Source organism: Gymnoscopelus braueri (assembly GCF_963280865.1).
Source record: "Gymnoscopelus braueri genome assembly, chromosome: 11".
Taxonomy (NCBI): Eukaryota; Metazoa; Chordata; class Actinopteri; order Myctophiformes; family Myctophidae; genus Gymnoscopelus; species Gymnoscopelus braueri.
In genome coordinates, this window is record NC_137613.1 from 26,410,095 (window position 1) to 26,482,183 (window position 72,089).

At 42.6% G+C, this 72,089-nt stretch overlaps 4 protein-coding genes across 4 annotated transcripts; all 4 read right to left on the reverse strand.

Moving 5' to 3' along the window:
• Positions 1-1,493: 1,493 nt before the first annotated feature.
• Positions 1,494-9,719, reverse strand: fndc5b (fibronectin type III domain containing 5b; the record flags this gene model as incomplete). Its single annotated transcript, XM_080443421.1, has 3 exons — positions 1,494-1,633; positions 3,590-3,679; positions 9,536-9,719. The coding sequence occupies 3 exons, from the start codon at positions 9,717-9,719 to the stop codon at positions 1,494-1,496; spliced, it is 414 nt and encodes a 137-aa protein (XP_080299547.1).
• Positions 9,720-19,676: 9,957 nt separating this feature from the next.
• On the reverse strand, positions 19,677-20,510 carry LOC308095879 (mitochondrial basic amino acids transporter-like; the record flags this gene model as incomplete). Its single annotated transcript, XM_080443012.1, has 1 exon — positions 19,677-20,510. The coding sequence occupies one exon, from the start codon at positions 20,508-20,510 to the stop codon at positions 19,677-19,679; it is 834 nt and encodes a 277-aa protein (XP_080299138.1).
• Positions 20,511-25,333: 4,823 nt separating this feature from the next.
• Positions 25,334-39,263, reverse strand: LOC308095557 (butyrophilin subfamily 3 member A1-like; the record flags this gene model as incomplete). The annotated part of the gene is made up of 4 exons (XM_080442612.1): positions 25,334-25,405; positions 38,179-38,421; positions 38,617-38,745; positions 39,120-39,263. 4 exons carry the CDS (start codon positions 39,261-39,263, stop codon positions 25,334-25,336), a joined length of 588 nt encoding a protein of 195 aa, XP_080298738.1.
• A 4,682-nt stretch (positions 39,264-43,945) lies between these two features.
• Positions 43,946-46,449, reverse strand: LOC308095313 (macrophage mannose receptor 1-like). Its single transcript, XM_080442313.1, has 5 exons — positions 46,310-46,449; positions 46,121-46,157; positions 45,549-45,944; positions 44,516-44,934; positions 43,946-44,206 (listed from the first exon to the last, which is right to left on the reverse strand). Exons 2-5 carry the CDS (start codon positions 46,155-46,157, stop codon positions 44,105-44,107), a joined length of 954 nt encoding a protein of 317 aa, XP_080298439.1. The 5' UTR covers positions 46,310-46,449; the 3' UTR covers positions 43,946-44,104.
• Positions 46,450-72,089: the final 25,640 nt, after the last annotated feature.

The following is a 72,089-nucleotide window of genomic DNA, read 5'->3' on the forward strand; positions in this document are numbered from 1 at the left end:
CAGCTGTGTGCTTATTAAAGACAGAGACTGGGAAAGTGAGGCGGAGAGGTGGAAAGTGAGATGAAAGAAACAATGGAGTGGAGATGAAGAGAGACAGAGTGAACCACGAGGGGCAAAGGAGGGCAGGAAAGGGAGAACAATTAGTTGCTTTAACTAAAGGACTGGAGAGGATATAATGAGAGAGGGGAGAGAGATAGACATTACCCAGTCTCAGTGGGAGCTGTTTCTTTTTAAGATTCAAGGTTCTTCATTATTACAACCCATTATACAAGTATAAGTGAGTCAAATTGTAGGCGTTGGGTTCTCTGTGTTCTGCTGTGTGCTGTTGGAGAGCAGGACCAGGAACATGCTGCCTGCTTCAGCTGCCTGCTTCAGCTAACTGTTTCAGATAACTTCACTGGCCGCTGACATAAACCCTTCACAATAAAGGGGAAGACATCGCTCTATGACATCCGTTTCCATAGGACCGTCCCAAGGGTTTGGCGTCACTGATGAATTGAGTTTGTTTTTGCTGAGAAGGAATGTTTCCGTCCCTTTGATCAGCGACTTGCCATTTTATGTCTTTCATGATGCAGGAACGTCCGATTCCCCTTGTGTCTGTCTACCTTGCCTCTTCATTCTGAAGGGGGCTTCAAAGGGCCCTCAAAGGGCCACAGTTCTGTTTTGATTTTCTCAGTTTAGTTTTGGTGTCAGAAAAACAGAATCTACCTTTGTCCTCTGCGGTATTGCTTTGCCTTTGAGGCTGTGATTTCGCAAGTCTGGAAATGATTGTGGATGTGGCGCTTTGAAACAGTTCTTCGCCGTGCGGAACAGAGGTCCTCCGATGGTTCTGTTCTTCAGTCAGTCGATGGTTTCTAAGAATGGCTTTCTGTTGTTCTCAGGATCTAAAACATAAATTAGACACGGTACGTGATTGAGTTGCACAGGGCAACGTTACGTTACAGTTTATAATTTACAATTCACAATTTAGGCATTTAGCAGATGCTCTTAATCCAGAAGGATTTACAGTATGCAAGGAAATGTTTAGAGCTGAAGCAGTGAAAACTACAAAGCTCTCCCTACCTGATGATGTTTCAAAAAGCATCTCGGTCCCACAGAAATGCGTTCTAATTGGCAGCTACAGTCAGCTGGCATGAAAACTATTCTATGGCACCATGGCCAATTTAAAACCATAAACCACCTGTCAAAGGTAGGTTTGAAAAAGTAGGTATGAGTATAAATCAGTCCTTATTGATTATGATTGACCCAATTACCTGTTTTGCCAAGTGTAAAGGAATTAGTGTTATGTCACTGTTTAATAATGCCTATACTGTATGCATACACACATGCAAAAATACAATGACATATAATACTTGTTTTCCATTATCTAAGCACTTTATAACATTAAGTAAAGTGCTATATCTAAATATAGTTACTATTATGAAGTTAATACATTCTCACCCGTCCTGAGGTCTTAAGTGAAGGTTATTGCAAAAGGCTATGCAGGGCTGGTCTTAGACGTCGCTGCGCAGTAGCCCCGCCGATGGATGCTCTGGAGTACTGCACTCCGAGGAGGTCTTGGCTTTGTCCTTGGGGTTGTTGGGCTCGTTGTCTTTGATGATGTCATACTGACGGCAGAACAGAACGATCACACCTGAGAGAGAGAGACAGTCAGACAGAGGGAGAGAGAGAAAGAGAGAGAGAGAGAGATGTAGGAAAAGAGGGCGCATGCTCGGAGAGTCTCATCTCGTCTCGTCTCAACTCGTCTGAGATCTCATCTCAAGAGGGAGACATGACATTGACTTTAAGGAGAGCTTTAGCGAGAGAGATGGAGACAATAAGCAGGAAAAGAGAGTGAGATTAACAGACAGATACAGCGTGTGTGTGTGTGTGTGTGTGTGTGTGTGTGTGTGTGTGTGTGTGTGTGTGTGTGTGTGTGTGTGCGTGCGTGTTTGAGGAGAGAAGCGGGCCAACCGGTGGTTTCAGGCGGTCCGGTGTGTTCAGCTCATGTCAGCCTCCACAGCTGCACATCTCATCATTGCGACACTAAAAGGCATGATGGGAAATCTCACAGAGATGGCCACAGCGTGCCCCACAGGTCCAATTAAAGTTCCGATCTCTGTTTTTCCACCTCCATTCAGCTCTTTTGTTTTTCCTCATCTGTTTAAAATGTTTTCCCTCGTTTTCTCCTCTCTGTCTCCCCCCTCTCTCGCTCTTTCTCTTTCTCTCCATCACCTCTCCAATCAAACAGCTTTGTTTTGCTCATCACCACCAAGTTTTTCCTTTCACTCTTGCCATCTCTCCATTCCCTTTCCCTCTCCCCTCCCTTTGTCTCTTTCTCCCTCTTTCTCTTTCTCATTCTTTCATTCCCTCTCTTTCTCTCTCCCTCTCTCTCTTCCCCCTCTATTTCTCTCGCTGTGTCTCTCTTGAGCTCTACCCCCCCCCCCTCTCCATCTCCTATATCCCTGTCTCTTAGGGAGGGGGGTGGGTTCTCTGGTAATTGGCGAGGTAAAACTGGGGCTCTCCCTCCCCCAGTGCATCCCACCGATGTTACTGGGCCGTATTCGTATCTCATTACAGCGGGTGAATTGGGTTAGCAACGGAATTTATAACTCCCTCTGTGTGTCTGAAAAGCACCGCTGAGGGTTGCACAAAAGGAGCGGCATATTTCCTTCCTCACGCATGCCCCGCTAATGGAGCTGAGCATTAAGCAGTCAGTTCCAGGCGCACAGTTGGTAAAATATTCCACAGATGCTTGTTGTTGTGGCGAAGAAGTCCTCTGCTCAATCACATTATAAGATCCAGAGGCAGCGATGTGCGCATGCATCACTGGCTACAGTCGATTAGACTGTGTGTCCGATTGTAATTATGGATATTTCATCATGCTACATAGACTACATACACTATAAGGATTTTACTGAGTAGTGTGTTCATGCAGAGGCTGTGCTATGAAGTTTATGGCTCTGTGGTTGCGTTATAGTTGCATTCCGTGTATGTGCTGAGGCAGTGTTTTGCGAAAGAGTGCGGAATACATTCAAATTAATATGCTGTAATCCTATGCTGGTTTTGTGCCAAACATGGTTGCTATGGATACGCTGAAGAGAGTTTATCTGGGCGTAAAGGAGCCAAGACACAGAGCTGAAAACAGCGACTTTTAACAGTTCACAGAAATACAGCGTAAAGGTCAGTCTATGCTTGGCATGGTAAGTGTCGAATGACGCATGGATGAATGTAGTCTCGTGCATCACCATGATAAAAGAGCTGATTTCGTCTTCCCAACCAATCAGAGCACAGTACGCAACCTTTTCTGAAGGCGACAGTGACCTTTCATTTTTCATTTTTTACGTGACGCCCTCTGCAAAGGTCCTCCGCATTTTTGGTCGTTTGACATCACTTTTGTCGTGCGACGTGTCGTCCGACACTTGATACGATCGTAACTGTGACGCCGGCTGTGTTTTCAGCCAAGTCCCTCTCCACACTGTTGGGAAATGTTTATGTTTTTTCAATTAATATTGAATTATATGTTGGAAGTTAAAGATTTTATCAGGTCCAGAATGATGCACCTTTTTATCACTCATGTTTTGGGATTGATGAGGAACAGTTAGCCTACCTGCCCACATGGCCAGCACTACCACGATGATGATGCATTCTCCGGCCCTCAGCTGGGCCCCCTGCCCCATCTCCTCCATCGATAGCTCGTCTTGAACGAGAGAATACAACACACACACACACACACACACACACACACACACACACACACACACACACACACACACACACACACACACACACACACACACACACACACACACTACTGTGAGAAATCGGATCAATCAGTCCGAGAGAGTGGAACCTTTTGGTCCAACCATGGTTATTAGAGCTGTGTTAGTGGTGGAGGGGGTGGCAGAGGGAGACGGGGGGAGAAAAAGTGCTGCTTTTGTTTAAAAAGCTCTATACCAAGGCACCCTTGCCTACATTTATATATAACTATTCCTAACAGCAAATGAACATTTCATGGTTTTGTAAGCTAGTTTTTCTAAGTTGCGATGTGACTAAGCTCTCTTTACACAATTCTTTGTTCCCTTTTAATTGTACATCATTTCTCCATTTTATTTGACATTTACTTTGGGCAACATATGTTTTCTCATGGCAATAAAGGTCCTTTGACTTGACTTGAATAGAATTGACAGAGGGAGAGAGAGAGAAATACAGAGGGAGGGAGAGAAAGAGAAAAAATGCGAGTAAGTGGGAGCGGGTACGAGGGAACACATTTTATTCCCATGGTGACGGAACTCAAGCAAGTACAGCGCGATGCCAATCAGGAGGGGGCCCAAGGTCCAGGACATTCTGTACACCAGCGTCTCTCTGGCCCGTGTCTTGTCACAGTCAGGCACTGTGCCACCCTTCTCCCCCCTTGCATCAGGGCTTCCCTAGGCTTTGAAGCAGACCTGCCCAGTATTATCACCAGTATTAATGGCTTTGGCAATAAGGCTATGGCTTTTTTCACAGCTACTGTATACTGGCAGGGCAGTCCAGAGTTACACAGAGTAATGGTTTTGGGGTGGAATGTGCACGTGTTAATAATACCGTAGGTAGAAATATAGGATCCGCTCACTGGATCATGCTCCCAAAGGGTCTTTTTATTGATGCGCCCACAGACACTTTGGGCGCATGATCCAGTGTGTGGATTCTATATTTCTATTTTAAAGCTGTTCTTCTGTCCAGCACCAGGGATTTTATTGTTTGAATGTGCATGCTCTGTGAAAATTTTACTTAACATTGTAGGTACTCTCTAATCCAGATTAGAGTTCAAGAACTTGTGGATGTTAACCACATGAATCCTATCGTCCCTATTCTGCGGCAGAAATAGCAGAGATAGCCCTGAATGACCATAACAGGTCTGTAATGGAGGTCCTTGCAAATACAACGTTTGAGAACCACTAGTGGACTCATAAGTGCCATAGTGTCATAGTAAATCAGTGTCATACATATTCTGAAGAGAACTAACATTCAGTAATATAATGGTGTGTAAAACAGAAAATCTAAAATTTGCCACGGACAAGACCAAGTCTTTGCCACGTACACATTTTGTCCATGTATGTACATATATATTGATGACCCCTGTGCTAGACCCATGTCAAGTTGTCTATCATCAAAACAGATCCAACAACAATGCAATTGCCACAGCTCTTCGTACCGCGTTTCTCACCTGGAGGGGAGTAACTGTTTTGTACGAATCCTTTTTGTGGAATATAGCCCGGCATTCATCACAATACTTGTAGTTCCTGCCAAGCTTGACACCGAGCTCAGAGATCTGGGCCTGCACCCAACAGTGAGCAGCTGGATATTGGACTTACAGTCAGGCCATCGCCCGCAGGTGGTGAAAATGGGCAGCATCACATCAGAACAACAACACAGGAACCCCTCAGGGCTGTGTGCTGAATCCTCTCTTCTACGCTCTACACCATCGACAGCATGGCTACGCACAGCTCCAACAACATCAAGTATGCTCACGAGCGACGACACAGCAGTGATGGCCCTGATTGTCAACGATGACGAGTCGGCCTACAGGGACGAGGTCGGATCACTGACACAATGGTGTATCATGAGGACAACCTCAGCCTCAACATCAAATAGACAAAGAAGCAGATCATTGACTACAGGAAGCGGAGAAGAGAGCATGCCCCCATCTCAATCGACGGTGTCGCAGTGGAGAGGGTCAGTGACTTCAAATACTTCTTAAAGGTTTCATGACATTCAGTTTTACCACACATTAAAAGTCTTTGTCATGGTCCTTCAAACGTGTATAAAAAGTTTTTACAAGAAATTCCACTCCAGTGATCCATGGCATGTGTTTTTCTCTCACATTTCTAAAGCCTTTTCAACTGCAATGAAAAAAGAAATCTTTGCCTGCGGGTGTCGCTGTTGAGGGATTTTGCCTGTCAATCATCGCCTCTGCTCCGCCCCCCCCCAAAGGAAAGGATAGGGGAGGGGAGGGGAGGGGAGGGGAGGGGCGAGGAGGAAAGTGGGCGTGATTAATGGCCTGTGACTTCACTGCCCAAGGGCCAAGCTCAGATTACTTTTCAGCCTAATTATTCAGAAAACCCCAGACCACAGAAAATCAACTGAATGTTCAAAGTTCAGATTTTTTTTTTGTAATTGAGGTCATAAAACCCACAAAAAAAACATTTAAAAAAAAAAAGTGAAAATGAATGTCATAGAACCTTTAAAGGAGCACTTCACCCCTGGAAGAAGTTTTCGGTCTTTTAATGAAGTTTAGGAGTGAAGAAACAAGATCCTGGGTTTTTTTTTTTAATAATCTGTGTTTTTAGATATCTAGTAATGTTCGCAATATTCGTGACGTTATTTGCATCATGAGAGATTGGTCTCATTCCTTTCCGCACTACATGTCTCGGCGTGTCTCAGTCAGACCATCTCAAAAGACAGCCCCAATGGGGTGTCCGTAACACTTTGTTCAACCTTCTTTCGCCACTCGGCCACTCCCATTAGCTGCGGCCAGCGGCCCTTGCAGAGTGAGGCATTACTTTACCTGAGTTATCTTCTGATAGTTGTACTTGAATGTTGACATGAAATAATAATCCTGTGTAGTGTTTCATAAGCGCAAGCTTGAAAAAAAAAATACAGCGTGGAGTAGCAGCGCTGGTAAACAAACACCGTCACGAAAGGCTAGGATCATAATACCAAGGATGTGACAGTGATGTCAATACTATGCGACACGGAAGTGAAACTGCATGAAGATACTGAGGATGTCCCAGTGATATGACATCACTAACGAATCCTTGGACATATATGTAACTAGCTGAACGTTTGCGAGGACAGCCAGTGTTGCCAGATATTGTGAGAGAAATAAGCAGCCAGGTCTATGAAAACAAGCCCAAAAGAAAAATAACTATGCCAAGAGCACTTTACCTAGACATGGGATATTATATATTTGAAAATTGCTGATCTACAAGCTCACAACGCTTCGCAACCCATTGTGAGCTTGTAGATCTGCTATTTACAAAAAAATCTTGAGGGGGAAAAAGTCCAAAATGTGGATTTTTTTTTTTTTTTTTGCAAAATATTTTTATTTGCTTTTCAAAATGTGGAATATTTTTGACACATATTTGTTAGGGGCTCCCTGACACAAATTATAATTTCAGATGGGGGTCTGTGGAAAAATACATGAACATGTTTGAGAACCACTGGTTTAAACAGCAATCAAAACATTTGGAAACAAGCCCAAATATCAACTACATTTTAGAAAGAAGCCGCTTATAATAAGCAGACATGGCGACACTGGCATGCTGTTTGTATGTTATTGTTGGAGATCACACCCACATGGAACCTCCCCTGCCACAAGGCACCAAAGCATTCTGGGAGTTGAAGTTATAGGCAGTGATACGCTGTGGTCCCCCTGTGGTCCCCCCTGTGGTCACCCCTGGAACTTCTTCCAGGGGTGAAGTGCTCCTTTAAGGCTGCTAAAGAAATTCAGCATGAGCCCCCACACCCTCAGGACATTCCAAAGCAGCACCATTGAGAGCATTCTGATGAGCTACGTCACTGCCTAGTATGGGAACTGCGCCACCCTTGACAGCAGAGCGGTACACAGGGTGGTGCGGGCGGTCCAGCACATCGTTGGAGGTGAGCTTCCCTCCCTCCAGGACATATATTCCTAGCAATGCGTAGCCAAGGCTAAGTGGATCACCAAAGACACTCGCCACCCCAGCCACAGTCTGTTCTCGATGCTACCGTCAGGCAGGCAATATTGCAGTATTTGCAGTCATTGAAAGCTGGTTTGAAGTCAAGGCCCTTAATCAATGACCTACCCAGAGACAGACAAAGATGGGACATGACGAACACACTGACGCATAGAAAGAAACACAGACATACAAAAATAGACCTGATAGACCGAGACAGACGGTCAGAGAGCAACAGGAAATTAACAAAGACTCAAAGAAAGGGTGTTGTTGTTGTGGTGCGTTATGTGGCACTGTGCTGTGCCTGTGGCCTCGTGAAGCAGATGGTAACTGTGTGAAGCTGATTAATGCCCACTTAGGGGAGGGGAGGGGAGCAGTAATGGCTCGGAGATTTAATCAAGACTACTAATGAATATTCCTCTAAACACAAACATACGCACGCGCGCACATCCAGTAACTTCTGACAAAGTCGAAGCAAACTAAATGAGAGTATGCCACCACTTTGAGGCAAATTCTCCCTGCAAACATCCAGGTGACAGGTTGTCTCCCTCTGATAAAAAAACAGTTTTACTCTCTGGCCTCACAGGGACAGAGCCAAACAAACCCCTGAGGGATTTATCGGAGCGCTGGCGCTCCTCGGTGCTGCTCCATTGTTCCCTCCCTTATCGCCTGGGTTCTGAGGAGGGCCTGGCATTTCCTCTCAATGTCTGAGGCAGCTCTTGGCACCGTATTTGGGTCACAGAGGAGATGATAAAACTGGAAGTGAAACGAAGCCGCTCCAGATAACAGCCTGTGTGTGACGGCGCGGGGGAGTTGCATGAAGTAAGAAAAAGAGAATCTCAAGAATCTTTTTCATTAAATGACCAAAATGACTCTTTCTCTGTCGTGACGTAACCCAAACAAAAACCAAACAATGGGCATCCGTGTGGCTTAGGGGTAAAGTTCCAGCTCACCACATGCGGAGACTGGGGTTCAGTACCCCTAATAATCGCTACAGCTTGGCTGGGCGCCGCAATGAACACAATAGCCTGTGAATCATGACCATAAAACGTTTGATTCTGTGAAAAAACGTTTTTGAAAACGGCAAAACAAAGGGTATTTATTAAATATAGTATATAATTAAATTTAAATTTAAAAAAAAATCACAGAAAAAAATGTTTTATGGTCATGATTCACCAGGACCCTGGATGGCTTGATTCTAGGCTTAATTGAATTGATATAAATATTTTTGGAAATGTCAATGGGAAAAATGCATTGAGTATTTTGAAGTGGAACCAGAAAATGGCCGCCACTGCTATGCCCTATAGGCTGTGTTCGGAGGTAGGAAGCTAGTTGGAGGAGGGCATTTTCTGTCGCTGCATTAGCGACTCCTACAGGTTGGTCGGGGCACCTGTTCAGCAGGGAGCAGTACTGGGAGGAATAGCATGTTCCTCTGCATACTCCCGGTGAAAACCCCTCACTGTCAGGTGAAAAGTGGCTGGTGGCTAAATGTGTATTGGAGGAGACACGTGGCTGTCAACACCCTCCGCAGACCAACAGTAGGGGATGGCAGTGATAGGGGTCTATACATATGGGTCGAATAGGCTTAACGACTAAAATGGGGAGAAAATGAAAAAAACAAAAACAACAACTAAACAGTTGATAAAAACTGACACTGCTGTCACTCCGTGGTCAAAATCTGCTAACAAAATCAACACGTGTGCCTGTGTGTATTTACATATTAGCACGTGGTTGTTTGTGTTTGTGCATTTGTATGTGCAGGTGCGTAGTGCATACAGTACACATGCGTACACATGCACATTTATATACACTTTAAAGCAACATCTAATCTGGTACTAGTGTTCATGGTCACGTACCGGGGCTCTTGGAAGCTAGCTTCTCCGACTCTCTGGGCGTTCTAAAGAACACAGGTTCACTGGGAGGGCTGCTGCCTCCCATACTGATGCTCTGGACATGAACGATGTACTCGGTGCCCTCGTCCAGGTCCCACAATGCACAGGAGCGTGTTGTTGTGTTCACTTCCTGGATGAAGCGCAGCATGCGCATGTCCTTTTTCTGTAAGTCGAGAAGGAGTGAATGAGCGGCCCAGTGGAAGTTTGAGATGGGATCAAAGTATGATGTCTCTCCCTCATTATCCAAGCGGTATATATATACTTCGTTGTTTGATGTCTGTCTAGCATAAGTGTAAAACCCTGATGAAGACCTTCTAGGTCGAAACGCGTTGGTCATACTCATTGGCCTTGCTCTAAATAAATTCATATATTTTTTTCACTTGAGATGGAGTGCCTTGGAATTCTTTTCTTTGCAAGTCTGCATTTCATACCTTTTTTTTGGCAAGCAGTACTTCTTTGGAAATCCTCTTTTGTTTAAATGGAAAAATAAGGTTCAAGTTCCCGGTTCAAAGTTTTTCTTGTCACGTTCACTACAATATAGCCATGGCAACACTGAAATTCATACATACGCTTACTTTGATGATTACCTGCGATTCTAGTTACTTTGTAGCACTTTGTAGGACTTACTTTGTAGCACTTAACTGTTTTCTTTCTGCATTCTATTTGTGAACATTACCTGTCGTTTGTTGACTTGGGTACATGCCATTTACTCTGATCTTGCACTTGCAGTCTCTCTGGATAAGAGCTGCTAAATGCCTGAATTGTAAATTCTAGTTGTAATTGTACAAATGTATTTACTTGTACTTCCTTCACAGTGCGGACAATAATACAGTGAGATCAAATTGTAATACAGTAAGAAGAGAAATAGTAAATGCAAAACAGTCATATGTATGCTAAATATAGTACTGAAAACTATATTAAACATAATTAGTAGTCTAGAATTAAACATCCTACTGGTTAACATTTGCCCGCTGGGTGTAATGTGAACATATTTGAAGACTAATAAAAATGCAGTTTGTAACACATGAATGCACGCACACGCTCACGCACGCACGCGCACACACACAAAGGTACCTGTTGGGTAATGGCGAATCCTATGACGGGGTCTCCTTCCAGGATCTCCCATGTGACCATAGCAGAGTTGACCTCCAGTTCTCTGATGGTCACATTGAGCGGAGCTGATAGGAGGGTGTCTGACACGCACGCACGCACGCACGCGCACACACACACACACACACACACACACACACACACACACACACACACACACACACACACACACACACACACACAGAAGGGGAAGCACAGAGATGCAATGAGACATGAATATTTGTTCGGATGCATTAGTGTTACATTATGCATTATTTATTTCCACATTGGGGCGGCCGTATAGCTGAGTGGGTAGGGAGGCCCGTGGTAATCAGAAGGTCACTCGTTCATCCCCCCGGCCCTCCCATGTCTATGACTATGTGTTGAAGTGTCCCTGAGCCAAGACCCCTAACAGTCCTCCCACCGATGAGCGCTCATCATGACCATCTGAGCAGCCATCAAACTGAATTTACTCTGCAGGAGAAGCAAAGGTCCCCCCCTACCCCCCCACCCCCGCCCATTTACATATCTCTCTCTCTCTCTCTCTGTAGACTCTGTCTCTGCTTTATTAATTCCTCCCTCTGTTCTCAAACAAATTAAGATCCCCTCCTCATAGGTCACCAGGTCTGATTAAACACACACACCGGTCTCTTGTGTTTCCCTCGATAAACCTCTCAGCTGGTCTCTCTCTTTTTCCATCTCTCTTGCATTCTGACTCATGATGTTCTCTCTCTCTCTCGGTCTCTCTCTCTCTCTCTCTCTCTCTCTCTCTCTCTCTCTCTCTCTCTCTCTCTCTCTCTCTCTCTCTCTCTCTCACACACACACACACACACACACGTATGCATGTGAGAGAGGCAATCAATGTGGCCAATGCGCATGTCATTAAGTGTGAGTCGTGGGGCTGTGCCTTGCCCCTGAATTTAAGACTTAGGCGAGCCTACAAATCAGACACTTCAGAGAGTTTTCCATCCATGTATCCATTTGTAACTCATACAGTTGTACAAATGTAACCAAATGGACTCGTAAGGGTCCGTTTGATTACATTGTACAACTTTTTTCTGAGTTAAAGTACGTACAACCCTTTACAGCCCTTTAACCACTTAAATCTCTCTGGATTAAGAGCGTCTGCTAAATGCCTAAATTGGAAATTGTAGACCTAGTCAACTGACTGGCTCTGTACTTGGGCCACTTTTTCCTGTGTACACCAAATCTCTTTACCAAAATAGCTGATCTACAAGCTCACAACACGTCGCAACGTGAAGCACTTGTGAGCTTGCAGATCTGCTATTGTTCGGTAAGTGGCTAACCGTTTCGGAGCCAGCATTACAAACAACACAGCTGTGCTATTGGGGTTGAGGCTGGTGGAACAGATGGAGTCCCAGTGTGCTCCTCCCATCTCTGGACAACATTCTCCTTGTATTATGTGTGTACGTCCCCGATCTGATTACGTTGAATCACTCTGTGTTTACTCTACACTTACACTCCGATTACGAAACAAACATAATGCAGCCCATCACTTTTTCCACCAAATTCATTTGTACAGTACATTGCCTGAAACACATACCCCCCCCCTGCCAAACACTTCATACCAGCACTGAGACAGGAGGAGAATGTACCCTCTTCCCTCTCTTTGTCTCTTTGTTCAATGCTGTTAACACAATCAACAAAGTAGAGCAGAGGAAAGCGGAGTGCTACAGAGTGGTGGTGCAATTAATTTATGTGGCTGATCAACTCTCTCTGAGCGCTCCCTCAGGCACTTAGCTGCATTAATTGACACAAAGTATGTGGGACTGTGTGTGCGTGTACGTGTGTGTGCGTGCGCGCGCGTGTTGGCAGTTTCCTTGAGGCTTCATAGCAGTTACCTCTAAATATTTCTATTGTTCTACCTTGCTCTCATAGATACGAATGACCTATGAGAGCACAGCACAGACAAGTGCAACAAGATGGGATTCTTCAGCCATTTACTAACAAAGTCCAAATTGATCCAAACACCTTCTCAATATTCCATTCAATTGCAGTTTCTTAAGAGTTCATTTACAGCCCCATAAGCTGACATCTTTTTCAAACCAGCTGAGATTCTCACAAAGCTGAATCTCAGAGGCTGCCGCACTTAAATTGCTGATACTGTATAAGGCATGCCACAAGGTGTTGCTTTGATGAAACTCAGATGTTATTACATCCCCATGTACATATCAACATTCAGCAAAATCTGAATAGTTACAGTGCCGAAGGAGCTTTGTCTACCAGGCCGGTTTGAGTATAGGTACATGTGATGTGACTATAACTCATCTTCATCGTGTTCCTATAACTTCATAACCACCTTTAGACATTGATGGATGGTGACTGTGTGCAGGATAATTAATTATTCGTATTCAAATGAGGCAGCACAGGCACTGTTATGGAAAGTCTGCAGCTAGTCTAAGGACCGTACTACACTACACACACATGCACACAAAAAATGTACACAAACAGACAGACATACAGACAGACGTCTGTCTGTACAGCCTAATGCCAGTAGGCTTTGTTTTTTACCCAGCATACACTCACTCACTCAAAATACATTACAATGCAAAGTGTATTATAATTTTTTTTCATGTCTCATATTTGATACCTATGAGATATGATGTTTATGCTCGCCTTATACACGTTCTAGTCCACGTTACTCCGGATCATACCCAATTACCCATGGTCAGCTATAGTAAAGCGTTATTGATTGATTGTTATTGGCCTTCACTTATAATGACGACTGCTCACCTGTGTCCAACTCACCGGCATCAACGGGGCGCATAGAGAAAAAGCCCACCACCACGACCAGCACCACCGCAGAGAAGCCACGTTTACCCATCTTTCATCAAGGGACCGTTTACATCCTGCACGGCCGACCGAATGTCCCATTTACCCGCGTTAAGATGGGAAGAAAAGAGAGACTCTCTTCTCCCTGGCGTTCACGGCCACGTTCGCCGTTTTCCTTCCCGTTGTGTTTAGAATTCGGCGCTGAATGAATGGGGCTAAACTAGTTTTTTTTGTTGTTGAACGCAACAACCAACGGATTCAGCACCGTGGACAGCGGACCAGTGGATTCAGAACCATGGACAGCGGACCAGTGGATTCAGCACCATGGACAGCGGACTAGTGGATTCAGCACCATGGATAGCGCTGAGGTGCCTATAATGCTCCACACTGAGAGACGGTGATAAAAGCAAGAAGCAACACAACGGGGTTCACCGTTCATCCGCCGCCCGGTGACAACATGCTAATGATCTATATCAATGCTGTCTCGGTGGTATATGGTCGAGAAGCACTGCTCAAGTACTGCAGAGTGAAATGTGCCTGCCACGATGAATGGACAAATCTCTCTCTCTCTCTCTCTCTCTCTCTCTCTCTCTCTCTCTCTCTCTCTCTCTCCCCCCCTCTCTCTATCTCTCCCCCTCTCTCTCTCTCTCTCTCTCCCACTCTCTCTCGTTCTCTTCGTTCTCTATCCTCTTTCCCTCTCTCCCTCTCCCCCCCCCCCCCCCTCTCTCTCTTCTCCAAACAGAGAAGTCGGAGGGATCCACGATTCATTTCATTTCATGCCCAAATTGCCTCTCTGCGGACAGAGGCTCCCGGCTGCCCTCTCTCTCACCTGTGGCAGCCTCGCCAGCCAGCCTGAATTAGATGTTAAAGAACCCATTATCAGTGATTGCACTTCTGACGGGGAAAAAAGGGCAAAAAGGAAGGGGAAAATACCCTGCTCAGTATCGCACTTCCTGCCAAATGATCCCGCTGTCTCTGCTAAACAGAGCAATTAGTGTTGATTAACATTGGAAAAAGCATTTGTTATATCTGAACTAAAAATGAAATAAATATCCTAGATGAAAACTGATTTGCTAGGAAAGAATCTATCAAAAGTCAGGGTCCATCGTGGGGTAAACTGTCTAGAAGAGGGTAGGCCTACAGCATATGTCTGCCTGTGTGAGTCTGCCTGTCTGTTTTTCCGGTCTGAAACCTTGCCCAAATATGGAGTCATACATACGTCATAGATCACTGGCGTCATAGACTGGCCACATTAAGTCGAAATCCACATGAAGCCACGCCGTTAACCTTGTTACACTGTCTCAGTTAAGTTAATACTCTACTACTACTACTACTACTAATCTAACTTCTAATACTATTTTTGCTGTTTGTATGAATGCTATGTATGGGCCAAATGCATTTCACAACACCTTTCTGACACCATCTCTCAAAGAATAACATTAACAACCACTAATTATTAATTAATTACTACTATATATATATATATATATATATATATATATATATATATATATATATATATATATATATATACTATGTTTGCACTGGCCTATTACATAATGTATTTGAGCAGGGGCCATGCCCCTGCAGTATAAAGGACTCGGAGCACCATTGGTCACACGTGGATAGGGGCCTCAGGACAACATTCAACTATAGATCACGCTGATCGATAAATAATTAGTATTCCCTGCAGAAGGGACTGAACGTCTCTTTCATTACAATGAGAAGGCAGAAGGGACTACCTTTCTCTCCTCTTTCCCTTGTCTCCTCCATCTCCTTTCCTCTATCTGTCTCCTCTCCCATTTCCTTCCCTCCTCTCTTTCCTCTCTCTTCTCTCCCTCTCCATCCTTTTCTCTCTGTTGCATTCTTCTTATCTTCTCCCCTTTCTCTCTCTTTCCTCCCTCCCCATTAATATTCTGTCTCCTCTTTTTTTTCTTTTACTGCTCTCTTTTCTACTTGTCCCCCCCCCCCTCTGTCTCCAACCCCTTCTCTCCTCTTTGAATGAAAGTATATGAAGAACATCCCGTTCACCTTGAGCGACAACGGTCGTATCTCTTCTCAGGGTCACTGACAGCTTTATCACTCAACGTTGGCTCAAATGAGTCACGTCTGCTCCAGCCTCTGTTCTCACCACACACAACATTACTTAGTTCTTCCCCTTTGCACTTCTTCACCCTATCTGTGGTTGCTTATTTCCAGGGCTGTGGCAGCTGTGATTCACATTAATAAAAGATTTATCCCTTTTTTAAAACCTTCCAGCAGAGGTTAATGTAACATTCATGGCTCTTATAAGAACAGTGGTCGAAACGGCATGCCAGTTTAATGGCCAAGTTACTGTGTCCGGGAGTACAAGGAGAGAGTGATGGAATGTGTGAATAATTAAGAGGCGCAAGTGAAAGACGGACCAATAACACAGTTTAATCACCACAAAGCACCGCAATGGAAACAAGTCCCCAGGACTTTTTTGTGTTATCCTTAGTGTCTTACTGTACCGCACATGCTGTTTAATAAAGTATTCAATAAATCAATCAAAAACTACACATTGTAGAACATGCAGGCATGCACACACGCACGCACGCACAAAGGCACTGGCCTTTGAACGCCTTCTTTGATAGGCCTACTTAATCTTCCTCTGAAATTGTACAGTAAGTACATGCACACAAAGTGCACAGACAAGCATAACCACCTGGATTTTAACCTGGTCTACCTGCATGGTAAAACCAAACACCTATCTATCACTCAAGGGGACTCCCCACAGGCCAAGGGATATTAGGTTTCTGGACTTCAGGCTACTCTGCTACATAAGGTTTAAGGTTAAGCTGAGGGGAAGATCAGCTATGGTTGTGGGTAAAATGGTTAAGATTAGGGTATTCTCAGTTATGGTATTATCCCCTGCTGAGCCGCCTACGTACTTGGGTCGGCTGCTTCAAATTCTCTATGAAGAAGTGGAGCCTTGCTGACAGCACAGCATGCGAGTAATGGGAGCTTGAGCAGACTGTCAACCACATAATCACCACCTGTCCCCTGTATAGACCACCTTGGCAGGATGGCCTCTTCCAAGTAGGACCAGACTGCACGACATTGAGTTGGACTGATCATGTATCTGATGACGATACATGACAGAAGAGGGTATAAGATCAGTTATAATGGTTAATGTTAGGGTAAGATCAGTTAAGGTTAGGGTAAGATTCAGTTATGGTTAAGGCTACGGTTACGATCAGTTATACTGACCATGATACTGACATGCATTTACATTTAAAATGTTGTGTTCATATAATTTTGTGTGATACTGATGATGTCAGTATCATGGTCAGTATCATGTCATTGGGCTGTGACAATCACATACTAACAGTCCGGTGTAATGTAAAATCTGATATCTGGAAATCGATTAGACAATAAAAATAAAGATTACATTTCAATTGGGTGTGGGGGGCGGTAGGGACCTAGATATTGGATAGGGGGCACTGAACCAAAAAAGGTTGAGAAACACTGCTACAATATCAAACCTTCATAACCCAAAAGCCATGGACTGTGTGTGTGTGTGTGTGTGTGTGTGTGTGTGTGTGTGTGTGTGTGTGTGTGTGTGTGTGTGTGTGTGTGTGTGTGAGAGTGAGAGAGAGTGTGGGGGGATCTGTTGGGAATTGATTATATGAAACCTGCACCTGCATGTGCAGTCTCAACGTTTGTAAACAAATAATTGGTCTATTGCCACCAAACTTGCCACATAATTCGGTCAAGGGACTACCTTTGGTACTTTAATTTCTCAGAAATTGTACAGATCACATTAATATTTGATTTTGGCTCCATATTTGGCCACTAGGGTGCCCAGAGAGCCATTGTGCCATCTCCATTTGCTCCATCGACTCAAACGTAATGTTTTCCGGCCCCTCACTGACACAACTCTTCTATCTCATACATTGCTGCTGTTTATTTTTTATCACTCTCCGACGTGCTTTGATATAATTTGTCTCGAACAATTGGTCATTTCTGGCAACAGACAGTGTGTGTGTGTGTGTGTGTGTGTGTGTGTGTGTGTGTGTGTGTGTGTGTGTGTGTGTGTGTGTGTGTGTGTGTGTGTGTGTGTGTGTGTGTGTGTGTGTGTTAGAGATGTGTGTGTTTGTGTTAGAGATAAGATGTACTGGTGTGGCTGGACTCGGTGGAGCGTGTTATCTCTGTTGAGATCCTCGGTTCGTGAGGGTACTGTTAAAGCCATGTAAGACGCAGGAGATGTTTAACACTGATGGAAGTTGATGCAGCCCTGGGGGTTCAGGCCAATGAGAAGATGGGTCTTTTCATCCTACGTCTTTGATTTCGTTCTTCAGATCATCGAACACCTGGGTGAAAAAGTGTGGGTCGGTGTTGATCAGCAGCATCTCCATTCAGTGGTCCCACTGCTTCTCAGCCTCCACCAGGAGGGGCCTCAGCGGGTAGGAGATCTCGTTGCCCGTAAGAGTTTGAAAGGTAGAGGCAGGTGAAGAGCGAGGCCTGCAGCTCGCGCTCTGAGGCCACCTCGGCTGAGACCACCTCACGGCACAGCACGTAGAGGAAGACCACATTGGCCGGCGTAATGAAGTCCTCGTCTTCCAAGCCTCGCAGCAGCATGAAGCGGTCCACGCTGCGGAGCCACAGCACCGGGTCGGTGGGCGACAGGCCCTTGAGATGATGGCAACGGCGGCAAAGGAACTCACCCAGGCTGCACATCAGCTCATTACTGGTCGAAGCCTTGGGTGAGGGTGAGGACTTCTTCATCTTCAGGCTGTCAGAGGAGGCCGTGGCGGTGGACGTAGACGCAACCGCAACCCCGTGTCCGTACTGTGGGCTATCCTTGCCTCCTGCGTCTCCGCCATGCTTGGACTTCTTGGAGCCCATACTTGCTAGCATTAGTCATGAATGGATACCACCGCGAGTTAGACTGTGTTCAGTATGCCTGGAAACCCATATATGGAGATAACCGACTTATTCCATCCCGACATCCCCATGGAGATAACTGACATACCCAAGTCTGACATCATAGACCCCCTCCTGGAGCCCATATACGGGGCCAACCAAGCGGGTCTTGAATCAGGTTTAGACAACCAGTCAAACCTTTGGTCTTTTATAGAGGGTAAGATCAGTTATTGTTGAGCTATACATGAAACCCTCCCCCTACTTCCATGTTGTGGATCCACTCATTCTCCCCTGATCTTATTCATTCCTAATCAAGGCCTGCTCTATATGGTATGCTGCCCATTCCCCTTATTGTGTTAGGCAGCAATGCAAATGTGAGGGCCCTCTGTTATTCAGATACATACCTATGACTGTGAGTGATAAAGTGAGTTTATGGATTTCTCCATAAATACATTTTAAATACATTTTCTCCAAAAAAATTGCTCTGGTTATCCATAAAACCCACAGACAGCCTTAACCACTTTCAAGCTGGTGTCCTATTCATTATAGGAGAAAACGGTTGTTTTCTTTATAAGCCACAAGCTCACAACGCGTCATGATGTGACACGTTGCGAGCTTGTAAATCTGTTATTTTCACTGCTTTTGTCATATGATAAAGTTTAAAATAGGGCACTTATTTCTGAGAAAAAGATGAACTATGGAGATCTATGGTTTATGCCCGACAGCGACGATATATGCTGCCAATTCCTTTGTTGTGTTTGGCATTAACACAAACTGCATGTGTGGACACTCTGTCCCTGTGATACATTACATACATACATACATACATACACATACAGACAGACAGACTGACAGACAGACAGACAGACGGTTACTGCACGTGTGTGTGATAGGTTTACTGCTTTCTCCTTATTGTTCTGCTTATGTAGATTAAATGGGTTACGATTGTCACCTTGCCTGTTTGCCTTGAGACTATGAACATAAGATTGTGTGTAAGTGTGCACATCATGTGCACTGCGTTGACAGGCAAGGTGACAATTATAGCATTTACCCACATTCAAGAAAGAAGTAAACATTTTCATATATGGGTCACTCACAACCATACTGTAGGTGTGTATCTGAATAAGTGCAAGAAAATGCATGAATGCTTATCAGTGTTGGGCAAGTTACTCAAAAACAGTAATATATTGCCTATTACTAGTTACTTGTTTAAAAAGTAATATTACTTTACATATTACTCCCTGACAAAAGTCCCTTTCCGGGTTATTGCATGGCTGTAACTCTCCCCTAAACACAATCTTACCTCAGCTGAAGTTGACTTCCTCAGTGACCTCTGTTAGACCCCCTTGGCGTACCTCAGGAAGAGCGTGAACGTGGCGAGGGTGGCTGCGTTGACGGGGAACGCCCGGAGGAGTGTGGAGGTGAGGCCTCGCGTGAACACCATGTAGCCCTCCTTCCTCACGCTCTGACGCACACAGTCGGCAATGCCGCTGTACTGGTTGACCCCGCCCACCCCGTCCGCCTGGAGGCGGGACTTGATCACGTCCACGGGGTAGGTGGCGAGCCACGAGGTGATGCCCGACATCCCGCCTGCGAACAGCAGCTTGGGGATCGTGTTGGGGTCGTCAGGCCCGCAGCCCAGTGAGCGTGTCAGCACGTCGTAGGTCAGGAAATACACCCCGAAGCTCGGCGTCTCGCGGATGAACGTGGTGACCATTCCGCGGTTGACCCCCCAGAGCCCCTCGCGCTTGTAGATGTGCAGCAAACAGTCCAGGGAGCTCTTGTACAACTTCTTGGAGGACTTGCTCTGCATCTGCAAGCGGGTCTTGGCCAGCTCCATGGGGCAGCAGATGACGCACTGGATGGCGCCTGCTGCTGCGCCAGCCATGAACTGGTTCATGGGAGTGTCCTGACCCAGCAGGCGCATGGCTTCGCTCTGACCGCCAAACACTATGGCACTGATAAAGGTCAGGCCCATCATAGGGGGTCCGACGCCTTTGTACAGACCGAACACTGACTCCTTGCGTATGATGGACTGGAAACAGTGGAAGGTCCCACGGTACAGAGGCTTGTCAATATTCTGGACCTGTAGCCTCACTTTAACTGTGTCAAATGGGTGACCAACCAACACTCCAGAAGCACCTCCAATGCAGCCAGCGATGAAATCCATCACCACTCTTCAATGACTGGTCACATATAATCAAGTGGCTGGTTTCTAAATACTTAACAACTGTTTATAAATTCATGTATTTTTCAAAATAAAATGGTTTGACTAGGAACTGGCCCACTGCAGGGGTGTCCGGCAAGAACTTAAACAGTGACGTCCGGCAAGAACTTAAACAGTGACGTCTACTTGTATAAACTATGAAGGGGTTATGATGTGAATACCAGTGGACTAGTTGATTACTGGGGTTGGGTTGTCTTTCGATTCCCTAGTCAAGCAGTTCCTCTTTAATGAGGTGAAGACCTTTGTAGGCTTGTTGTAGGTTCCTCTGGAAAGTAGTGATGGCTTGTGAAGGCCCTATGGTTCAACTGGCAGAGGATGAAGGTATGAGATAATTAGAAGTCTGGCTGTGGTTGATAGTGCCCTACGTTCCAGTTTTAACCTGCCAGTTTCAATACTCAAATCATCAGTATGATGTCACTACTATGTCAGTATGATGTTACTACTATGTCAGTATGATGTCACTACTATGTCAGTATGATGTTACTAGACTGGCCTACAAGTACTCTGATCGGCAATACTGGATAACCATACCATACTGTAGCAGCAGATATCACAAACATGGATGCCGTGGAAGACATTTTAACCACTTTAGCCCTATACTTCATTGTGTGACATATTGTGAAATAAGCAGATCTAAAAGCTCACAACGTGTGGCAATGCATGAAAATGTTAATGTTTTTTGAAAACATTTCACCTATAAATAATGACATGCCCAAAATAGGGACGGTAGGTTGAAATAGATTTCCTAGATTTCCCCATGCCGAGTCTGAATTATGGCTTCTATTATTTCTGCCAAGGATGAGAGTGAGGTGGCATCGGGTGCTCCAGAACTATGATTTATGGTGGTGAAGTTGCAGAGGGTTTTCCTTCTCTTAATGAAAAGGTAAGTAGCCGGTGGAGTCTCTGGCTATTGGGCTGGTGCCTCTGGGAGAAAGGGTGGTAGAAAGAACCCGGGGAGTGAGTGAGTGAGTGAGTGAGTGAGTGAGTGAGTGAGTGTGTGTGTGTGTGTGTGTGTGTGTGTGTGTGTGTGTGTGTGTGTGTGTGTGTGTGTGTGTGTGTGTGTGTGTGCGTGCGTGCGTGTGCGTGTGCGGCGTGTGTCTGTATATAGGTGTATTATAGGCCTATGTCTATACCACATCAACGTGTGTGTGTGTGTGTGTTGTATATTAGGCTTAAGAATATTTATAGATGAGTCAAGCAAAATGGGAATGAGGTAGGAAATGAGGTGACACATTATGCTGGAAATATGACCAAAACATCAGCTGTGAAAATGAGAGAGAGAGAGAGAGAGAGAGAGAGAGAGAGAGAGAAAATAATGAAACTAGTTCTCAGCACATTACTGAACCACCCGCCACCACTGTTAAGCAAGCCGTTCAACTCAGCATAGGCAAAGCTCTCTTTCCAAAGTTTAACCCTAAAACCCATACTTTGTTGTACAATGGTGGCGTGCAAAAATACCAGTTATAATTGATCAGCTATCTTTATTATCTTTGATAATGTTTGGAAAACAAATTTAAACTGAACCCAAAAAAGGCTCTGTTAGAGGCGCTAGCTGTCTTTGACGGGGTATGTATATGCGCGTGTGTGTGTGCGTGTGTGTGTGTGCGTGCGTGTGTGCGTGCATGTGTGCGTGTGTGCGTGCGTGAGTGTGTGTGTGTGTGTGTTTGAGCCACTGTGTGTTTGTCTGAATTTGTATCTACTCTCATTTGTATGTACTCTCTATCAATTTGTATCTATCTCTGTATGTGTCTATGCAACATCGACTTGTGTGTTTGTGTATTGGGCTTAAGAATATTTATAGGTGAGTCGAGCAAAGGGGGAGGACGCAGGAAATGAGGTGACACATTATGCTCGAAAATTGGACTGAAAAATCTGCTGGGAAAACAAGAGAGAGAGATGCTGAAGAATGACTCATTCCTCCAAGGGAGAACAGGAGGATAAATAGAGGGGAAATGCTCGAATAAGTCAAGAGGGAATGGTGAAATAGTATAAAGTTGGCAGTGAAAAGTGTGAAGCATGTGATAGAAAGATAATGGAAAGAGTTTTCAGCAGGCACGGCGCCCAGATTTCGATTTTGGAATGGACAAAGTAATTTCGGCTGCATGGGCCATTACTTTTTGCACATGCCAGGGCTTTTATGTCATGCCAGGGTTGCAATTTAATATTGTGTAGGGATGTGCATGACTGACCAAAATAAAAATTCTAATAGACAGTCTATTGTTCTTAAGATTTGATGACCCCCTCCCCTCCCCTACGTGTATCGTATTCTCCATGAATTGAGTATGTGGGGATCTCATTTGAAACGAGCCATTGCGGCTTTTATGAGCGATCCATTTTAGCTGACCTTGTATTGTAAACTGTACTTCCATGTGCTTTTTCTAAAGTATTCAATCAATCAATTGTAGGCAACTTGAGATAAAACGGCCATCACCATAAGAGAAAAAGCACTTCCACAGTGCATAGATTGTGTAGGTGAAAGCCACATGGTTCAGCCATGCTTTGAACCGCTTCCAATCAGGTGTACCTATTTTGGGCGTGTCATTAAATGTAAAAAGAAAAGAGGAAAAATTGCAGATCTACAAGCTCACACTGTGTTGCAACACTGTGAGCTTGTCGGCTATTGTCCTGTAACACTGTCGTACAATTAAGTATAAAATAGGGCTTGTTAATCCAGCCTTTCTTCTATTTTCTTTCCACAAGTGTCACAGCTTCAGTAAATATCAGACTTACTGTAGATAGTATCCAGTATCTACTAGATACTAGATGGACCTCAACATAAGACTAAAGCTGGCTACATGCTTCAGCCGACATCTAAACTTAGTTTGGACAGGGTAGGCAGCAATAAGAACAATGTGATGCCATTCAGAACTTCTGCAGTACCTGTCAGAACATTATTCAGCTGTTTTTGCACCTCTCCGATGTTCTGACTAAAGTTCCGACAGAACATCATCTGTGATTGATCAGACACTTGATGTACTCATGATTCATACTGTTTTATTTTTGCAATCTGTCAGCAATGTACCATGGACTGTTTTGAGGAAAGGTTACCTGCGGATAATCTCTCTCTATGTGTTGAGCCTCCTTACATGCGGTCCGTATTCGCCCTCATTGCTCTTCCACACCGGCACCACGGTCAGAAAATAAACAGTCTACAAGTATTGTATTATTCTTATTGTGTATTCTCGTATTGTAGCACTCGTCTTGTCTGTGTCATTTCACATGATATCACAGACAAATGTCAAAGCACATTGTTGGAAATAAACAGCGAGTGGGATGGAAATAAACAGGGAATGTATACAGCACTCCAGTGCTGTACAATGCCAGAGTTGTTGATGTTGATGAGTTGCGTCAGTGAGGGGTCAGAAACACTATGTTTCTGGCCCGATGGCGTGAACGGAGATGGCACAACTTTCCTATCTCGATGGCACTGTACAATGCTTCAGCAAGCCGCAAGGTATTGATAGACAGGAGTGGGCGGGGTTAGGCCACACCCACAGCACCTAGCCTGGTTCCCCCGCCCAATTTTGAACCCTTCCCTCAAACCCCCCAATGTTAAACTGAAGCTGTTCAACTCAGCATATAGCAAGGTTTCTCTTCCGCAATGTCATGCTGAAGAATATAATGCACACACACACACACACACTCCACAAAAGAGCTGACATCATCGGATCTCCTCTCGTTCATCTCATTCAGTTTCTCCGCCCCCACCCACCTTGACAATGTACACTCACCTGACTCACACAGCTCCATATAGAGTCTATACCTGCCCCCCCCCCCCCCCCCCTGTGCAGAGCTCTCCCTCAGATCGTCACCGTGGGGTGGAAAGCTTGTATGTCAAAAGCTGTGACTTTTCAGGAAATGGACAAAAAGAACCTGCGTTCGAAAGGATACAGTGTTGCAATCTTTTGTCACATGCTCTTATTAATACTTTTCATTGGTCAAATATTTTTAAAACCTTCAGACAGACTGACAGACTCACTGTCACATTTGTTCAAAAAGTACCCAAAATAGCTCACTACGCATTGTGGTGCAATGTGATGCGAAGCCATAGTTTCGCTTACTTTGTTTCGACACTCTTGCATGCACGAAGTAGGGCATTGATTCACAAACACGGACATAAAAAAGTTGAAATGCAGAGAATGATGCAAGGTTTCTGCCTGACAGCGACAGTGTGACAGGTGAGTGCAGCAGCAGCAGCAGCAGAGTGCTGCTGGCAAATGCCTTCAGGCTCCGCAGCGTGAGGTGACAGCCAGGAGGAACACGCTGCTGGTGAGATGAAGCCATATGGAGCACTGCTGGCCTCTCCTCTGACCCGGCAAGATGCTGCATGCTCCCCCTGAGTTGTTGTTCGACTCTTGAGAACAATTTTAAGAACGTTCCGGACCATGGGGTCCGGAACGTTGGGGACCATTGGGTCCGGAACCCATGGGGGGACCTTATGGGTCCCCCCATGGGTCCCGGAACGGAGAGTCTTATGGGGAACAGAGGGACATGGGGGGGGGGGGGGGGGGACAGGGGTAGTGTATTTCCTTAAGTGGTTCTCAATGCGGTTCTGGCAACGGGTGGAGAGGATGTCCTCGCTGGCAAGGAGGGACAGAAAGAGAGAGAGAGAGAGAGAAAGAGAGGGAGAGGGAGAGGGAGGGAGAGAGAGAGAGAGAGAGAGAGAGAGAGAGAGAGAGAGAGAGAGAGAGAGAGAGAGAGAGAGAGAGAGAGAGAGAGAGAGACTGGGAGGTAAATGGCCATTGTTCTGACGTCAATGCCTTTTCTTAGCAGTCCCCCCCGTCTTCTGACAAGGACATGTCCACAGGCCTGGTGCTGAGGGTGCAAACCTCTGTTACCTAACAGGAAGGAGACTGGGGCAGTGCCACAGTAGCAACACAAACACACACACACACACACACACACACACACACACACACACACACACACACACACACACACACACACACACACACACACACACACACACACACACACACACACACACACACACACACACACACACACACACACACGTGCACACTCTCACATGCTTTGACATGATTTGTCAAACCTGTATGAATGTATATTTGCGTGTGTGTGTGTGTGTGTGTGTGTGTGTGTGTGTGTGTGTGTGTGTGTGTGTGTGTGTGTGTGTGTGTGTGTGTGTGTGTGTGGTGTACGCACGTCCATGTGTTTGTGTGGACACATTCTGCATGCCTTTCAGTTTTGTTTCTCATTGAAAGAATCCTTCCGCCGTACTTGACTGATCAGTGTCTTTTCTCTGGTTCCATCGATTGCTCGCTTTAGACGTAATTGCTGTGAAGTGTTTGCCGGAAATCAGTCTGGTCTCGTCTCGTTAATTACTTTCTACTGACAAACCTTTCTCAGTACATGCACGCGTACATGTGTTTTTCCCCATTTTCTCTCCAATGTATTAGTTGCCAATTCACATGTGTGCTGTCACTGCCCAACTGTTGGTCTGAGGAGGGTGTACAGTACACTAGTATTCTCAACAGGGGCGGTATAGCCCCCCAGGGGTCGTACAGAGAAGTTTGGGGGGTGCTGGTAGTAATATTCTTTAAAGGGGGTCAGTATTATGTCAGTATCATGTTACATGATACTGACCATGATACTGACCATGATACTGATACTGACATGATACTGACCATGATACTGACATGATACTGACCATGATACTGACATGATACTGACCATGATACTGACATGATACTGACCATGATACTGACATGATACTGACCATGATACTGACCATGATACTGACATGATACTGACCATGATACTGACATGATACTGACCATGATACTGACATGATACTGACCATGATACTGACATGATACTGACCATGATACTAACATGATTCTAACATGATACTGACCATGATACTGACATGATACTGACATGATACTGACATGATACTGACCATGATACTGACCATGATACTGACCATGATACTGACATGATACTGACCATGATACTGACATGATACTGACCATGATACTGACATGATACTGACCATGATACTGACATGATACTGACCATGATACTGACATGATACTGACCATGATACTGACATGATACTGACCATGATTCTAACATGATTCTAACATGATACTGACATGATACTGACATGATACTGACATGATACTGACCATGATACTGACATGATACTGACCATGATACTGACATGATACTGACATGATACTGACCATGATACTGACATGATACTGACCATGATACTAACATGATACTGACCATGATACTGACATGATACTGACATGATACTGACCATGATACTAACATGATACTGACCATGATACTGACATGATACTGACCATGATACTAACATGATACTGACCATGATACTGACATGATACTGACCATGATACTGACATGATACTGACCATGATACTAACATGATACTGACCATGATACTGACATGATACTGACCATGATACTGACATGATACTGACCATGATACTGACCATGATACTGACATGATACTGACCATGATACTGACATGATACTGACCATGATACTGACCATGATACTGACATGATACTGACATGATACTGACCATGATACTAACATGATACTGACCATGACACTGACATGATACTGACATGATACTGACCATGATACTAACATGATACTGACCATGATACTGACATGATACTGACCATGATACTAACATGATACTGACCATGATACTGACATGATACTGACCATGATACTAACATGATACTGACCATGATACTGACATGATACTGACCATGATACTAACATGATACTGACCATGATACTGACATGATACTGAAATGATACTAACATGATACTGACCATGATACTGACATGATACTGAAATGATACTGAACATATTATATTCCATTATGGTATTTTTTACTTTTACTTAAAGACGGGGTGCCGTGATTTTCAGTGATTCCCCCCCCCCCCCCCCTAAAACATAATAATCAGGTATTATGGTTATACTAGGAGGAAGATTTTTTTCAAAAAAGTGTAGAGAAAGTGTTAAAATTATGTTTTTATGTGGGCACGCCTCCAGTTCATTAAGTATACCTGGTTCTCACCTTAGCACCTCCTCCACCACCACCTTAGCACCACCCACCTGTCCTAGTCCCTCCTCCTCCTCATGCCCACACCTGTTGTGTTATGATAATGAGGGGGAGGGTATATTTTTACTGTGTCATTAAAGTGCTGTTTTTCTATTGGCACGTTTGACCCTCAAGTTTTCAGCCTCCAGGAAGAAACTCAAAATAGTCAGAGAAGACATAAAACACCATAAAAACACCACCTTAATGAAGTTCTATCAACCTCATAGACACATGAAAAACAGAAAAAGTGCAAAACCATGGCACCACCTCTTTAAGTAAAACATTGGAGTACTTCCTCCACTACTGATGAAGGCATGTACATTTATAAAGTGTGTGTTTCTCTGGAATGGTGCCAGGCCTCTCTCTACCAGGGGTCTTAAAAAAAATCAGGCCAAGGACACCTTAGCAAGGACCCCCTTCCTTATTGTACGCTCAAAACATGTTGCGTTTTGAGCTTGCACATCTACAAAAAGAAGAAGAAAGAAATCACATCAAAGATTGGGTGGCCCCCTGTAGTAACTATCAGGACCCCCCCAGGGGTCCCGGACCACCTGTTCAAGACCCAGGCAGGCTCTACATAATGGCAGCCTATACCGGTGTGTCCAGGAGAAAGATAAGCAGTGGAAGAGAGAGAGGCATGCTGAGGATCAGAAGAGAAGAAGAGGGGAGAAGAGAGCCTGGAACGACCAAGGCTTTGATGAATAACTGCGGTACAGCTATTGACAGCAGCGCTCTTCAGTGCTGCGGCTGTGTGTGTGTGTGTGTGTGTGTGTGTGTGTGTGTGTGTGTGTGTGTGTGTGTGTGTGTGTGTGTGTGTGTGTTTCTGCACCTGTGTCTGTATCTCATGTATCTAATTCCTGTACTGCAGCGGCTCTCAAACATTTTCATCAAGGAACCCCAAAATCATTATGTATTATTTTGTGCCAAAGACCCCCATAAGAGAAGATTTGTGTTGTTAAAATGTAAAAAGAAAAAATGCCCAAAATAGACAATCTACAAATAGTCAATCTACAAGCTCACAACGTGAGCTTAATCTACAAATAGTCAATCTACAGAAATGGATTGTACTAACTGCTCTCTGATGAATCTGTCTTAATGTTGTGTACTTACGGTATATCGATTATTGTACAGTATGTTGTTGTTCCATTGCTTTTACTGCTGCTGTAAACCAAAATGCCCCTTTGTGGATACTAAAGCTTTACTTTACCTTACTTTACCTTACCTTACCTTACCTTACCTTATCTTATCTTAGCATGCCACTTTCTTGAAGAACATTCACAGCACAGTCAAGATTTTGTACTCAATTGAATCTACAAAATGATTGAGCCTTTGATAAATGTAATTTTGCCACCTTAGTATTCTGTGCATGCGTGCGTGCGTGTGTGCGTGCGTGCGTGCTTGCGTGCACTGGAGGTGGAGGACAATGGTTAACAGTTTGAACTGATTTCTTTCAACTTTGTTCACTACATGGTCCTGTTATCCAATATACCATCAATTCCCTCAGCACCCTCTCTCTCACACACACACACACACACACACACACACACACACACACACACACACTCACACTCACACTCACACTCACACTCACACTCACACTCACGCACAGGTGCAAGCATGCATGTGTACACATACACATACACACACCTTTTAAATGAATCCACTAGAGGTACACACAATACACACTCATTCAGTTCATCTAGGTACACACACACACACACACACACACACACACACACACACACACACACACACACACACACACACACACACACACACACACACACGCACGCACACACGCACACGCCTCTCGGTATGCCTTACCTCCAGGCTTTTGTCAGATTATTGCCAGTGTGCTCTCTCATTAGAGGGAATGGGAAGACATTTACCATCCTGACTGCAGGAGGAGAGAGAGTACACTTCTCTAGCTCTGTTCCCTCTCAATTTCTCCTCTGCACCCCTTGAAATGAACACTCACATACCCGTAAAAACCTCCTCCTCTCTCTCTTTCCCCCTCTCTGAGTCACTCAGCTGCTTCTCATTGCAGTCGAACCATCCCATTGTTCCCACAATCCCCATCATAGTGTTTCTTCATTATCCTTATGCCGTCTGTCCGTGTATGCAGTGGTGGAAGAAGTACTCAGATATTTTACTTAAGTAAAAATAGCAATACCACAATATAAACATACTCTGTTACAAGCAAAAGGCCTGTGTTCAAAATGTTACTTGAGTAAAAGTACAAAAGTATTGGCTTCAAATTATACTCGAAGTACCAAAAGTAAAAGTAATACGATGTTTGAAAATAGCAGATCTACAAGCTCACAACGCATCGCACCGCGTAGTGAGCTTGTAGATCTAGATGTAGGCTATATTTTCAAAGAGCCTACATATAAAATAGGGCTAAAGTGGTTAATGCATGTTTTATAATGTCATAATTTATATCTGCAAAGTAACTAGTAACTAAAGTTTTCAAATAATTGTGGTCAAGTAAATGTACTTGGTTACTTTACACCACTGCGTGCGTGTATATACATATGCGTGTACATACATACGTCTGTACATTCATATGTCCATATACGCCTGTCCGTCCGCCCATGTGCGCGTATGTACGCCTGTCCGTTCATATGTCCGTCCCTACATCCATCCATCCGTACATCCATAGGCCTACGTATGTATTTGGCACAAATGCCACTTGGACTCAAAGATCAACTGATGATTAAACTAGGTTTTCAGAGGGTCAAAGGTCAAGGTCACTGTGACCTCATGTCCGTCCCATTCTCGTGAATGCAATATCTCATAGGGTCATCTCAGCATTGCGTCATATAAGAACTGTGTTCCAACAATAAACAAATATGCCACGATGCAATTGAGATCCTATGGTGTTTTCAATAAAAGAAATAAAATAACTGCCTGACCCAGGGGGTTATGGCCTCTAGCTGCGTCAGATTTTGGTGCTCTTTAGAGAGAATAGAGAGTATAGATTTAACTCCTGAGATGCTCTCATGTTTGGGGACTAGTACTACATGGTGTCTGTTCTCTCCCACTGTTCTCATATTATTTAATCTCTTCCTCGCCCTCCCTCCCTGCTTTCAAAGTGACCTCCAGCACCGCTTTTAAATCTGCGCTAAGTAAAGGGCATCCTTGTGCTGTTTGAGATCATAAAATTGCTGTAGTTCAGGGTCTTAGCCACCAGGAGGTGTTGGAATGATACCTGCACCGCAGACCACTATTATTACCAACAGCCAGGGCAGAGGGAGAAGAGAGGATAGATATTTTTCATGTTGACAAATGGCTAGTGTCCAAAAAGGTAGATTTCAAATAGATTGTATGCCACACTACACAGCATGCATGGAGATCAAACTTTTAAGTCGTCTAGTTTTTTTGTTCATTTTTTTTTACAAAAAACAAAACAAAAAAAGACACAACGTATCTTGATCTATTTTCAGTATTTGTAATATGATGAATTATACTGTAGAAACTTAAGTGGTTAAAACGTATGGTAATGTTTAATAGAAACTCTAAAGATTGTTTTGCCTGGTAGTTCAACGAGCTGCACTGATCTCCCTGTGAGTTGCAGGGTCCTGGGTTCAATTCTGGCTCCAGGTGTCTTGTCTGGGGCTGTCTCTCCACTCTTTGGCCTTGGTTTCCTATCTCTCTATACGCTCCTATCTAATAAAGCAATACAAATGCCACACACAAAAATGAGCCGATGAAGACGATAGCTATAATTGCAGTGCAGATAATTAGCTTCGCAATCAACAACATTCTGTCATTAATTCCTGTCTCTAATCACGATTGTGGAGAGATTATTCTATAAAAAGAAAAAAGAATATTGCCTTTGGTGAGTTTGGGGAAATAGATTCTTTATTAGTCCTTGCGGAAATTCCTTTTGTGCCAAGTAACCATTGGGACACAGAACAATGGGGATAACTATGGCCTCAAGTATCACCATCGCTCATTTGAACATAATGCTCTCTCCAAAATGCCTCCCTTTTTTAAAGATGTATTTTTGGCATTTTTATGCTTTATCTCAGACGGGTCATTGCAGAGATACAGGACACCAAGGGCAGAGGGAGAGGAGAGACGTGCAAAAAAATATGAGGTTTGGATTCAAAACCAGGTCCCTTGACTGCAAGGGACCTGGTTTTGAATCCAAACCTCATCTTTTTTTTTAAAGAAGATGATAAACACTTATTTGCTCGGTCAAGTCCCACTTATCTTTATGCGTAAAGTTTTAAAGACAAAAAAAAACTGGAAAACTTAAAATTTTAATGTCAAAAGCTCAAAGAGAAAATGAGGATATAACACTATGTAGCTCAGTGGGTTAGATGCATGCTTCATATGTCCAAGGCTATGGTAGACCCCCACCCAAATCTGAGACTGAAAGCTCTGTACCTTTTGAAAGCTTAAATCCAAAACAATAATCAAAGTTCTTGTAGTCAGGAGTACATAGAATATGAGAAAAAAAAAAGTTTTAAGAGCTTGAAGTCTTAATTGTCTCTGCTCTCGCATATTAGGAAAGTGAACGTGCAAAAGATTAAAGAATCAGAATTAAGCATTGCCTGAATTGAACAGTCATAAGGCATGAAGATCGTACAGTATGGGTGTGTCAGGCTAGTACTGGAATACGAAATGCATGAAGGGAATTGTAGTAACACTGTGAAAGGCCAAAAACAGTCAGGAAGAGGAATTTTCTGTCAATATGGGTTTCATTGTAATCATTGTTGTTTCTATAGAATATATATTATAATCATCCACATTAACTGAAATGCAAACCTATGCCCCTGGTGCATTCTCTGGCTGGTGATACAGTAATGGCCTCGTCTCATACTGATGTGTTTGGCAAAGCTACTTTCCACTTTGCACCTCATTAGCTCAGCCTGCTAATGGCCATGCGTGTTGAGCCAATATTCAATTAAAACTCATAATGAGCCTACAACAGCAATGGCTGAAGATGACAGTGGCAAATGTGGATGACAATTAAACCCCGTCGTTAAATGTACATTATGGAACACAAATGCGAGAAGGAGAGATGGGAAAGACTTACATCTAATGGTGACAGAGTCGGTGTCAATTGGAATCCATTACTTCCCCTATTATATTGGATAGCTCATTCTGAGACGATGAAAATTGTTTGGTTATTTGTACTGAATTGCGCAGCAGCCGTTGCTTCTTAAGGGTCTAAGTTAAGACTTTTTCTCCCCAATTTAGTCATTATGCCAATTAATTCCTTCCCACACACATTTCTGTTTATTGTCACTGCTGTTGTATCCGACTGACTCACCCATAGACATATAAAGGTAGACGCCTCCTCTGGCTCTGAAGCGTCGGCATCTCGGACGCACTTCCGCTTCCTCTATGCTTCTGGGGGGCAGCTGGAAATTTCCGTGTGCGTCACAGAAGGGGGCGTTCAGTAGGCCAATCAGACGCAGGTGGGCGGGACAACTAGATTCTGACAAGTCCTGGAAAAGACGCGCTGTGGTTGGCCAGTAGTCAACACGCTGTGATTGGCCAGTGCCCGCTCCCCCCGGAAATATGGTGGCCACCATACCAAGCATGTCGCTCCAATGAACTGCAGAGGCCAATGAGGTATCTAGGTTTCTATATCTGTGGACTCACCTGCCAGTGAGGAGCCTCCACCGGGAGGACGTGGAGCCTCCGTCCTGCTCCTCCATGCCCAGCACTCCCTGCATGCTGACATGGTGCCGCCCCGAGCCCCCCAGTCCATAGGAGTACGTGCAGTGACAAATATCACCCTCCCAGCCCGGCTTCCCTCCCCTGAACATGGGCCAAAAAAACCTATAGGCTCTGCAGTGGTGGGCAGGTACTTTACCACTGCACCATCCCAATCCTGTTCATTTAACTCAATTGTACACTGTAACACACACACACACACACACACACACACACACACACACACACACACACACACGCACACGCGCACACACACACACACACACACACACACACACACACACACACACACACACACACACACACACACACACCACCCAAGGTTCACTCTGGCCATATTCCTGCTTTCTCCTTTGTCTTATAGCTCATAGAGGCGCAGCAGAGGAGCAGTGATTTAGTAGCAGTGTATACCACAGAAAGCTGAGCCCTGGAGGGCTGGCTGCACAGAGCTTTATCAGCCAAACTCCATCTTGCATCGGAGGGAAGGAAGGAGGAACTCGTTTAGATGTTGCCGCGTGCAGCAGCTGATAGCACGGCTGAATTATGATCCCACCGACTCCCTTTATTCTTCGTCTGACAATGGTCCTGTGTTTTCTTTTGCTCTTTCTCTTTCCGAATTTAAACTTTGGTGCACAACGTTCTCACGCACCTGAAATAGCCCTGTAAGCTTGTAGATCTGCTGTCTTCGGCACGTGACACCATCACACGGCATACGTTGCAAGGCAACCATGCAAGGCACACACACACACACACACACACACACACACACACACACACACACACACACGCACACACACACACACACACACACACACACACACACACACACACACACACACACACACACACACACACACACACACACACACGCACACACGCATGCACACTACTGCAACATAAGAGGGAATGCTCCATGTGTTGCTTTCCCTGAGGCTAATCATTTCTTTCTCCTCTCTCACATAGGCTACATGCTTTGATAAAGTACTGCAGTAGTGCAATAAAGTGCTGCAGATGAACAATATAATCTGGACTCTGTCCCCGAGAGCTTTGCAGAAAATGATTATTGCTCTGGAATCAAATTATGACCCAAAGCAATTATTGCCTTTATGTGTTGCGCGTGTGTGCACGTGTTTGCATTGGCAAGTAGATAGATAGATGGATGTTAGTGTGTGTGCTCTACAGTAGGTGTGGGCTCATGGTTGTCGTACTGTTAAATCACACGACTTAACTATATTAATTATTATGAAGGGACATATTTCTGGAACACTCTTATACAGCAGATGTGTGTCTGATGTCTGTGATCTGTTTTTGTCATACAAATAGCACATTTGTGAGAGACGCACTGTGACACTGCCACATAAATTTGTGAAATAATGTATTTCCTGTCCAGGTATGATGAGTATTGAAAGAAAAAGATACACAAGAAACATAACATACTTGGTGATAACAGGGGAATATATTGGTTAAAATATGGTTGAATATTTAACACCTAAATGTAGTGTACGGAAAACATGTTTTGTTTTGTGTAAGGTGATTATGGCCATTATGATTCATTTTCTGTTGACATGGTTAACTCATAGGGGGAGCTGTGGGGAAAAAGCAGCACATGTAGCAAAAGTTCCACAGGAAGTGAGGTATCAGAAACAGCTATAAAAGGACAGGAAGTGAGGCCGCCGGGGGTTCCATTTTAGATATTGAAAAAGAGTGTTTGGTGGTGTTTGAGAAAGAGACTTTTGTAAGCCTAAACTAAACCAAAATCAGGAATTAATAAACCACTGAGTAGTGGGGCCGAAGAACTTTGGGAGCTGGAAGGAGAGAAGTTTGGTCGAGGAACATTTCTGAGGGTTTAGCTCTGAAGCCAGTCAGAGCTTTTGGACAAAGGAACCCATGTGGCCTCCTGACTTGAAGGTTGGGTGAGGAATATACTTTTTTTTAATGCAATGCATTGCCTTTTCATTTGATGACTTTGGCATTTACTTGATTTTCGGAAAATAGAAGATCGACAATATCTGTTGGATTACTTTTGGATTACTTTTGGATTTCAATACTCATTGGAGACATTTAAAAAAACTTTGCGTTTGCCTGACTAAAGAACTGAGTTTGATCGGTTTCATTTGTATTTTTTAAGTGTACTGATCGTTTACTTGAATTTAATTATTTTGTTTGATTAAGAGTGGGTCAGATAACGTACTACATTTCATTTCAAAAGCAACAGCTTTGTGTTTTCCTTTTGGTCTGCGATACAGTTTGTTTACAGAATAAATAATTACTGCCGCAGGTACAGGACCTTTATTTCTTTAATATAACTCAACTAACAACTTTATAGTTCTGATAGTTATAGCACGTACGCACGCACGCGCACACACGCACACACGCTTGTCCAACTCCAATCCTCTCCTATGTGGAGAGGTCTACTCATTATGCAGTAAAACGGTTGTAGGCAGCATCCCTGGACACTGTCACAACGTCAGAAGACATTTACACTGTGCAGCTGAGCTCCTCCTCTGTGAACACACACACACACACACACACACACACACACACACACACACACACACACACACACACACACACACACACACACAGAGAGAGAGTCACACACACACAAAGAGAGACGTACACACACGTACACATTATGGATAATAAACATTTAGATGCAGAGGAGGGCATCTTTCTGACCTGAGTCGTTAACCAATTAACAAGCCAATGATTGAGTCATCAATTTGATGATTCACATTGTGTGTGCCGTGTGCGTGCATGCGTGTGCGTGTGCGATCACACAGGATGGAAGCACAGTATCATAGTGACAGTAAAGAAAATAACGTTTTTTTCTTGTTGTATGCTAATGGTGTAGCATTAAAGAAAACAAAAAGTGAAGAGGGCTCAAAGCAATGTTAAACTTTGTTTAATGTTCTGTTTTTGACAGGATAAAATGACTACTAGCATTCATAAAACAATAAAACAGAAAACTTGTAAACAATATTCATGGTTATTATAATTGGTTTTATGAATTACAAAGCATCATTAAATGTGTAATAATTAAAAGCCAAACAAAACAAAAGACATCTCAAAACAGCATAAATAAGAAATAAAAGAACATGATCATATTTGTCCTTGCCAAATCTGCTTCAATGCTGCTGAATCAAATACAGCATAACTTTTTCTTTTACCACTGCCGAAATAAGAAAAATTGAACAATACTGTCAACACAAAAATATTGCCATAAATGAGCTATCAAAGACTCAGCTTTTCAGAACTACAGGATGAGTGCAACTAAAATCATGCCGTAAAATCGATTCTTATTTTTTTTAGCTTCTTGTGGAAAATGATCCCGTGTCTCTGGGTCCAGCGTAGCTTGAAATCTGACATCCCCTGCCAACATAGCATGCACCAACAGGACGTGCAATAACCCCACGTTTGCAACTACTTTTGCCTGCGCACCTCACCGGGTATGGTCTAGTCTACATAATCTACCTTATTGTAATCATGGCATTATTGTTAGTATTACTATCAGTGGTGGAAGAAACAGTCATGTTGGTTTTTGTTTTGTTTTATTGAGTAAAAGTAGCAATACCAAAGTAAAAGTCCTGCATTCAAAACCTCACAATTATACAAAAGTATTATCATCAACATTAAAGTAGCAAAATAAAAATAGTCATTATGCTGAATTCTGAACCATATCATTCTATTGGATTATAACTATTGATCATAAACCACTTAAGCCCTATTTAATGCTCAGGCTATTCACAAATAGCAGATCTAAAAGCAGCACAACACATTTTTCAGCTTGTAGATCTGCTATTTTTGAAAAACAATTAAAATATTGTTGTAAATTAATGATTAGATTCATTACTAATCTAAATATGTGAAGTAACTACATTAGTAAGTAAAGCTGTTAAAAACATATAGTGGAGTAAAAAGTACATTTGATTCTGTGATGTATTGTAATATATAAGTATTGTCTCTGTCGGCTTTAAACCACATACTCTATGTCCAAAACTGTTATTTTGCAAAAGTAGCAGATCTACAAGCTCAAAATGTGTCGCTTCACGCCACGTTTCGGGCTTGTAGATCTGCTACTTTTGATACTTTAGTCTGACACTGTAGTGTGATCAGTTAGGTGTTAGGACATTAATTTACAAAAACACAAAGATAAAATATGGACATAAGAGGTTTCTGCCCGACAACAACAATAAGTATAATAAAGTATAAAGAAAAGGTAATACTAAAATACCTTGAAATGCTACTTATTATTGATCATAGAAAATTAATAATAGACAATAGTCAATCATTATCTAAACAATAGATCCATAACAACATGACATGTTGATGACATCACATGAAGTGATGTCATATTTACAGTGTGGCTTTAAAAACATAAAAGTTAATTTTGGATGTTCATCTTGACCACAAGATAATCACATTCTATGAAAATATATTATACTCCATCATCATCATCTTCATCAATCATGTCAAACTACATCATCCACAGTTACACTGACCTTTCCTGGTAACATCTTCAGAGGGACAGTATCACAAGTGTGAATGTATGGAAAGAGTGTGTCAGTGAAAGTGTTTGTGAAGGTGTGTATGTGTGTGTTAGTATCAGGATCAGAGAATGACAGCTTTCCTTCATTCCAGTCCAGCTGGACTCTGATCCTCTGAGGATTCTGCTTCAATGAGAGAACAGTGTCTGACCCTGTTGAGGAGCGTGCTGTGTATTTACCATTATAGAACCCTATACTCCATAATGGATCCACTCTGTCTCCCTTCCTCTGGAAAGACTCTGGTAACACACCCAGTACCCAGAGTGTATTGTCTCCAACCTCAACATCCCAGCTGTGAGTCCCTGAGTTAAAGCCTTCAGAACCCAGGACAAGTTTATAGTGGTCAAACCTCTCTGGGTTGTCAGGAAGATGTTGTCTTTCTCCACGTCTCACACTGGTCAGATCATTAGACAGGATGTATTCTGGACTAGCAGTGTTGGGGTCAAGAATGACAGGAGTGTAGGAGACAATGTCCTTCATCTTGTTCCAGACTCTGAAGGTCAGGTTGCTCAGGTGTTTGGTCACGTCTATCAGTGGTCCTGAGACCAGCTGTGGGTCCTGCAGTGTGAACTGGACTTTTTCCATTGTGGTCTTGTAGTTCTGCAGGAATGAGATGTGTTCGGCTTTCAGCTTCTCCTCTATGGCTCCGATTGTGTTTGAAAGGGTTAATATGTCTCTGTTCAGACCCTCCATCTTCTCCTTCATCATCTGACTCTTCCGCTGCTCTTCATCCCTCAGTGCAGTGATGCTGGCCTCCTCTTCCTCTTGTAGAAACCAATGAAGCTTCTTAATTTGTTCCTTAATCTGCCTCTCTGTGTGCCGGGCCTGGGCCTTAAAGTGTTCTGCTGTTTGGTCACTTTTTGTTTTAACTTCATTAAATACCTTCAGTTTCTCTTGTAAAGGCTTCAGTGATTTCTGGACTTCCTCCTTGTGATCCAGAGCAGCTTCATCGATGGGTTTGAAACTGTGGTTGGTGTGTTTTTTAGAATCTCGACACACAACACACACTGGCTGTTGACATTCCAGACAGAACAGTTTGAGTTGAGTTGAGAGTTGAGCATGCAGACTGCAGAGATCCTCAGACCCTGACGAAGTTCTCTTACGTTTTGAGGCTCTCTGTCTCTCCTGTATGAAGTCCTCACACACGTTCTTCAGAGCCAGGTTACGGAGAGGATGATCTGTTGAATGTATTTCCTTACAAACTGGACATTCTCTCTCCACCAATTTTGTAGACAAGCGATACAGAAGCTGTGGCTACATGACAGTAGAACAGGATCTTTGAAGATGTCACGACACACAGGACAGGAATAATTAACTTCTGGAGGAGACGACATGGAAGCCATTTAGTCTCTGAATGAAGCTACAAACACTCTGCTCAATACAGGAAGTCAGTCAGTCGTAGGAAGTCAGTCAGTCGTAGTAACACTTCCTCCTCTAGAATGTTCCCTGAAGTTTACTTTCACTGTGAATCGTGGTTGTTGTTAAAGTCCATGCAGCTGACAGAGTCAGCAGCAGGTTCCAGTGGTCTGGGTCAGTATTCTCTCCTTTAGATGTGGAAAGACAGTCTGTCCTCCTCACTGGAAGTTGAGTTTCATCTGAAGGTGAATCATATTGTTTGTCTCTCCGTATTTTTGTTGACCGTGTCATCAGTGAGGAAAGTAAGATTAACAATCTCTCTCTCCTGATTAATGTCTCATGAGTCTGGCAAGGGGCGGGGCATCGACACGACCATAAATTGTTCCAAAGTTTGCTTCTTTATTATGTCCGAGTGGACTTTGACTGTTCAATGTGCTTTCTTTGCAATATACATATATTGTTTAAATGAACACTTCTTTTACATTTGTAATGTAATTACATGCCCAAAATAGGGAGGCCAGTTTTAAAGTGATTAATGAATGTATGGTTTCAGAAAGAAAACAATTGTTTGTAAGTATCTACTAAAATCTGATTAATCAGAAAAAATAATTAAGTTTTGCCTTATGCAAAACCAGTGCAATTCATGTGTGTTTAGGACACAGGGTGCAGAGTCAAACAAGAAGGAAGGTGACATTGAGAGTGTGACCTTTAGCTATAGGTCTTCCACATCATCATAGCTCTGCTTGCGGAGGTGGACACTGCATGCTTGTGGTCAGAGTGACTGCTGTGATAAACCACCTCATGTATTAGTGACAAGTTTTTATTTTAGCTTCAAACAACCAAAAATAACACCCAAAGAAGATTAGAGGTGTCAGTCGAGACAGTCAATAGTGTGTGCATGACGGGTGCGTAGGTAAGGATCAGATGTATAGAATAAAATGAAATAACCTGCACACTGTATTCACTTGCACTTTATTAAGGCAATGATTCGTTCATGCACCTTCTTCAGGAAAATTAAATGTTGCCTTAATAAAAGGTGTCCTTATTGTGCAAGTGAAGACGGTGTGCATGCAGGTTTTTCATAACAATGGCAAACAGAAAGGTTTTTAGCCGTGATTTAAAAGAGCTGCGAGTAGCAGCAGACCTACAGTTTCTGGTGCTTTGTTGCAGATGCTGCATAAAAACAGAACACTGCTTCTATGTAAAGCAGACCTTTTTCAGATGACCTGAGAGGTCTGGATGGTTCACGATTTTGCACAGAATATAGAGGGGGAAAAGGAGGGGGCTTAGTATTGAGCCCTAGGGGACACCGGTCTATATTATATACTTTTTCTCTCTCTCTCCCTCTCTCTCTCAAGCAATTTTCTTTATTGGCATAAGAAACATACATTTACATTGCCAAAGCAAAAGTGGAACAAAATAAAGAAATGTGTAAACAGAGCTGTGTTACATTGCAACTTAGAGAAGACTGTGTGTGTGTGTGTCTCTCTCTTTCATCCTTTTCTCATCCTCCATTGATCCACTCAATGCTCGTCCTTCTCTGTACCAAAAGCCATAAAGAGTTTTCAGCCCCAAATGAGAATTGAGTTTCTCTCCGGGATCAATAACTGTGTATGAACCACCAGTAAGGGTCTTTCAAAGGCATGCAGGGGCGCCGATGGCCTAGTGGTTAAGGTGCATACCACAAATAGGCTCTAATGTAGCCTGACAGCGACTCACAGGTTATTTTCCTGAGCCTGACGACCTTTGCTGCGTGTCACTCCCTGCCTCTCTCTCCCTGTTCCCTTTCTATCTCAACCGTACTATCCAAATAAAGGCAGAAAAGCCCCCAAAAATATATTAAAAAAAACAGAAAGGCATGCGGGCATACTGCGTAGAATTAACTCCATAGATAAACAAAGCTGTTGAGGACAGATAAGAGTCCATAAATATTCAAAGGCCGGTGTGTAGTTTCCAGTAAAAAGAAATACTGATTTGACCGCCATACAATGAATCCACACACTGCTCCACAATTGGACCTGTCACAATTATTACATAATCGCCTAATAGCAATTATTTGAGATAATCGCAATTATTTTGCACAATTGTCATAATCGTTTCCATGTTGAAATGTTCATAGATTTTCAAATTTTTAGTATTGGCTACAATAATTAATATGGCCTATTTAAGTTATTTGTCATATCTACCCTGTGCATTTTTTTAAATGGCAGATACAGAAATGTATCTTTTATGTTCCAATGTTCAATGTCAAATCTGATCAGAAACATACACATGGGTTTAGACTGGCACTTCATAAAGTCATTTAAAGTTGGTGTAACTATTTGAAAGCATGAAAACAGGTTAAGACTGGCCTCTTAATTTCCATACACAGGGAATGGAAGGTTTAATCGAGTGTGGCCTTCCCCTCCTGATTTGTGTAAGCTATTAGAGAAGTCAGCTAATGGCAGCATGTGTTAAAAGCTACCAAACATTCAGATAGGCAAACATTCATAAGCATCGAGCCTGCTTCATTTTCATGTCTGTCATGTTTTGCGTTTAGGACACAGGGTGCAGAGTCATACATGATGGAATAGGGAAATTGAAAGTGCAACCTTTATCTATAGGCCGTCCCCATCATTACAGCTCTGCTAAGCGGAAGTGGACACTGCATGCCTGGTGGTCAGAGAGACTGCTGTGATAAACCGCCTCATGTAGTGACAAAATAGTTTTTATTTTATCTTCAATCCACCAAAAAGAACATCCAAAGATCAGAGGTGTCAGTAATTTAAGGTTCTCAGGCTTTTAACACCTGAGTGTAAAAATGGACCCATAAGGATTAATTGAATGTGTAAAAGCCATAAAGAGTTTTCAGCCTCAGACCCAAATGAAAAGTGTGTGTGTGTGTGTGTGTGTGTGTGTGTGTGTGTGTGTGTGTGCACAGTGCGTGTGTGATCACAGGATGGAACCACAGCATCTAATTGACAAAAGGAAACGTTTTGTCTCATATTATGCTAATGGTGTAGCATTAAAGATTAAAAATAAACGTGTAAATATGATTCATAATTATAGTTTTAATGAATAACATGGCATCATTAAATGTGCAACAATTAAATGCCAAACAAAACAAAGGACATTTCAAAAGTAACAGCAAGTAAGCATAAATAAGAAACAAAAGAACATCTTGCTAGCACAATTTGCTTCAATGATGCTAAATCTAATTCAGCATTACTTATTTATTATTTATTTATTATTTGGGAAGGACGAGGTAAAAACAAAAACAACAAGGAAGTGAATAGAACCCTTATCTTCCTTCCTTCTCTCTTTTTTTCATGTATCTATTAGTGACAGTGCACATTAATCAACATGTCAGTTTTCACATCCATGTAAAAGAGCCAGAGTAAGCCAAAAGCAAATTTTCATCTGTAGTCCCTGAGCAGGCTGTTATAAAGTGGTGATAAAACTATCCATACAAAAACAGACATATCGATACAGTACAAGATTAACACAGTACAGGAGACAGAACAATTACAGTAAAATATGAGAAATGACACCAGTGACAAATAGAGCTGATAATTACCCATGATTAGAAATTTGGTTTGCTTTAAGCCATATCTTAAGGTTGAATTTGAAGGTCCAATAGTTGGTAGTCTCTCTTACTTCGGTAGGGAGACTATTCCAGTGATGGGAGGCTCTAACAGAGAAGACTGTTTAACCAAACACACGTCTGAATGGTACATCACAGTCCCCTCTGGTAGTTGCCCTTGTTGCTTTGCCACCTCTTTCCCTTCACTGTTTCAGTGGTGGAGGTGCAATCCCATTACAAAATGAGACAAGCACCTGCAAAATGTTTAAAGCAGACAATCCTTGATTCTGATTGGCTGGTTTCCGTTAAGTAGACGTGATCAAAGACACTATAATCTACTCCTTAGATCAGCTTATATCTCTCCTCTATTCCTAACACACCAGCGTCCACATGGCGAGTTATTGCATTTACAACCTTGCTGGCCAGGAGGTTGATTCTCCTTAAATGGATACATCCATCCCCTCCCACTCATAACAGATGGATCCATGAAATCTTGTATTGTATTAAACTTGAGAGAATAAGGTTCTCCCTTTGCCGGGAACTACTACTAGCCGGGAACTACTTTCTTGTTGTTCTCGTATTGAATTATTAAGAACTGTTTTAATTGGGACGTTGCCATATTTGTAACCATTTTAGAAAAGCAATAAGCCACGCAAGGTTTCAGTTTACCTTATTTTATAATGGCTGAGAGGGTCGGAGGCACTCGGTTGGCGCCTCGGGCCTCACTAGTCCCTCAGCCATTATAAAATACTCTGTAAACTGTGACCTCTAGTGGCATACACTCCAAGCTCACAGTTTCTAAACATATATTTTGCCATCACATCAAAGGTTGGTTAACAATAACCGATATAAAGCACAGTTCAGTCAAAGCGTTCCAGGTTAGCCCATTCTGGATTTTTTTACCCCTGCCAAATTAAAATAAATGAATACATACAGTCAACACAAGACATTGCCATAAATGTTGGTGAGCTATTAAAGATTCAGTTTTCAGAACTGCAGGATTGGTCCAACAACCCCCCCACCCCCCCATAAGAAATCAAATCAGTATACATGTATTAACTCTGACTTCCCCATTTTGGGCAAATACAATAATAATAAACATTTCAAATGTATTAAATGTATCCAAAATAGCTGTTCTACAACTTCACAGCGCATTGCGATGAAACGTCATTTGCGCTTACATGGGCAAGTATATATGATATGGCTTAAGTGATATACACACATAAGACTACTGCCATCTGAGCAAAGCCAAAAGGACATACCGCCTCAATTCTTCTTTTTTGGCTCCTTGTGGAAAATGTTCCCGTCTCTCTGGGTCCAGCGTAGCTTGAAATCAGACATCCCCTGCTTCTCCAACATAGCATGCACCTAGAGAGGAAAAAACAGACAACCTCTTGAGATCCTTCACAAATAACACAGGTATGTGTTCCTGAACTTTGAGAAGACACTTGCATTTCATCATGGTAGTGTGTTGGGGACCCAGGCGCAGAACAAGTCCACAGAGAGTTACGTTTAACAGAAAAGGGAAAGCATTGAATGGAATCAAGTTGAGGCTTCGGAAGATTTTCCAGCACCATTGAGAGCGGGCATAACACACTGGTAAACGTTGTCAGATTTTCACACATACACCTTCAAAGTTTCCCTTTACGGCAAGGATTCTGTGGTCCACCATCTTACCTGCTGTAGAAGCTGACGCTGGACTTCTGGATCGTTCATATCAGCCCCGGAGCTGATCTTCACCTTGAGCCTCGCCTGGTGTTGAGTGGTGGTGTTCTCTTGGCAGACAAAAGGTAATTTCTTAGTGCACTGTACATTAAACCACATCCCTGTGTTGGTGTTAATTGCAACACAGCTTGCAATTATATTTTTGGGCTGACCCACTTCCCAGTGTGTGAAGTTGACACTCAGCTGCTCAGACCAATAAGCCCAGGGCTTTCTGTACAAACCAATCCAGGTCCATGGCCTTTCCAGCTTTTTGGTAATCTCTGCATTCTCAGTTTCGTCCATCACACTGGCCAGATCCATGTACTCATCCCTACAGTATTCCTGAGCCTCAAACCAAGATCGCTTAGTGGCCTGGACAAAGTAAGCAGAACCTAGAACACAATGTGGAGTACAAAAAATACTTGAGTTTGAACTAAGAGTTTTATGCCCAAGACAAAGTGTTAGTTACTACATGGAGTAATAACTGGTTACATTCAAAATATAATCTATTACATATTACTTATCCTATAAATGCAAAACACACGCATGTCTGTGCGCCCGTAGTTCACTACATATCTCGAGAACCAGTCGACCGACCTCAAACTCGGCCCACGTGTCGCGCAGGACCCGAGGGAGTGCAGTACTCGGTGTCGAGCCGGTCGGATAGGCGGTTGTCCAGAACCGCTGATCTGACCGCCTTTATGTGATTGCTAAAATCTTATTTGACAAATGTTCTGTTAATTTACTTAATCATTATACCCACTCTGATGCACTTGGCCAAAACTAAGCTATTACCTGGCCTCTATTGTTGGTTACAACACAATGAATGCCATCAATACCTGCTTGTCACCATGTTTTCAACATTTTGGTAATTTTCTAAAATCGATCCACAAAGTTGCAGATCGGTTACTTTTGCTTTTCGTCGTGATGTGTATATAGGGCCTATCTAAGGGCCGGTGGTTAATAGACACGAGACAATGCAGAAGACATAATTGTAAAGGCTCACCATTGTAGCAGATTGATTGGTATTTAGAATCACAGCGCAGATCCGACCAGTAACTGGATAAATTTATGGAGGTACAAATCTGTTTTCCTTTGAAAAGATTAGGTTCGCCCTGATGCCAGTTGGTAAAGTGTGTGTTTTTGTGATGGCCCGTGCTGTTCAGGGACCACGTCCAATTTCCCCTGTCATCAGAAAGTCCTATCCACGCAACCCCAGAATTCGGCCTATCCATGTGTAATTCACGATTCTTCAGAAGACTGCTAATGTTCTCCATGTTGAGTAGGCTGGCCAGGTCATCGTAGTTGTGTCTGCAGTAACTCTGAGCTTCGGTCCAGGTCTTCTTCTCCGTCACATAGCGGAACTTTCTGACCGCCTCACAAGAGGACAGGCTCCACAAGCCTGTCAGGAGACAGAGAATTCATTCGCTGGTATAGAATTGTGTAATTCGAGCTTGTAATGGTCTGTAAAATCATGGTCAGTTCATAGAAGTTTGCTTGCACAAGAATGCATGAACGTATACACACGCACACGCACACGCACACGCACACACACACACACACACACAGTTCTCTAACCTGAGAGAGTGAGGAAGAGCAATATTTCCCCCATCATCTTTTGAAACAGAAAAAGACAAAACATTACATTAAGATGCTTATTATTATTATTAGAGGTGGAGGATGTATGAATAAAATACCTGAAATTTGAACCCCCAAAGACGCCACTGAATATACCCAGTGTAAAACAGAGTATTTGGCCTACCTTACCTTTAGCAAAGATCCCACAAATTATCTTTTCTTCTTCAGTTTGTTCTACATTATGTCTTATTTCTGTCTCTCTGTCTGTCTCTCTCTCTGTCTCTCTCTCTCTCTTTCTCTCTGCTCGTATCTCTGATACCTGTTGAAATGTCTGTCCTTCGCTCTTATTCCCTCAAGGAGGTGGAGTTGCAATAGCCTTTAATGATTTCCACCAATGCATTGATTGGAGGGAATAATTATGGAAATCTTGCCTCTTTTGAATATCTGGCTCTCCAGTTTCAGTTGAATTCCTCCTCTCAAGCTATGTTCCTAAATATCTAGGCCACCTAATACTGTGCAACTGTTTGAGGACTTTCCTGAGAAGTGGTCACTACATTGACTTTGACAGTGTAGTTATTGTTGGTGATTTAACATCCACTTGACAAACCCCAGGACAATTATTTGGAACTGACAAATGCTAGGTGGTTTTCCTGCTCGGACACCATCACCAAAAACAAGCCGTGTTTGCTTCTGTCAACAGGCTAACGAACCCTCCTGTGTCAGTAGCCTCTGGATTTCTATCCACCAGAGCCTGTAATGAATTTGCCTCCTATTTCACTGATGACAGAAAATTTGACTAGCAGTCCGTGCCTCAAAATCAAGTACAAAACATTTTATTGTTGATTGTGATTAACAATAAAAAACGTGGCAGACATTATACAACATCTGAATTCCTCCTCTGCCTTGATATTCTGCCAGTAGGCTTCTTTTTTTTAAATGCTTCAAACTGCATGGCCTCAGATCTTCTGCAAATAGTCAACACATCTATTCTCTCTGGTTTCTTCCCACAGGCCCTAATCTAGACACCTCAATTAACTTAAACCTAGTCTTAGTGAAACGGACTTGGGTTACAACTGTACTTTGACGAGAGTCTACACCAAATCTCTTCACCAGAAATAGCAGATTTAGCAAATGCCCTATGCGTCTATGAGCTTGTATATCTGCTATTTTTTAATGGCCAAAGAAATCTAAAAATGACAGAGATGTGTTCCCGGATTGAATGGGTTAAGTAATTGCCTTTTGTGTATGAAATGTGTAAATTTAAATAAATGCGCCTTGGAGATTCTGTCCTACCATATCAGCTCTGTCGGGTGGAAACCTCATATGTCCAAAACTACTACTACAAATACTTTTTCAGGATTCAAATTCAAAAACAGTAAAAGGCAGTGGTGGAAAGTAACTAAGTACATGTACTCAAGTGCTGTACAATTTTGAGGTACTTTTACTAGAGTATTTCCAATTAGCAATACTTTTACTTCTACTCCACTACATCTCAGAGGCAAATATTGTACTTTTACTCCACTACAATTATTTGAAAACTTTAATTACTAGTTACTTTGTAGATTTTGATTATTATTACAAACATTTACATTCTGCTATTTTCAAACTATTTATCTGTGGAACGGAGTCAAACTAAATGTAATGCCTCTCAACTCCTACATTTCCAAGTGCTTGTCAGGGTGGGGGGTCCCTAGTTCAAACATGATTATTTTGGGGGTTCGCGGCCTCTCCGAGTCGTATAGTGTACATATCTGACACATAGACTGGTTCTGTGTCCACTAGTTGTCCCTAGCTGAATATGCCAACACACTCTTTCTTTTGAGTGAAGAAACATTGTAAACACAATGGCCTTAGAATAACAGTTTGCATGTTCTCCCCGTGTGTCCTAGGGTAGGTACCCTCACAAAAACATGCAGTAATCCTGGTCACTATACTGCCTCCCCCTGGTCAGCCGGGGCGCCTGATGGAGGGGAAAAGAACTGGTTGGAATAACAATTTCCTTCCATGCGCTACGTCTAACCAGGGAAACTCCCCCGTCAGGTGATAAGAAGCGGCTTGCTATAGCTCTCGTGCATTGAAGGAGGCATGAGCTCGGCTCTAGGCTCTCCCTAGGCTGGCAGAGGGAGTGTAGCGCCCAGGATTACTTAGATAATTGGCACTGGGTGAAAAAATGGGTTACAAAAATCGTGGGATAAAAATGTAGAAAGTTAACAATGGTTCAGTGGACAGCATTGTTGTCCAATGTTTTGACTTTGTATTTAAGATCTGTAAGTTCTCGCTGATAAAAATGTTAAGTGTTCCCATTCCCGAAAGTGTATCCCATTCATCTTCCTTATTCTTAAATGCAGTTTGTACTCTAAACATTCTAGGCTAATGGATGGACAGAGGAGGGGGGTCTATCAGTCTACTGAAGAGAAGACTTCAAGACCTTAGACTCAAACAGCAGACTGCAGGAACCACGTACAAATCCATTCCGGCACCTATAGGGTGTTGGAATAAGGACTGAACACTGCCTCTCACCAGGCTGACCTGCGACACTGGAACTGGAACGTGTGGATTAGTTGTTCCCCTATGCCCATTTCTTTGCTTTGTTGATCTACATCATACATGGGCAACTGGCGGCCCGGGGGCCACATGCAGCCCCCACCTTCACTTAATGCGGCCCACAGGTTAATATCAGAATACTGATATATTATTGATTTCAGCTGTTACAATTCCAAACATGCAAACATGACCCACTTTAATTACTTCAGTCTATATTAGTAGCTTAATGACTAGTATTACAATTATTAATATATAATTATTAAATGCAATTATATTATTATATAAATGCAATGTAATATGCTTGTATAGCACTATAATTACAGGTGTAAACAAGCATGAGCACTCATATTGGACTCAAATTGACTGTGCATTCCCTTTCAGACTACCTCACTACTACTATACATGGTAAAACTAGTGTAGCCAGTCAGGAAATGTTCCTCCTGGGCTACTGTGGAGATAGGCATGCCACAGCCCCTCCTACTTCCTGTTTTCAGTAGCAGGTTGCCTCTGCTCTGTGCAATGCCCCGGGTAGGTGTATATTGTAGATAATAGGTGAAAGTACATGTATATTTTACCTGCTTGAGACTGACCCTTTGTTTGTCACACTTTAGGCCCTGCGCCATAGTGACTCTGCTCTCCTGTGTTGCGCCTTCCACATGGGTTGTGTTCAATAGTCAGACAGAGGTAATTGTCATTATTTTGTTTTTATATAATAGATCTGTTTTACAGTGTATTTAATGTCTATCATTTGTTTCTTTTGTAGACTATGACTGCCACTGTTGTTTTGTTATGTATGTTTTTTTTTAAATATTTATTTCATCGTTTTATCCACCTAGTATTTGGTGGCCAGCGAAACGTATTTGTAAGCTTTGGTTGTTCATTGTAACAATTATCGTATTTCCCCCAAGAACTAATTAGCTCCTCTTATAGATGGGTTTCCCGTTGGTAAACATGAGAGGATGATGCGCGCGCAGTGGAGGGAAGAGCCTGTAGAGGGCGCTATTACCCGCAGCATCTCTGGCCATAGTACATTGATAAAATAAATGGTCTTCACCGGGTTTAATGAAAGTAGATTAAATGATGCAGTTTGTAATATCTTCTTTACTCAATAAAAATGATTTGTCGGAAGTTGGATCTGTCTGTATATAATAGCAGCATTATGCCTATTATGCCTATAATAGCAGCATTATGCCTATCTAAATCCCGAAAATAACAATAGAGTGAATGGCACTTCCGGGTCGTTCTACCTCCCGCATGCGCAGATTGCACACTCTGCTCTGTGATGACGTCGCGCGGAAACCCATCTATACTGTTTTATACTCAATTACTGTGAATAATAACCTTTTTCTTCTCTGTGTTTCCGAGTGCTACATGATTGGTGGAGCAAGTGGCCCTCTGGATGGGTTAGGTGGGTAGGCTCACAGTGGTCCCCCCCCCCCCCTTTACTCGTTGGTATTTTGCACTCGACCTTCTTTGCACGCTTTTGCTTTAATGTATTTAATGCCTTATAGCTTCTCCTCTGAAGGTGTGTGTGTAGTAGGGCACCTAGTCGTGTTAAGCCATAGTTCCCCTCCCTTCCTTGTGGCTACAGCCTACCATCCTGTGGTACTCACTTTCCATCTTCTAATTGCAGTTTTTAGTAGTGTATCAAGAGTATATAGCGTCTATTTTTATATGATCTTTAAACCATTCTATACAATAAAGTACTTTTAATATCGGAATTGTTGAATAAAAATCATTGTAATCTTGAGGGGAAATCCTTGTTGCAGTCCCATTTATTGTCACATGTGGTTCAGTTTTGAGTATTTAAAGTGTCTGTATAAGTTAAAACTTCTAAACCATATATATATATATATATATATATATATATATATATATATATATATATATATATATGTGTGTATATATATATGTGTGTATATGTATATGTATATATATATGTGTATGTGTATATATGTATATATATATAGTTCTAAGATATAGTATAGGTACTTTAAGTACATTTTTATGCCAATACTTGTGTACTTTTACTCAAGTAAATTTGGAATTCTGGACTTTTACTACTTTCTGTATTGCAGTATTGGTACTTTTACTTAAATAAAAAAGTATTTTTTCCACCACTGCCTATATCTGTCTCTTTGGTCTGAAGATTAAGGCAGACTGTACTGAATTGTAAACAAAAATGAAAGAAAAAAAGGGCAGTCAAGTTTTACCAAATTTAAGCTGTAAAAAATTTAAAAAAGTCAGACTATACTGATATTATTATTTTAATTATACTATAAGAGTATAAGTTTCATAAGTTTACAAAATGTACCAAAGTACAGTGAATGCCTGTGCGGTTTGTCTCCATCACTGAAAATCACATTCTAAATGTAAACAGACATAAAACTGATGTCCTGTGCAGTTATGGTGAAAAAACGGGATCATTACACTCATAATAATACCTATTTGACCTATGGGGAAAATGCAGCTGATCAGTTTTACCCAGCTGATGTCTGCCCCCAGAGGAACAGCATTAAATGTTTTGCAGAGGGACATCTTGACATACTGCTGTGGTTGAGCCTTGAACCTGTATCCTGTAATCTTTGGCTCCCTAGGTAGTCACTCTATCCATTCAGCTACAGCTGTATCCTAGGAATCTGTGGTTCTAAAACATTTTGTTCTCAAGGACCCCCCAAATTGACATGTATGTGGCAGTAGACCTCAATGTGAAAAGATGTAGTGTCAGGGCCCCCCATGAAAAAGATTTATATTTCAAACTTAAAAAGAACACATATATTTATTCCAAATGTGTTGTTATTTTCACACAATGTCAGGGTTAAGAATCGAACACATAACCTTCTGTAACTCAGGCAGGCTGTTAATCCAGTAGGCCACTGTGACGTGCTAAGAATTGAAGGCCAAATAGATAGACAGAAAAGCCAAAGGCTTGTTTCCATCGGGGTTCATTAAACATCCCTCTGTTTGCTCTCAACGAAAGAGTAAATCTGGGTGCAGAGAAAGATGTTCCAACAGATCTGTTTTTTAACAATAACTGTTGTGTTTTCTTGTTGTGTTTCTTGTTTCTTAGTTATACTTGGTGTTTTACAATACAGTTGTGTTTCTTTACATATTTTAGAAATATACCTTCTTAGTTCTAGTTTTAATTTACACTTGTGTACCTTTTGTTTTGAAGTGATGTCTGAGTGTTTCCTGTTTGCTGCTACCTATCTTGTCTCACCCTATCATTTGCAAATGTTGTTCACCTGTGTCTTGTTTAGCCCTAGCCAATCGTGTGTTGATTGTCCATACATATGCACCTGTGACTCCAATGTGTTCCTGTTTGCCCTTCACTGCCAGTCTGTTTGTTGTATGTAGTTGTCTGTGAGTATCTTAGTGTTTGATCTAGTCTCCTTGATTCGGTGTATGTAGGCTATCTTCTTGTGCTTTTACAAGTGAAACTTGCAAGTGCCTTCCTAGTCCTTCTCGTGCTCCTTGTGTTCCCTGTTTTTTGTCATAATAAAAAAAAGAAAACTCCTTGTATCTGAACTAGTCTGCCTTGGTCTTTCTGTCCTGCACTCCCTCCTGACTCGCATAGTGACAGCAGTCTTCATTACTTTTGGAGTCTCTCATTCTCCCCTCGGCTTGTTTGTCTTTTGGTTTGCATCCATCATCCAACTCCTTACTTCTAAGACATTTTAATTTCAATGACCCCCATATCTCTGAGAGTGTACAAATGGACCATTAGGGGTCCATTTGGTTCCATTTTGTACACTCGGGAGTTACAGAAATGTAAGGGGACATTTAGAACCCCCTCAAGAAACCATGAGGGTCCCCTGAACCCCACTTTGAAAACCACTGCTTTACACACATCCACTACAGATTCTGCAGACTAACTCACTCAAACAATTAGTTAATTAGCCTTTGTCTTTATATTCATAATCAATTCTGTGTTTAAGTGTATTGCTCTTATTTTGTTTGACCTCTGAGCCAGGTTCACACATTAAAACTGATAGTTTTGGTCTTCTGAAATTGATAAATTACTTTAAGATATGACAATAACGAATGTGTTTTGATAACATTAAACATCCCTCTGTTTGCTCTCCAACCATCCGTTGCATTTTTTTTTCAACAGATGGTTTTTAACAATAACCTAAAACTAAAAAAAAGTTGTGTCATAATGAACCCTGATCATCAGTGAATCTAGTAGATTCAGTCATTCTGTCAGGGGGAGAGGTGTTTGCTGTAGACTTTCAACTTTTGACCTGCCACCTCTCCCTTAAACTTTAAATATTACCTCGAGTTTCTAATTAGTGTGAAAAGCCTGGTGGCGCAAGAGAAAAGGAGAGGCCTCGCAGGTGGAAGGTTGGGGGTTTGAATCTTGGTCCTGGTAAATCTCTATCTTTGCTCTTTTTAAGCCCGCCTCCCTCCTCACGCCCTCTTTTAGCTCCGGTAGGAGGGGGAGGAGAATGGGTAAAGCCCACCTCCAGTGGGAGGAGCTTAATAAATATGTACATATTAAGCAAAGCAATTTTTGTTGTATGTCATTGACATTATAGCTGATTTTTTTTACCACTGTTTTATGTTTTTTTTATTGAGGCACTTTGAAGTTTAGTATTGATTGTTGTTTTGGTTGTTTGAGATATTTTGTATTAGTTGTTGGAGTTGGTTTTTTGTATTAGTTGAGCTTTGAACCCTGAACCTTTGGTTTATAAACCCCTGATTCTTCTATTGAGCCACGCTGGCATAGGAGATGCAATCGGGAATGTAATAGTTAACTCACCTTTTACAATTTAGATGGAAAGTGAAAAATGCTCTTTGGGAGCTTTGAACCCAGAACCTTTGGATTATAAACCCCTGATTCACTTATTGAGCCACGCAGACATAGGAGATTTAATCGGGAATGTCATAGTTAACTCACCTTTCACAATTTAGATGGAGAGTGAAAAATGCTCTTTGGGAGCTTTGAACCCAGAACCTTTGGATTATACGCCCCTTATTCACCTATTGAGCCACACAGACATAGGAGATGTAATTGGGAATGTAATAGTTAACTCACCTTTCACAATTTAGATGGAAAGTGAAAAATGTTCTTTGGGAGTTTTGAACCCAGAATATTAAGATTATGAACCCCTGATTTATCATTTGAGCCATGGTTTGTACTCCTGACTCATGTGCCATGCTAGCATGCAACATGCAATTGAGAATGTAATTATTAACTGAGAATGTAATACTTCATCCACCTTTGAGAATTTAGACAGAGAGTGATTTTTTTCCTTCTGGAGTTTTGGTCCTTAAACGTTCTGTTTATAAACCCTTGATTCATCATTTGAGCCATGGTTTGTACTCCTGACTCACATGCCATGCTAGCATGGAAGATGGAATTGAAAATGTAATACTTAACTAAGAATGTGATACTTAACCCACCTTTTAGAATTTAGATGGAGAGTGAAAAAGTTCTTTAGGAGTTTTGAACCTTTAACCAACGGTTTATAAATCACTGATTTATCTCACATGCTAGCCGGCATGGAAGATGCAATAGTATTACATCACCCACCTTTGAGAATTTAGACAGAGAGTGAATTTATTTTCTTCTGGAGTTTTGACCCTTAAACTTTCTGTTTATAAACCACTGATTTAACGTTTGAGCCACACTGGCATCGAAGATGCAACCGAGAATGTAATATTTAACCCACCTTTTAGAATTTAGATAGAGTGATGATAATGTTCTTCATGAGGTTTGATCCCTGAACCTTTTATTTATAAAACCCTGAATAATACCTCAAGCCACACTAACATGGAAAACTCACGTAAGAATGCAATGCTTAACCAACCTCTTCGATTTTATATTGAGAGTGAAAAATCATATTAAGGCGTTTCAAAGCCTAAACCTTCAGCTTATGAATCCCTGGTATATCTCCTGAGCCACACTGATATGGAAGATGCAACTCTATTTAATGACTATAAGATATGACAATAACGGATTTGTATTTTGATGACATTAACATTCAAACATCTAGACAAGCAATGGCACAACAAACCATAGACAAAATACTATGCTGTAAAGATTTTTTTTTTCTTTGTATTGTTGTGTGTTGTTCCCCAAAGAGGAATGAAAACCTTCTCACAGCAAGGCAGTTGGTAGCACAGTGGGTTCTGTGTCAATGCCAACACTGCCAACATATTCCAGAGATTATGGGTTCAAACCCCCACTCACTCTTTACCCTGAAACCTTCCTTTAAAGACTAACTTCAAGAAGTTTAAATCCGCCCGGAAAAAAGCCTTCTTACAGCAAGGCAGCTGGTAGCACAGTGGGTTGAGTCAATGCCGACATGTTCCAGAGATTGTGGGTTCAGACCCCACTCACTCTTTACCCTGAAATCTTCCTTTAAAGAAAAAGGAAAGCAGTGATGATTGGCCGGTACCAGTGGCGCAGCAGACTAGTCGCAGGACTAGTGGCAGGATACCTTGTAAGTTGTTGCTCACGCATCAGCACTTGGTTCAAATCCTAAAGAGAGGAAGGGGTGGAGCTAGAAAGAGGAAGGGGTGGGGCTAGATGGGCGGAGCTAGAGAGAGGAAGGGGCGGAGCTAGATGGGCGGAGCCAGAGAGAGGAAGGGGTGGAGCTAGAGGGGCAGAGCTAGAGAGAGGAAGGGGTGGAGCTAGAGTGGTGTATTAGAAGATATATGAATGATAACTATTATATAGAAGATGAATGATAGTTATGATAACTATTACAATATATGATAGTTATGAATGATTACTAACTATTACAATAGAAGATATATGATAGTTATGAATGATTACTATTACAATATCATAGATAAATATCAGTAGGACACTGTAGGGAATTGAACCCCATCCTATTAAACCAGGAGTTCCATACCAGTGTTTTTGAAGTTATGAGTGTTTGTGTTTTCTTTCTATTGCAGGATAGATAGTACAGTGTCAAACAAACCTTTCTATTGGAGTATCCTTCAATTAGTGTGACACGACACTCTATTAGGATGACACGTCAATTGTGTCACCCGATAGGGTGTCGTGACACCCTAATAGGGTGTGGTGTCACCCTATTAGGGTGGCTCGTCACCCCAATAGGTTACATAGTTACTTTACAGCACTGGGACTTACATTGGTGACGCACACGTCCATGTTGTTCAGGAAGTCAGTCAGGACAGCGGGGGGCAGCAGAGTCAGTCACACTCTACAGCAGTGAAAGAGAAAAGTCATAAAGTATTATTATTATTATCATCATTATTAGTGTTATCATCACTTAGAACACTATCAATACTTAAGACATTCCCTGCCATTGACAGAGATCTCCGTCAATTAAAAAATAATACTTTTTCTTTAGAAATTACGCTAGAGGGTGCTCTTCCCCAACCTATGAATGATCCCTTGACTACGAGAGAATGAGAGAAGCAGAAATTAAGTCGTCCCAAAAACTGTCAGTCCATCCACTCCCATGTTATGAGATGTAGAAAAACACACTTAGCTCGGATTTCTTCTTTTTTCTTAAGACACGTGTGTGTGTGTGTGTGTGTGTGTGTGTGTGTGTGTGTGTGTGTGTGTGTGTGTGTGTGTGTGTGTGTGTGTGTGTGTGTGTGTGTGTGTGTGTTTGTGTGTGTTGCTACTAACGTGGTGGTCAGTGGGCGGGGCCAGCAGCACACATCATCCACCAGGGGGCAGTAGATAGATCGGTACCAGATGGGTCCCAGAACACCACAAGTGTCGTGGATTTTGGTCTTTGGTCTGACCTCTGTGACCTCTGACCTCCAGGGATCAAGGGTCACAGAGGCACGCAAACCTCCACGCCACGACAAGGCAGAGTCCATGTGGAGGGAGTTTTTTTTATTTAACCCATTTTAACCATTATCTTATTCTTTGGTTATATTAAAAAATAGCAGATCTACAAACTCATAGCGCGGCACAGAGTAAAATGAAACCAACGTTTCGACAGTGAAGTCTTCCTCAGGGTTTAACGGAGGGTTTAAGGGCATATACAAATAAACTATACAAATAAACTTGCCTTGCCTTATGCAAATACTGTGCAATTCATTTGTGTTTAGATGCAACAGTGAAATTGAGACTGTGACCTTTAGCTAGGTCGTCCACCACATCATTATAGCTCTGCTGACGGAAGTGGACACTGCATGCCTAGTGGTCCGAGAGACTGCTGTGATAAACCTCCTCATATATTAGTGACAAAACAGATGCAAGTTTGACACAAGGTGTCAGTCGAGACAGTCAATAGTGTGGAGTGCATGATGGAGTGTAATTTAAGGTTTACAGGCTTTTAACTAGTGTAAAAAATAGAATTCATTTAGTGTATAATTTTAGTGTATAAGTTAGTCATATCTATATACAGTGGTGTCATGGAGTAATTTTTTCACGCGCAAGGTACGGCACAGTACAGTGCACGCGCTAGAACGTGCCCCCCCCCCCCCCATGTAGATTCACGAGCCAAGTACCCAAATGGCTACTTTGCATAACAGGTTTACAAGTGAGTGTGAAAATGTATCCTCAGATTCCTCACTCCTCGCATCTAGGATACACGGTAAGAAACACAGCATGTTGGCTTCAGTAGGGCTGCTGCCAGTATCCTATCTGCACGCAACAATGCCTCAGCCACCGTCGAAGAAGAGAAAGATACTCGTACAAAGCAAACTTTTAGTTTCAGCTCTATAATTCATGGCATTCCTTCAATTTGTGTTAGTTTAAAAAGACTAAAACTAAGCTACAAAACTTTTCCTAAACAAACAGTTTCCTAATTTAATGTACATACTTATCGATCAGCTATTTTCCGTGCATTGCACTGTCGCACGACAAAGTATAAATTAGGCTTTGCTGAACACTGGTAATACCAGAATGGGAACAGTCTCTCTTGTGAAAAGGCCATCTTTTTTAGTCTGTTTGCTCTCTCTCTCTCTCCCCCCCTCCATTGATCCACTCAATGCTCATCCTTTTCTGTACCAAAAGCCATAAAGAGTTTTCAGCCCCAAATGAGAATTTAGTTTCTCTCCGGGATCAATAACTGTGTATGAATCAGTAAGGGTCTTACAAAGGCATGCGGGCATACTGTGTAGAATTAACTCCATAGATAAACAAAGCTGTTGAGGACAGATAAGAGATCCATAAATATTCAAAGGCCGGTGTGTAGTTCCCAGTAATAAAGTACTGATTTGACCGCCATACAATGAATCCACACACTGCTCCACAATTAGGCCTGTCACAATTATTACATAATCGCCAAATCTGAATTATTTGTGATAATCACAATTATGTTGCACACTTGCTCACAACGTCACATCATGACGTGTAGATCAGCTATTTCCACAATTCTTTAACCACATTTTGAGTATACAATAATTAAATATGGCCTATTTAAAGGTAGGGTAAGTGATATTCTTTTGTCAAAACAACGGTTAAAGCGCTTTTTTCTGATAGTAATCATTGCTATAGTTTGTTCAATAACAGGGGTCACCTCATGTCTCCAGCTCTTTAATGAACAGAAATGTTATTTTCAGGTGGTATTTGTAAAATATTTTGTTCCAGGGACCCCCAGAAGCAAAGATTTGAGTTACAAATGCTTTAAAAAATATATCAAAAATAGCAGATCTACAAGCTCATAGCGCGGTAAATGGATGGGTTAAAGCCAGGGTAACTATTAGATAGCATGAACACATGATAAGACTTCATTTCCATACACAGGTAATGGAGGGTTTAATCGAGTGTGACCTTCCTCTCCTGATTTGTCTAAGCTATTAGAGAAGTCAGCTCAAGGCAGCATGTGTTAAACCATTCAATCCAGGAACGCATCTGTGTCACTTAAGATTAAAAAAATAGCAGATCTACAAGCTCATAGCACGGCACTATGAGCTTGTATATCTGCTATTTTTGAATAGCCAAAGAAATCTAAAATGATGCAGATGCGTTCCCGGTCTTAATGGGTTAAGTTAGCACACATTCAGATAGGCAAACATTCATAAGCATGTTTAGCCTGTTTAATTTTCATGTCACATTTCTTTTGTAGCATCAAAGCATGAGACTAGAAACCAGTGGTGGACAGTTGAGTACTTAAGTACATTTTTTGAGTGTCTGTACTTTATTTGAGTAATTGTATTCTTGAAGACTTTCAAATTGTATTTTTGACTCCACTACATATCTAGGAAGGGAAAAGGTTAATTATTAATGAACCCAAGACCTATTTCAAATAGCCAAGCTACAAGCTCACAAAGCATCGCATCGCGACTCCTTGCGAGCTTGTAGATCTGCTATTTTCACTATTATCGATCTATTTCTATAAAAAGAAAATGCAATTTATAATTTGTACTTTTGAATACTTAAGTATTCAAATACTTAAATATTTTTAAAGCAAGTAGGCCTACCCCAGTACTTTAACTCAAGTACAAATTTGACCGAATATAACCTTCAAAATGTTGTAATATTTGACCAGGAGTAGCTGTTTGACTCAACTTTGTCCACCACTGCCTAGAAACTCACTGCTAGAGCCTTAGAGCAGTAGTTCTCAAACATTTTCATGTTAAGGACCACCAAATTGATATGTATTTGGCCGCCGACCCCCATGTGAAAAGATTTTGTGCCAGGGACCCCCCAGAAGAGAAGATTTATGTTAAAAATACAAAATGTTTAAAAATGATCCAAATACTTTCAAAAATGTTCAGAAATAGCAGATGTACAAGCTTGTAGCGTGGCATGCTGTGAGCTTGTATATCTGCTATTTTTAAATAGCCACGGTCGGTAACACATTTAGCTGGGGACCCCCTGGAACCCCTCTGGGAACCCCTGGGGGTCCCCGGACCCCACTTTGAGAACCCCCGCCTTAGAGAAAATGAATTACAACTACCAGCCTTCGTCTGCTATAGAGATGATCATCCATTGAGCCCTGATATAAATACATATAAACAAGATAAATAGAGGCCATTCCTAGATGATTCATCGATGGGCTTGCTGTTGCATCCTTGATGCTTACAGTAAGTCATTCTGAGCCAACCCAGTTGGCAGTACAATTTGCTACAAGTGTTACAAGTAACAATGCTTTTATGTTTAAGTACAAACAACAGGCTACAAAATACAAAGAAATCACTTCACACACCGCCATTTAACAATATCAATCACTGTTTGGTTCTATTTATTTGTGTGTTTTAAGCATTATTCACCCATTTGCTTCTGGTCTCCTTTCTGCCCATACTGCTAAATCAAATAATCGATTATGCAAAGCCACTGTATTTGACACACAGGAAATGCAAGATGCCAAACACGATGGGAAATTTACATATACACAAATTGAGCATATGAGCTTTTCACTCTGGGTCATCTGAGCCATTAGTCCAAGGTGAGAGCAGGTATCAGAGAGGAACCTAGGCTGCATTCAGTGCAATAGGCCAGGCGTTCTCAACCTTTTCAGGGGGTGACCCCCCAAAATAATCACATGTGAACTGGGCACCCCCCCACCCTGATAAGCACTTGGAATGTAGGAGTTACTGTGAGGCATTACATTTAGTTTGACTCGGTTCCACAGATAAATATTGTGAAAATAGCAGAACTACAAGCTCACAACACAGCATTGTGAGCTTGTAGATCGGCTATTTTCAAAATGTATTTATTTTACTATTTAACTTATATTATTTGACAATTTGGCCACTGTTTGACAAGTCTTTATAGTATAGTTTGTTGATTACTTTTGATGCTGCTATGGTCTTTTTTCCCTTTCTTTTTTTGAGGTATTAAAAAGGTCTTAAAAGTCCATAAATTGTCACTCCACTGTCATCTGGGGACCCCCCACAATCATGTGGGGAACCCCCCTGAGGGTCCTGACCCACAGGTTGAGAACCAGTGCAATAGGCTACATTTTCAAAATCTAAGTAAAAGGCTACAGATAGATGGTACTGTGCTTGCCAGTATGTATTAACCACAGTGAATGTTGAGGCCTTCTTTTGGTAAAGGGGTTGCTTTTAATACAGATTATTTTTTTGTATTAATAGTAGAATGCTACTTGAACCTAGAGCTCCCTCTAGTGGTCATCAGGTGTCACTACTCTGTCCCTTAATGATAATGAGGGAAAACATGCGTTGCTTCTCTCCCTTTTGTTTTGCGTCTTAAAAGGATGAAAATGAAAACATAATTTTGCTTACTTGTCGTCCTGTATCTGTGTTTTTTTTAACTTGCGATGATAAGCAGCAAAGACCATGAAGCAGTAGGCCTACTGCATAAACAGCAACATAATTGTATATTGTAACACTGGATTGGACAGTGGACCAACTAACCAACCGCTAAAGCCCTATTAAAATCATTTTTTTCCATGTCTGTAATATGTTTTGATATTTATTGTATGTATTTATTTTTATGTTGATATACTTTGGATATTTTTTGAAAACGTGTACCCTGGCGTTGCAAAACATAGCCAGGTGCAAGTGGTTAATAACTACTAGAAGTAGCCTATATTTTGGAAAGAGAGAAATGGGAATGTAGACATGCATCCTGTATAAGCCATGTATACTACACCATGCATTCATGATATTCCACACAATATTATATTCCCCCCCCCCATAGCCTATACAAACTTTGTATAGGCTATAGGTGTCTCAGTGATATATATAATTTATCAAGTTAACCGAGTGAAGATGATGAATGGCCTATTCTGAATCATCTGTCACATTACCATAAGATAACCGCGGTTAAACATGGAAATCTGCCAATCTGCAAAATGAACGATGCGAGCACTGACTGCATGCTCAATTCAACGTGCGCGTCAGACACATAGGCTAGTCCGCCCACACATGTAGATAGGCCTACTATATTGTTTGTTTATTTGTTTATTTTAGTATAGGTAAAATATAGGCCCCTATGGTTCATAATACCATGGATATATATATATATATATATATATATATATATATATACTATACATATACTGTATATATATATATATATATATATATATATATATATATATATATATATATATATATATATATATATATATATATATATATATATATATATATATATATATATATATATATATATATATATATATATATATATATATATATATACTATACATATACTGTACATACATACATACATACATACATACATACATACATACATACATACATACATACATACATACATACATACATACATACATACCATACCATACCATACCATACATACAATATTATTCTGACATGATAATGTCAGATGGTATTTTGAGTGGATTTTGCGGCCGCCAGGCGGCAGTGTTGTTTACAGGATTCATGAGCACGCACGCCCCGGCGCCACATTCCTCCACCTCTCCCCATCCAAGAAGCCAGGCGCGACAGTCCCCCCTCGCCATGGCGGTCACGCCCCACACACACACACACACACACACACACACACACACACACACACACACACACACACACACACACACACACACACACACACACACACACACACACACACACACACACACACACAGAGAGTACTACAGAGTACACTACAGACACAGTTACACGCTATCTATCACATGCGTGCATGCATGGACAAGCAAACTCAAACGATCAAACATGCATGTGTGAGACACACACACACACACACACACACACACACACACACACACACACACACACACACACACACACACACACACACACACACACACGCACACACGCACGCACACACACACACACACACACACACACACACACACACACACCATTATTCATGCATCCTTAGCAGTCAACACAACCATATGCCTCATCATCACTACTTAAATGGCTTGAGAGTGACATATATGGCCCCAATAAAGGCAGCCTGTGGAGGAGGATACACAACTACTACAACTTGAAGTGTCCTGACTCCTTGATTAGAATCTGAATCAGTTTGATTGTCACAGAGGTTTAAAGTGTAAATCAGTGGGTGGAATGTTTTTTTATGCAAGTTCCATCAAGTTGTTTTCAAAGTTATCTACATTTACACACACACACATAGCATCAAAAAGCAGCAGGTACTGTATGTACAGGTATGATAGGGTACATAAAAGCATTATCATGATGGCGTGGAGAACGTCAGCGGTCCCCATCCCAGGTATCTAGGTAGGCCTATCAGCAGTTAGCCTACTGTCTCCGTAAAATTGGTTCTAAAGCCCGATATCTAGTAATAAAATTCATCATAAGGTTGAAAAGGGATCAACCACATGAACCCATATAGCGTCCCTGCATGTCAGAATTTGGGAGGTTTGTAGTGGGAGGTGGTGTAGACACTTAAATTCTCTACACTGTAGTGGGAAAAAAGGAGGGGACCAAGTATAGACCCTTGGGGGACCCTGGTCAACGGGTGTAAGTCGTTAAGAAATCCATCATTAGTTTGGAAAGTGATCAGGCCAATCCACAGGGGAAGATGAAATGATAAATACAAGACGTTTTTGTGGCAAGTGTACTGTAGCTAGTGTTGCATCTCTTATATAGTCCATAGTATTATATACCATAGAGGTTCTATATAGTATATCATAGCATTATGTACCATGAAGGGAGGGTCTACAGTATATCCATAGTATGTACCATAGAGGTTCTATAGTTTATTCATAGTATTATGTAGAGGTTCTATAGTATATCCATGGTAATATATACCATAGAGGTTCTATATTCCATGGTATTAACCATAGAAAAACACAAATACACAATCATGCATTCACACACACACACACACACACACACACACACACACACACACACACACACACACACACACACACACACACACACACACACACACACACACACACACACACACACACACACACACACACACACACACACACACACACACACACACACACACACACACACTTTTAACATGCATATATTCCACAAAACTAAAAACATGCATTCCTGTGCAGAAAAACACATTTACACGCAGAAAACATGAACACGCACACAGACACACACACACACACATGCTCAAGCGCACACATGTAAACACGTTAGCGCGGCATCTCTGTCTCTATGTGTGTGTGTGGGAGACAGAGAGAGACGGTCTCCATGGAAACAACCATCACATAGCCTATTCTCTCTCTCTCTCCACCCAACCCCCTCCCCAATATGAACCCCCTCCTCCTCTACCTCTCTCTCTCTCTCTCCCCATGCACCCATCTCTCTGATACTCCATCTTCTCTCTCCCATTCCTGCATTAGCCAACCCCCCTCCTTCCACCCCCATCATCCATTTTCCATCAACTCACTTCCTTGACATATCTCTCTATTTTGCCATCCATCCCCCACCTCCCCCCAAAAGCCAAGAGAATCCACACCTTTTCCTATTTGCAATACAGCAGAGTGAAGGCTCTTTGTGTGTGTGTGTGCATGTATGTGCATGAGAAAGACAGTGTGTGTGTGTGTGCATGTACTGTATGTGCATGAGAAAGACAGTGTGTGTGTGTGTGTGCGTGTGCATGTATGTGTATGAGAAAGACAGTGTGTGTGTGTGCATGTATGTGCATATATGAGAGAGAGAGAGAGAGAGAGAGAGAGAGAGAGGGGGGGTTCTGGTGGGGGGATGGGTTGGGTTAGTGACACAGTCTAAATGAACGTGATGTGAATTGCCCAAACCTCACACATCCAGCCAGTAGAATCCATGATATCTCCCACTGTCTTGTCTCCTCTCCTCTCCTCTCCTCTCCTCTCCTCTCCTCTCCTCTCCTCTCCTCTCCTCTCCTCTCCTCTCCTCTCCTCTTCATGTCTGCCATGTATTCTTCTCTCCACCTCCTTCCTTTCTTAACCCATTTTGGGGTTGTTGTTGCTATGTACAGTAGTAACATACATTTGTTGTAATTTTTGAATACATATTTGAAGTTTTTTAGAGAACTTAGGTCAGGATATAGAAGGCGTTTTTAGAACCGGCCTCAGGTCTAAATGGGTTAAGCCAAAAAACAGCAATGTATAAGCCCAAAAAACTGCCAATGTACGAAGCGAGGGAATACATATCATGGTGAACTTGTACATAATGCTTAATTTCACCACACGAAATCGCAGAACGACTATAAAAGAATGAATTGGGCTTCTCTCCTCTGATGCGCAACATCAAACATCAAATATATCTGCTATGCACGCTGAAGATTCTACAGGCCTGTTGCGGGTCAGATTCGCACATTTGACGGCGGCGCCTTCATTTGCAGCTTTGCCTTCGCTCTGAGCGCATTCCATTGATGCGGTCTGACTAAACGTCTACTCAGCAAAAATCTGGAGTGTTCAAAGGGTGTGAACATTGACCTATAAAGGGTCAGCTGAATGCTGGGACTACAGTATAAAGGTCAATGTTTTCACTCACACTCTCATTTTCTACGCCGTGAATCGAACAGATGGGATTTTGTACCAGACATTTACATAGTTCACTCTCTTGCATTTGAATAAAGAGTTGGACGCAGAACATTTGAATGTTGATTCCCCTGCGTTACACCCCACACAGGCACACGGTCCATTATTTTGAAATACATTAGGGTCCATTTGGTTCAAATTTCAGAGTTAAATCAACAGTATTTTACTGCGTAATCCTTTCATAGGCCGCGTGGACTTAAGGTTTCCTTGATGAAGCTGATATAGTATTGAGTACAACCCTCCAGGAGTCCAGACTGTCCTATGTATCTCAGCTTAACTCAGGACATCACCTCTCCTCTTCTCATGACCCGTCTATCCTCAGTGGTTCTCAACGTGTGGTCCAGGGACCCCCAGGGGTCCTTGGGCGGTTTCAGTGGGTCCCCAGTAACCGACCCTTACGGGCCTGTAACTCTGAGAGTGTAACAAAATGGAACCAAACGTACCAGTATAAGGGTCCCTTTGGTTTCATTTGTACACTCTCACAGAGTTAAATTAACGCTGAGGATTAAGATTTGGATCCCAGAGATAAAAAAGGGGGACAAAAAGAATAAGAAAGGGTACCGAATGGGGGTCCGTGGCCTCATACATATCAAACTGGGGGTCCTTTAAATGAAAACAGTTGAGAATCACTGGTCTATATCCTCACGCTGGGGTTCAGACTATCCCCAGCCCCGATCCATCCTACAGTATGTCATCAATCATAAAGGCACCTCCTGTATGTTTTCACCTTCTGTATGTCTGTTGCAATGACCCACCACCCACCACCCCGCCGTTCTCTGCTCTCTATCTAAAAAATAAAACATCCCTTCCCCCATGCAGTCCCAGCACCCAGATGACCAGGGACCAAGCAGAGGCAGGTAAAGCGGTACCAGACAGCCAGGGAACGTGTCGTGGAGGACTCCTCACACTCACAGTCTATAATGGCACACTGACTTAACTCCACACCAGGGCCAGGGGTCTTCAATGTTTTTCAGGCCAAGGCCCCTCAGCCGATGTTGCAGATGTTGCAGATTTTGCAGACCGGTGTTGCAGATTCAACTTTTTCCTAGACTTGTTTGACACTATCAATGTGTAGCGTTGCGTTGGATTCATGCTAATGTAAACCCTCAATACTTAGAAAACTTGCACTTGGTCTGCTCTTTTTCCCCTTCCTTAGACCAAAACTTTGCAGAAAATAGGCAATCTACAAGCTCATAACGCCTCGCAGATCGGCTATTTTCGGCTAATGTTCCCCTCAGAAAAGGGATGCTGCTAGGGTTCAAGCGGTATATGTATCACACAAAGATTTGGGCCCCCCCCCCCTCTAGTAACTCTGAGGACCCCCTAGGGGTCCCGGACACCCTGTTGAAGACCCCTGCTCTACACACAGCAAGCAGGTACGCACACATGCATGAACGCACTCACACAACTTTCTAAATCTAATGAGAATCTGATAAGGCACCACACCTTTCCTTACTCACACACACACACACATAGGCCTACTACTCAAGACGTGGATGGGCATTCACACACACACACACACACACACACACACACACACACACACAAACGGACGTATAAATCATTTGCACTGCAATCATAAATCAGGCCTTACGTAAAGTTTATCGATATAATGCATAAATGCCACGATCATATTTGAGGATTTACACCCAACAGCACGACGGGACTCTCAGCGAGCGGAGCTCAGCGAAATGGATTAGCTCGTTAGGAATGTGCAGCGGGCCCCCGGAGGATGCACGACTGATTGGGAGATCGATTAGCTCTGTCTGTGTGGGGCTTGGTTAGCTTGTCATCCATTAGCGTGGTGGCTTTTGTGTTTCTCCCGCCATCCTCTCTAACCAGTGTTTCTCTCTCTTAACCCATCAAGACCGGGAACGCATCTGTGTCATTTTAAAATGTCTTTGACTATTCAAAAATAGCAGATATACAAGCTCATACTGTAGCACCGAGTGCCGTGCTATGAGCTTGTAGATCTGCTATTTTTGGGAAAAGTCTCGAAATGTTTTGCAAATCTTTGAATATATATACTTTTGAAAGCGAACATCTTTAACTCAAATCTGTGCTTCTGGTGGGGGGGGGGGGGGGTCCCTGGAACAACACATTTTGAGATGGGGGTCCACGGCCAAATACATATCATTTTGGGGGTCCTTGACATGAAAAAGTTTGAGAACCACTGATATAGAAGCATACGTTTTTCAAAAAACTGTAGGATTTAGAAGACATTTGTAGAATCCCCAGAAGCAAAGATTTGAGTTACAAATGTTTGCTTAAAAAAATCATAATTATATATTAATTAATTCTTAAATGGGTTAAAGGGCCTGAACACGCTGGGAGGGGGGCTTTGTTTTTGTGCCATTTATGCACGTGAAAATAACACATTTGACAGAGCAACTTTCACTTGTAGTTGAATCGAATTGGACTAGCAGTAGCTATATTTAGACTCAAAGTACCGTGGGGTTGAGTCTTTTGGCCACCTCTGACGGCTGTGGACGTGTTGAAGGTGTCTGTGGACAGCCGGCGTCCTGGCTGTGGCATGAGGACGAGGTGACGGAGTGGGGAGGAGATGTGCAGCGGGCCCATGGCGTGGAGCTATACGTCCGATGGTGTGAAAGTGTGACGTGCGCGCCATGTATGTTTCATAGTCATTCTGAGCGACAGATACACAGTGTGTGTCTGTGTGTATGCACACGTATGTGTATGCGTGTGTGTGTGTGTGTGTGTGTGTGTGTGTGTGTGCGTGCGTGCGTGCGCACGCGCCATCTGTCCTGTTAAGATTACAGAAGTCAGAACAGAAGTCATGTCTAGACCAGATTAGACCACGAATATAGGACGAGAGAGACAGAGAGAGAGAGAGAGAGAGAGAGAGAGAGAGAGAGAGAGAGAGAGAGAGAGAGAGAGAGAGAGAGAGAGAGAGAAGCGAGGGAGAGAGAGGGGGGGCTGGAAAAGGACAGGAAGAAGGAAGAGAAACAAATGAGACAGTCAGATAAAAACATCATGATGTTGAGTCTGAGGTCGGGATTGTGTGTGTGTGTGTGTGTGTGTGTGTGTGTGTGTGTGTGTGTGTGTGTGTGTGTGTGTGTGTGTGTGTGTGTGTGTGTGTGTGTGTTTCAGGCTGGGCTCGGCTCTGACAGATGCTGCTGTGATGTGTTATTTATTTACATATTTTCTTTCAACAAAAGCAACCCGGCGTCGTCCTATTTATATCAGCTATAAGTTGATGCCATTGTCATTCTTTTATACGACGATGTGTGTGCGAGTGTGTGTGTGTGTGTGCGTGTGTGTGTGTGTGTGTGTGTGTGTGTGTGTGTGTGTGTGTGTGCAGGTAGTATTGAACATTGACAGCACCCCAGAGATGAAAGCGTCGAATGAAAGTCGATTGCATCGCCATGGCAACTGGGTCCTACTTTCCCTCTCCCCCTCAGCCTCCCTCTCTCTCTCTCCCGCTCTCTCTCTCTCCCCCGCTCTCTCTCTCTCGCAGGTTGAGTGGCAGTTTGTTTGATGGCAGTTTGCTTCCGTGTCTTTTCCGCACACACACACACACACACACACACACACACACACACACACACACACACACACACACACACACACACACACACACACACACACACACACACACACACACACACACACACACACACACACACACACACACACACACACACACACACAGCAGTCATGCTCCACATTCCTACACGTACACAAACATGCATTCACGTGCACAAATTCCACAAAAACTCAACTTCACATGCATAAAAACAAAAAAGACATACATTCACACATCACATGCATCTATCCATCCTTCCATACAGCATATATACTCTACAGTACAGTACATCCATAGATACATGTGCATACTTTGTCCATTCATGCATGTATTTATCAATCTATTCCATCAATCCTCCATCGCCCTCAATTATGTTTTTTCATACTGCTGTTCATCAGGCCGCTTGCATACCTGACACCAGTGGTGGAAAGTAACAAAGTACATGTACTCAAGTACTGTACTTACGTACAATTTTGAGGTACTTTTACTTCTCCTGGAGTATTTCCAAATTTCTATACTTTCTATACTTCTACTCCACTACAATTATTTGAAAACTTTAGATACTAGTTACTTTGTAGATTTTGCCTTTGGCTATTTGAAAATAGCAGATCTACAAGCTCATAACGCGTCACATCACAACGCATTGCGATTTTTTATACATTTTAGACATATGATAACTTGTGAAACAGGACATTCTGCATACTGAGTACTGACTTTGACTTGTAACAGAGTGTTTCTACATTGCAGTATTGTTACTTTTACTTAAGTAAAACATTTTAAGTACTTTTTTCCACCACTGCCTGACACACAACAAAACACACATCTTACAACCTCCATCTCTCTCTTGCATTCACGTGCACAAACCCTACAAAAACACCCACACAAACACGCATTCTCCCCGCACGAGCACACATCAGCAATAACACGCACTTACATGCACACATGCATAAGAACACACATCCATGTGTTCAAACAATAAAAAAAAAACATGAATTCACGTGCACAAACAAAAGAGGCACATGCACATCCATACCTTCATACATTCACATACATGCATCCATCCATCCATACAGTACATACAGTACATTCATACATTTGTCCATTCATGCCTGTGATGATCGATCTATCAATTCTCCATCGTCCTCAACCCCAGTGGTTCTCAAACCTTTTCATGTCGAGGACCCCTAAATGCACACGTATTGGGCCACGGACCCCCCTCTGAAAAATATGTTGTCAGACCCCCCATAAGAGAAGATTATTATGGGCCACGATGGAAACATCTGAGGTTTTTGTGTTATCCTTTGAGCATAACTTTTGACTGTACTACATAACAATCTTGTTAATAAAGTAATCAATCAGTCAAAAAGATTTGTCAAAATTTGTCAAGATGTGTCCAAATTTTTCTAAAATAGCAATATCAAGCTTGTGAGCTTGTAGATATGTTCCTCATTTTGCTGGGGGACACCCCCTGGAGCCACCTCAAGGACCCCCTGGGGGTCCCTGGACCACCACTTCGAGAACCGGCGCTCAACCCTATTTATGTTCCATACTGTTGTTCATATAGGGCGCTTGGTATCCACATGCAACCGAACCCCCCCCCCCCCCCCCCCCACCCCCACCACCACCCCCACCACCACAGTCATGATGGCCCCGGCGAATGACGATCCTAGCAAAGAGTTCCCCCTCAAGCTGTTGCCCGGGCAACCCCTGAAGAATATTGCACGGTGGCCATGACAACTGCTGATGCACGTCCGGCCATGGACGGTAGATTCATATTTAGACAGCTGGGGGCGGATGCATATCACACATCACAATCATTTTTATTTATAGACTGCCAAATCACAACAAAAGTTGCATTGCATGTAGAGCAGGAAACCGTGCTCCTTCATTTAGAACAGTGGCTCTCATACGTTTTGATGTCAAGGACCCCCAGTTTGGTAGGCATTACTCCACGGTCTACCATAACTCTTGACAGTGTACAAATGGAACCAAATGGACCCGGAACCATTTGGTTCCGTTTGTACACTGTTCAGGCGGTTACACACCGGCGAATATGCGAATATACGCAAAATTCGGACTCGTTCCGAATAATTAAAAGACGCTTTTTTCGCTCCGCGAAACTGATGTGGAAGCTTGTATTGACTTTGTAAGGTTTTAAAAAAAAACGTATTATTCGCATGAAAAAAATCGCCCCGGTGTGTAAGGACCTTTAGAGTTACAGACCTGTAAGGGTCCATTTGGTTCCGTTTGTACACTGTCAGAGTTACAGACCTGTAAGGGTCCATTTGGTTCCGTTTGTACACTGTCAGAGTTACAGACCTGTAAGGGTCCATTTGGTTCCGTTTGTACACAGTCAGAGTTACAGTACAGACCTGTATGGGTTCATTTGGTTTCTAACTACCTTGCCCGGGGACCCCCTGGAACACCCTCAAGGACCCCTGGGGATCCGATCCCCGGACCCCCACCACAGCATTACCATAGACTCCCATGACTCGGAGAGTGTAGAAATAGAACCAAAATGGACCCCGTTAAGTTTCCATTTGCTTCCATTTGTACGCTCTCTGAGTTACAGACCTGTTAAGGGTCCATTTGGTTCCTAGCTATCAATAGCCTGGAACCCTCTCAGGGACCCCTGGGGGTCCCCCGGAACCCCACTTTGAGAACCACTGATTTATAATGACCCGACAATCCCCCCGTGAGCAAGCACTTGGCTATAGGTTAAACTCCCCTTAACAGGAAGAAACCTCAAACAGAATCTGGCTCTTAGGTGGGCGGCCATCTGCCTTGACCTTTTGGGTTGAGAGAGAGAGAGAGAGAGAGAGAGAGAGCGGGAGAGAGCGGGGGAGAGAGAGAGAGAGAGAGAGAGAGAGAGAGAGAGAGAGAGAGAGAGAGAGAGAGAGAGAGAGAGGAGGAGAGGGAGGGAGAGGGAGTGGGAGAGGGAGTGTGAGTGGGAGGGAGGAAGGGAGGGGGGAGAGAGAGCGACAGAGAGAAAGAGAGGGAGGAACAGAGAGGTACAGAAAACAATAACTAAATAATAGTAATAACATATCGTCACTGTCGGATATCTCATATCTCCATATTTCCACCCAAGTTTCCACCCGACAGCGATGACATAACAGTCCACTTCCATTCATCATTAACGTGCACAAACTGAAATCAATCTGATGAATAGGACTTCAACTAGCTTAATGCAGTTCCTTTAATGCCAAATAAATGTTCTAGTCTCTGTAATAGGAGGTGATGCTCAATGCCGGTGTCAAATGCAGCACTAAAGTCTAACAAAACAAGTACAGAGAGAAGTCTTTTGTTTGATACAATTAGGAAGGCATTTCGTTGCTGTCGGTTAAGTAACCTCACATATCCAAAACAGCTACTTTTCAGGATTCAAATTCAAAAATGGCATATGTATATTACTGATTATTTACAATGTAACTTGTAACTAACGTTTTCGAATAATTGTAGAGGAGTAAAAAGCACAACATTTGCCTCCAAAATGTAGTGGAGTATACTGTAGGAATCA

What these genes read in the sequence shown, in the direction of transcription:
- LOC308095313 (XM_080442313.1), bottom strand. Translation starts at nt 46,157, where the DNA reads ATGATGGGGGAAATATTGCTCTTCCTCACTCTCTCAG. An exon ending in GCTCTTCCTCACTCTCTCAG is followed by an intron (nt 45,945 to 46,120) that starts GTTAGAGAACTG and finishes GTCTCCTGACAG; the next exon opens with GCTTGTGGAGCCTGTCCTCT. An exon ending in AGCGTCAGCTTCTACAGCAG is followed by an intron (nt 44,207 to 44,515) that starts GTAAGATGGTGG and finishes TTTCCTCTCTAG; the next exon opens with GTGCATGCTATGTTGGAGAA.